Source organism: Miniopterus natalensis, chromosome 3 (genome assembly GCF_054644295.1).
Source record: "Miniopterus natalensis isolate mMinNat1 chromosome 3, mMinNat1.hap1, whole genome shotgun sequence".
NCBI classification, from domain to species: Eukaryota; Metazoa; Chordata; class Mammalia; order Chiroptera; family Miniopteridae; genus Miniopterus; species Miniopterus natalensis.
The window spans coordinates 97,522,644-97,579,838 of NC_142083.1; the positions used below are offsets into that span (position 1 = coordinate 97,522,644).

Below are 57,195 nucleotides of genomic sequence, written 5' to 3' on the forward strand. Positions count from 1 at the left end.
CCCAGAATAAACAAATCTGTAGAAGTAGGGCCAGGGAGGGGCCCAATGGGAAGTGACTGCTAATGGATTAGGAATTTGTTACCAGGGGTGATGAAAATATTCTAAAATTAGATCGTGGTGGTGCTAATATACAAAAAGCCTTTGAATTGTACTTTTCAAATAGGTGAGTTATGTCATACATGAGCTCTCTCAATAAAACCATTTTTAAATGGGTGAAAGTCCTTTGTAACTTCACTAAAAATTTGGGTGCCCTACATATCGCAAAATCTCCCCATCTGTTATCCGATTTTGCCCTCCAGCCCATCCTTCGAGGTGATCAGCGTTTTAGAAAGACACACACATAACTGCAGGGCAGGACAGTGGGAAAGACCCTAGAAGATCTCAAGAAGAGACTGAAGAAGGTTTCAGGAGGCGATTGCAAGGATGATAGAATCTGGACAAACAGAGGCACAATGTTGGAAAAGCACAGGACATATATCATGGTAATAATTAGAGCAGTCTGGCTCTAGCATAGAGTATTTGAGGAAGAGCTTTTGAAAATGTCTGTTTGGGTAAGATTGTGCTACGTAAAATGAACATGATGTTTGCAGCTTGATGGACTGGATAGGGACAATCCAACTCTGATTTTTTTTTCTTTTTTTTAATCCTCATCAGAGGATATTTTTTCCATTGCTTTTCAGAGAGTGGGGCAGGGGAGAGAGAGAGAGAGAGAGAGAGAGAGAGAGAGAGAGAAACATTGATGTGAGAGAGACCCATCAGTTAGTTGCCTCTCGCATGTGCCCTGCCCTTACTAGGGCTGGGGATCAAGCCTATAACTGAGGGTATGTGCCCTTGACCGGAATCGAACCCAAGACCCTTCAGTCCGAGGTCCAACATTCTAACCACTGAGCGAAACCGGCTAGGGCAAAAAATGAATCATTTTTCCCCATTAGAAATAATGTAAATTGGATTAATCCGTTCCAGACCCCCAAATGCTGCCGTTTTAACCTTTCTTATGTATAGTACACATCTAATGTACTGATTAACCTATAAATAAACACTGTAAAAACAGAAAGGACATGAAATGTAGATGAAAACAACAAAAAGGGAATGAAATGTACAGTAAACAACGAAAATTTACGTACACACTAGAGCTTACCTTTAATGCTGGGAGCTCTAGATGCCTGACTGTGGAGAGGGGGGAGGGCGGACGGGGGGGGGGGGGGGACGTCCCTGTTGGAAGGGGAGCCCCCTCCGTGGAAACGGCAGGTAGCTGCTCTCCTGGGCCCTTTCCTCTGTCTCTTTGCTCCTCTAGGACTTGCTTCTGTCTCACTAAAACCCCATCCAGTGATGTTCATTTTTGCCTGTGTCTGAACACTTGCCTGAAGTGAAACCCTGCACTGTCATTGAACAAGTTTATCGCACGGTATGCTACTTCTTTGGCAGGGTGATATTTCTCAATAAAACTTTGCATTTCTCCCCATTTCCCAAGCATTTCCTTGGTCAGTGAAGGAGGAACATCCTCCCTGCCCTCCGCGTCCCCTGAAGAGAGGTCCTCGGCTGCTGGCTGCTGGCTGCTGGCTGCCACCGCCTCTGTGGGCCTTGGAGTTCCTCGGTGGTCAGCTCGGTGCTGTGGTTCCCCCCCCCCAACTCCTCCATGTCATATATTCCCACTCCCAGATCCATCTTGCACAGGAGTTGTTAAATCTTCACAAAGGACCATCTTTCTTTTGTCTTGTCTTTCCTCAAAAACCTTCACTATAAAACACATGTGCTAAGTGACACACATGTAAAGGTTAGCATTGAGGCACTGTTTATAATTCTGAAGGATAGAAGACAACTTAAATCCCCATCAGTAGGAGAGCAATTAAAGGAACTATAGTATAGCCCCGCCGGACGTGGCTCAGCAGTTGAGCATCGACCTAGGATCCAGGAGATTGTGGTTCAATTCATGGTCAGGGCACAGGCCAGGGCTGCGGACTCGATCCCCAGTCGAGGGTGTGAGGGACGCAGCCCATCAATGACTCTCTCATCATTGATGTTTCAACTCTCCCTTCCTCCCTCTGAAATCAATAAAGATATATTTTTTAAAAAATAAAAAATAAAGGAACTACAGTATAGCCACACAGTGGAAAGCTAGACATCTGTTAACAACACAGAAGTGCTCTATGCACTGCTAGGAGCGAGCTCCTAGATACATTAAGTGAAGAGCAGAGCACTGTATGTAATATGTTACCTCCTGAGTATAAACAAGACAGGCAGAAGAGCAGATATGGATATTTGCTTTTCTATGCACAAAGAAACTCTAGAAGATAGATAAGAATCTAATAAGAATGATTTCCTATATGGGACCAGGACTGAATAGAAAATTATTTTTAAAATGTAAGCCATGTAACTTTATTACTTAATAAAATGTAAAATTTAAAAGACAATAGTTCCTCCTTACCTGCAGCATCCACTCACTCATTTGCTCACCTAGCCATTTAACAAATCTTCATGGAATCAAGCACACCAGTGCCTGGAAGCCCCCACTTTCCCCACTACAGCACTTTTTTCCTCCACGTAAGCTGACCTTCACTGAGCCCTGAGTAATCTTTTCACCTCCCATTTCTGATGGTCCCTCCCCAGTTGCTGAACTGAACTTCATGCTCTAAATCTATGGCCCCAAACCTGTGGCTCTCAATGGCTAAGTGTTTTGTGATTTTGTAGGAGCATTTCTTTGGTCACAGTGATGGAGGACCTATTGGCATTTAATGAGTGAACCCAGAAATATCAGTTATCTTACACAGTATCAGACCATCCTGTTCAATGAAAAACTGTCCCTTGGCAGCTTGAAAGGCATGAGGGACATGTGGGGAGAAGTGGAATTGTGGCTTCAGAGCTAGGGCTGAAGGGGCAGCTGACACTGTTCCGGTGCTGAGTTCTCCCCCCACACGGCTTGCATGTGCAGGTGCAGGCGAGCACCAAATTTGAATCTGCGTTAACATGGTAAATACCACTTACCCTACCCTGGTGTCTCCGAGACCCCACTCCACCCAACTCATGCGCTGTCCAAGGCTCTTCCAGCAGCTGTTCTCACAGGCAGCGGGCCGCAGCTCATGCTGGACATTCCTAAAAACTCTCAGAGGTCAGCAGGACCCAGGAAGGCTGCAGCAGGCCGTGATGTGCCCTGTGCCTTTTGCTGTGTGGCCCCCGGCTGCCACTGGTGTCAGCATGGCCTCTCCCACATGCTTCTGGGCCCAACACAGGCAGCTACCAACTGCGGATAGCTTTGTAGCTCCTACCAGATGGCCCAGGGTGGGCACAAGCAGCAGCGGACCTTGGCCTGCGCTGGAGTGCCTCCCAATGGGCCCCAGAACCAACACACCTGGTGGCCAGGTTCTGACCATAACATAGCACCACCTGATTAGCTCCACAAATGGCACACCCAAAGGGTGATCTTGCCAGGCATCAGAGCCCGCTGGGGCAAATCCCACTCTGTTGGGTCGGCGCCCGTACAGCAGTTTGTCTGCTGTGGTCGTTGCCAGTCCTCATAGCCAGTCAGTCTGAGAGTCAGCCGCACCCACTGATGTGCCAATAGCAACCAAGGCTCAACTGCAGCAGGAGGGTACACGCAACCCACATAATGTTCACCTCTGGAGAGCCCAGCCCAGGCGACCAGGGAGACTGTACCACGGGGCCTCACGGGACACCTACATAAGACCACCATGACAAGATTGGGAAATGTAGCAGATCTAGTTAATACATAGAAACAAACACAGAGAGACAGCCAAAATGAGAGACAAAGAAACATGTCCCAAGTTAAATAACAGGACAAAATTCCAGAAAAAGAGCTAAACAAAATGGAGACAAGTAATCCATCAAATGCACAGAGTTCGAAACACTGACTACAAGATCGTTCAACGAACTTAAAGGAGGAAATAGATGAACTCAGTGAGAACTTCAACAAAGAGATAGTAAACACAAAAAAGGACACGGAAACTATGAAAAAGAACTATTGTACTGAAATGAAGAATACACTAGAAGGAATCAACAGCTGATTTGATGAAGGAGGGGATCATATTAGTGATTTGGAAGACAAGGTAGCAGAAAACACCCAATCAGAAGAGCAAAAGGAAAAAAGAATTTTAAAAATGAGGATAGCTTAGCCCTGACCGGTGTAGCTCAGTGGTTAGAGCATCAGCCCACACATCAAAGGATCATGGCTGCGATTCCCAGTCAAGGGCATGGACCTGGGTTGCAGGGTCAATCTCTGGTCCCAGTTAGGATGCATGCAGGAAACAGCCAATCGTTGTGTCTCTCTCATATCGATGTTTCTCTCTCTCTCTCCTCCTTCCCTCCCTTTCATTGTCTCTAAAAATCAATAGAAAAAATATCCTCAGGTAAAGATTAACACAAAAAACGATGAGGATAGTTTAGCCCTGGCCAATGTGGCTCAGGTGGTGAGCGTCATCCCGGGCACCAAAATGTTGCTGGTTCAATTCCTGGTCAGGGCACATGCCCAGGTTGTGGGCTCAATCCCTGGTCAGGGTGCATGCAGGAAACAGCCAACTGATGTTCCTCCCTCACATCGACATTTCTTTCTCTCTCTCTCTCCTCCCTTTCTCTCTCTCTAAAATCAATAAAAACATTAAAAAATTTTTTTAAATGAGGATAATTTACCCGGCCGGTGTTGCTCAGTGGTTGAGCTTCAACCCATGAACCAGGAGGTCATAGTTCAATTCCCAGTCAGGGTACATGCCCTGGTTCCAGGCTGGATCCCCAGTAGGAAGTGTGTAGGAGGCAGCCAATTGATGATTCTCTTTCATCATTGATGTTTCTTTCTCTCTCTCCCTCTCTCTGAAATCAATAAAAACACATTTTAGAAAAATTTGTTAAAGCCTAGCCAGGTGTGGTTCAGTGGTTGAGCACTGACCTAGGATCCAGGAGGTCACTGTTCAATTCCTGGTCAGGGCACATGCCCAGGTTGCGGCCTTGATCCCCAGTCGGGAGTATGCAGGAGGCAGCCGCTCAATGACGACTCTCTCATCATTGATGTTTCTCTCTCTCTCTCCCCTTCTTCCTTCCTCTCTCTGAAATCAATAAAGATATATTTTTTAAAAATTGTTAAAAAGACATAGGGTGGCTGAATGGATAAGAAAACAAGACCCACACATATGCTACCTACAAGAGATCCATTTCAGATTGAAATACACAGATTAAAAGTAAAGGGATGGCCTGGCCGGGTGTTGCTTAGTGGTTGAGTGTCGACCTAGGATCCAGGAGATTGGGGTTCGATTCCCAGTCAGGGTACATGCCCGGGTTGTGGGCTCAATCAATGACTCTCTCATCATTGATGTTTCTATCTCTCTTTCTCCCTCTCCTTTCCTCTCTCTGAAATCAATAAAGATATATTTAAAAAAAAAAAAAAAGTAAAGGGATGGAAAAAGATATTTCATGCAAATAGAAATGAAAAAACTGGGGTTATAATACTTTAAAATAAAGGCTATAACAAGAGACAAAGAAGGACATTTTGTAATGATAAAGGGGTTAATCCAAAAAGAGGATATAACACTTGTAAACATGTATGCGCCCAACATAGGAGAAGGTAAATATATAAAGGAAATATTGATGGACATAAAGAGAGAGATCAAGAGTAATACAGTAATTGTAGTGGACTTTAACACCCATTTACACCAATAGACCATCCAGACTGAAAATCAACAAGGAAATAACGGCCTTAAGTGATATATTAGGCCAGATGGATTTAATTAATATTTTTAGAGAATTTCACCCCAAAGCAGCAGAATATACATTATTTTCAAGAACCCCTGAAACATTTTCCAGGACAGACCACATGTTAGGTCATAAAACAAATCTCAATAAATTTAAGAAGATTGAAATCATATCAAGCATCTTCTCTGATCACAACAGTATTAAACTGGAAATCAATTAAAAGAAGAAAACTGAAAAACACGAATATATCAGGCTAAATAACATGCTACTAAACAAGAATGGGTTAACAATGAAATCAAGGAAGAAATCAAAAGGTACTTTGAGACAAATGAAAAGGAAAACACACCCACCTAAAATCTAGGGAACAGAGCCAAAGCAGTTCTAAGAGGGAAATTCATAGCCACACTGGCCTACCCCTAAAAACAAGAAAAATCTTAAACTATCTTACTTTACATCTGAAGGAGCTAGAAAAAGAACAACAAACAAAATGCAAAGTGAGTAGAAGGAAGAAAATAATAAAGATCAGAGCAAAAATAAAATAAATTCTAAAAAACAATACAGTTGCTCAGCTATAAAAAAGAATAAAATCTTACCATTTGTTACAACATACCTAGTGAGTATTATGCTAAGTGAAAAAACAAAATAAATGAACAAACAAAACAGAAACAGACTCATAGATACAAAGAACAAACTGATAGTTGCCAGGAAGTTGGGGATTTGGGGGACTGGGTGATAAAGGTGAAGGGATCAAGAAGTACAAATTGGCAGTTACAAAACAGTCATGGGGATGTTAAGTACATTATAGGGAATATAGTCAATAATATTGTAATAATTATGTATGGTGCCATGTGGGTACTAGGCTTATCTGGGGCATCACTTTGTAAGTTACATGGATGTCTGACCACTATGCTGTTCACCTGAAACTAATATAATATCAAATGTTAACTAATTGAAAAAGAAAAAGAAACTGTCCCTCGTCTTCCATTTTTAGAATGCCCCATAGACATTCATGCAGGTGAAAACAAGTTATCTGAGTACAGCTAAATTCATTTTATATATGAACACAAACTTGTAAGTCCAGTTTTAATCCTGACTTTTCCAGAAAGACAGCACCTGTAACTTTAACAAGAATTATTTGTCATTTTGGCAAATCATGACACAGATGGCCACACTTGAATTTGAACCAACACAACTCATCTGTGATAGTTTGCATTTGTAGATGCTGTATTCAAGAAATCCTACATGTAGGTGAAAGTATATTACTAATTCAGTATGACCACTTCACTAAGCCTCATAGCAAAGCCCTACCCAAGTATTTACATACTGAGATAAAGTGTACAGATCCTGCCCCTTTTCCCAGCTGCAGCTAAGGTGCTCGGTCTTTCCGAGGAAGCTAAGACCGCATCAGGGTGAAGCCCTCACTTCATCCCGGAACTAGCACCACTCCTGGCGGCGCTTGCCCAGCACTTGCCCACACCATGGCCTCTGTCTCTGAGCTCACCTGCATCCACTTGGCTCTTATCCTGCAGGACCATGAGGTGACAGTGATGGAGAATAAGATCAATGCCTTCATTAAAGCAGCTGGAGTAAATGCTGAACCTTTCTGACCAGGCTTTTTGTAAAGGTTCTGGCCAATGTCAACATTGGGAGCCTCATCTGCAATGTAGGGGCTGGTGCACCTGCCCCAGCAGCTACTGCTGCACCAGCAGGAGGTCCTGCCCCCTCCACCACTGCTGCCCAGCTGAGAAGAAAGTGGAAGAAAAAGAAGAACCTAAGGAGTCTGATGATGACAAGGGCTTTGGTCTTTTTGACTAAACCTCTTTTGTAACATTCAACAAAAGGCTGAATTCTGTTTAAAAAAAAAAAAAAAGTAGCCCGGCCAGCGTGGCTCAGTGGTTGAGCTTTGATCTATGATGCAGGAGATCGCTGTTCGATCCCGGGTCAGGGCACATGCCCGGGTTGCGGGCTCCATCCCCAGTCGGGGGCGTGCAGGAGGCAGCCCATCAATGACTCTCTCATCATTGATGTTTCTCCCTTCCTCTCTCTGAAATCAATAAAGACATATTTTTTAAAAAAGTGTACAAATCCTAAGTGTAAGCTCAATGAATTTTCACAAAATGAACACACTCATATGATCAGTACCCAGATCAAGAAACCAAAACATTTCTAGTACCCTAGGCTCTCCTCATGTGCCTTCTAGTCACTACCCTTCTCAAGGTTAACCACTAGTCCAATTTCTAATGTTATCGCTTTGCCTTTTTGAACATAATACAAATGGAATCATAAGGTATTTTTATGTGTGTGTACGTGTGTGTGTGTGTACATTCTTTTGTGTCTGCCTTCCTTTGCTTCTTAAAATGCATTCATATTATTGCCTGTAGTTACAGTTTTTATTCTAAGTTATGTATAGTATACTATTGGATACACATTTTTAAATAAATTACTTTGTTCTCTAAATCATAGTAAGATCTATATTGATTTTTTATTTTTAAAAAAATTGATTTTAGAGAGGGAGGGAGAGAGAGAGATGTGAAACATCGATGTGAAAGAGACACATAAATCAGTTGCTTCCTGTATGTACCCTGAGTGGGGATAGAACCTGAGACCTTTTGGGGCACATGATAATGCTCCAACCAACTGAGCCACACCAGCCAGGGCAAGAGTTATATTGATTTTTAAAGTAGGACTATAGATGGGTTATTTCTCTATTCATTTACTTCATAAAAGTAGCATTCAAAATATTTATTCTAAAATGCATGCATTAGTTCTGATAGGTTGATGGCCAAGTTGCATCTTCCTGAATTTTGCCCTTTGGATCTTTGCGCAGTTGTGGTGACCTAGGCAGTCCCCCCTTCCTGACACCCTTTCCTTCAATTCTTGGATGATTCATTATTTCTCTGTGAATTCTTCTTCTCTAGCTATGCTTATGTGCTCTTTTGCGAACCCGAATATAAGTTGAGTTTAGCATTTATCTCACCATGCACTTGTCTCTCTCTGAAAACAAGGACTCTCATTGTCTTGTTCACCATAGTATTTTGTCTATCACATGACTGGAATTCAACAAATGTATTGAACAAATAAATGGACACCTCAGCCCATATTTAGAGCCTTCTTGACCACCTGGGGCCTTTGCCAACCCACATTTAGCCCTCTCTGGACAAAAGGTCAAGCTGTGTATGTTTTTTGTGTGTGTCATGGACCTCCTGGCCCCAGCACTGCCACTTTAGCCCTGAGCACCACTGTCCCTCTGCCTTCCCAGCCTATAACATCAGACAAAGTCACTTCCAGAAAACTCTACCTGGACTTGTTTTCTGAGTGTTGTCTAGAGTTGGCCTCCACTTGAAAGGAACTGCCTTTAGCAGCATGGCATCTGTCCAGCTCAACTTCTTCCACTTCTTTTCTCGGGTGTGATAGGAGCATTCAAATGCCTTTAAGGAATATGTCTGCAATGCAGACTTTATTCCTCTTTCAAAAATGGCCTACTTCTTAAATATCTGCATAGCAATTGCAGTAGGGACTTTTAAGATTCAGATATTCCATTTTATTTAACACTGAAACACTAGTATTTTTGTTGGTAATGGTATAAGTTTGGGTCCAGTCAGAAAGAGAGAAACCATATAGTAATTTCAACAAGGACAAGTTTAATATAAAGAATTACCCACTATAACAGGAAATTAGAGAAATGAGGGATTGGATTGTGTATTAGTTTCTTAGGACTGCCATAACGAATTACCACAAGTTGGGTGGTGGCTTAAGACAACACAGACTTATTCGCTTACAGTTCTGGAAACTAGAAATCTGAAATTGAGGTATCAGCAGGGTCATGCTCCCTTTGAGATCCTGGGCAGAATCCTCTCTGGCCTATTCCTAGCTTCTGATGGCTGCTGGCAATCTCTGGCAGTCCTTGGTTTATAGATGCATCACTCAAATCTCTGCCTCTGTTGCCACATGGCATTCTTCCCATATGTCTCTGTGCTAGTCTTCAAATGGCATTCTCCTTTCCATACGTCTGTGTCCAAGTTTCCTTCTTATAAGAATGCCAGTCATTGGATTAGGGCTCACCCTAAACCAATATGACCTCATAGATGATATCTGAAAAGCCTTTATTTCCAAATAAGGCCACAGTCACAGGAACTGGGGGTTAGAACATATCTTTTGGAGTACACAATTCTGCCCACTACAGATAGTAAGAAGTAAAAAGAATTCTAAAGAACACAGGAAAGCAGATATAGAAGCAGCCACTACCCCTCAGGCTGACAGATATAGCACCCAAGAAAAAGTCTCTACCTGAGCCTCCCTGGGGCTGAGATCCAGAACTTTTTTTTAAATACTCACCTGAGAATTTTTTTTTTAATTGCTTTTTAGAGAGAGAGGAAGGGGGAGAAAGGGAGAGAGAGAAACATGGATTGGTTGCCTCCCCTATGCTCCCTGACTGGGGATTGAACCCACAACCTAGGTATGTGCCCTGACCAGGAATGAAACCCGCAGTCTTTTAGTGTACAGGATGATGCTCCAGCCAACTGAGCCACCCAGTCAGGGCAGAGATCCAGCACTTTTTGGAGAGAAGACAGAAGTTATGGGGGTGCCACTCAGGTGTAACTTGTTGGAAATCTTCCCTCTAGAGTGTTAGGGAAAACTGTTCATGGGAAGGTATCTCACCAGAGGCACTATACCACAAAAGTGTCCAAGGGGTAGACCAGAGGAAGCTGCTAGCCATTGGGTGCTGTTGGCCACTATGCCCTGCAGAAGCCTGGCACTGGAGAAGCTGCTTGCACTGCAAAAGCTGGGAGCTGGGGAACACACTCATACTGCAGGACCCTGCCAATAGGGCTCACTGGAACCAGAAAGTAAAACCCTTTTTTCCTGCAATGTCTCCCCAGTTGGCAAAACTTAATGATTCCAGCTGGCAAAGGAAAAAGATATTTAAAGGGCCCAGATCCATTTTCACAGGGCAGGCAAAAATAATGAATTCAGAGCTGAGAGATAATAAATTGATAACCAGTATGGTGACATATCATTGTTTCAGATAGGCAGCTCCCTTCACCCTACTTGACTCTCTCTCCAATCCTCCAAACCTTCTCCCCTTCCCCAACATCCTTACCATAAGCCCTATCACTTTACCATTCAGTTCCTCCAAACTTGACCCCTGCCTATCAGGCCCTGCTACCCGCACGCCCCCTCCCCCCCCCCAATAAAAAAGGCAAAAATGGAACTGGTGGTGGATGGCTCTCTAGACTGGGGAAGAGACAGAGTTAGACCATGGGTAGTACTAGCTTTCTCAGATAAATAAAAATTCTAATAATTCCCAGTAGCTGACCAGAGTGAAATAGTCCCCAAAGGTGGGTCTTAAAGTTCCTCAGCAGGTGAATTAAATTGGGAAGGAATGTGCTGACACCTGGCTGGACTGAGTACTTCAGGATGGAGAGGACAGAAGCTGAGGGAATCAGCAGAGCTAATGGCACTTTTGTATATAGGGATATAAACTCCAAACTCTTAGGGACAGGCACTTGTCTGTCCCCAGGACATAGCATATAGGAGGCACTATTATTTTGTTGAATGGTTGATGCAAACCAGAGCAGCAACCCAAATTCATCTCAATACCCTAAAGCCACATCCTAACCCAACCTACCCTGGCTGATCTGGAACTCAAGCTAAAGGCTACTGCAGAGAAAGGTCCTGAGCAAAGCAGTTGGCTTGGGAAAGGAAGGCATAGGGACACCCTGAGAGGAAGAAAAGGCAGTTTTTATCACCCTCTTTTTACTGTAGCCAGAGACGACTTTATCAGGCACATTCAGATGCGTCTTCTTACTTGATCTTCCAAGTCTATTTTGAGACAGGCACGACAGGGTTTATTGTTCTCATTTTACTGAAGCGAGGGAACAATTAAGTAGTTGGGAGACCCGGAGTCTAAAGGGGCCTAGAGTTTCTGAAGAATGATACACTGATGTGCCCTAACAGTCAATCTCCAGACACATCACCTGCCATGCTGCAGACTGTGAGGGGCCTCTGGCCACACCGTAGAATATGTACACAGGTGGTGGGTAAGGTAGGAGTTGTTGAAATGGTAGTTGCGAAAAGGGCCGAAGTAAGATCTTGAAGCTATGAAGTCTCACAGCTGCTGGCCTGGGCTGGGGGCCAAGACACCAGAGTCTACCTTAGACTTCAACTTTATGAACTCCAGTGCCCCAGTTAGGGTTGTAGGGCTGGGCCCTTCCTACCAGATTTCTCAGTTCCAGGCCCTTTCTTTAACACTACTTCCTTTGCCCTTGGCATTGAGTTCTTCTGGAGACCTAGAGAATTAAAACTCATATCTGGCAGCTTTTCTTGCCTTGAGGCCTGGGAAGCACCTGCGTGTTTAAGCATTTAAGTGAGAGCCTACAGAGGGTCTCTTAACTCACCAAGGTTGAGAAGGATCTCCAACCATCATCATACGGCCAACGAACATCCTCAGGTACTATGCAGCCAGTCCTGATCCAGGAGGAGAGAACATCTCTAGCTGAAAGAGCTGCTGCCTACTTCCACCAGAAGCCTTATCATGGAATTCCAGAGGATCCAACAGGCCATAACAGAGTCGCTGTAGTCTTGGGAGAGCTATCTGGATGAGTCCTTGATTATAGAGTTGGGAGTCCACTTTCCACATGAGATCTTACTGATTCTGCTCTGTCTATACCATCTTTTGTGTCATTGCTTTTATCATTTAATCTGATAAGAGAGAATCATGCTGAGCTGGGTAGGCACCTTCATCTCAGGCCAAAAATTCTAGGCTTCAGGCTCTCTTGCATCAAGAAAATATGTACTGCTCAGGCGGGTAGCTCCCTCAGTTAAAGCCTCCTCCCCATACCTCAACGTTTTTGTTTGATCTCTGGTCAGAGCACAGGCAAAAAGCAACCAATGAATGCTTAGCTAAGTGGAACAACAACAACAAAATTGATGGTTTTTTTCCTCTCTCTCAAAGTCAATTTTAAAAAAATAAAGAAAATATGTACTGGTTTGGACCAGGGAATCCTGGGGAAGGAGAACTAGTGGAGGCACCGGCTTTGGTTAGGCTGCGAGAGCCCCTTCACAATGCAAGAAGCCAGGACTTACCCACTTCCTCCCCATCAACAGCCCGGCTCCTGACAAAGGTTCCATGATGCAGCCCCTCCAAGCAGCGGAATTACATCCCTGGTTCCTTACTACTACAGACTATTTACGCGCCTCATCAGCCAGGCCCCTCTTGAAAGAGGGCTCGTGGGAGCCTGGAACAGAGAGGAAAGCGGCTGGACCCCACCGAGCACGCCAAGTTCACTACTGGTCTCTTGCAGTGACACCCCTATTCTGAGCCCTCTGCACGGACCGCAGAAACCCCCACTTTTCCTGAAGAGGTGCACAGCACTCGGGTAAAGTGAAGCTCATCACCTCCAGTGCCCTCCTCACTTTGGCTCAGCGCAGTCCCTCCAGGAACCCGCTGAGCAACGGAGCCCGAAGGGAGACCTGTCCTGGTCTCTGGCCCCAGCCACCCATTCCCAAAGTGAGAACCCGGTTGAAGTACCCAGGTTGGTACCGAAACCGGCCTCCACGGGGCCTCTCTAGGAAACAGGGAATTTCACATATGGTTAGCACTCTGTTCACGTTGATTGGCCTAAAACCGAAAGAACCGGAAGATGCCCTTAAAAAACGTGGCTGCACGCTAGCTTCACTACGGTTGTCTCACTCTCTCAAGAAACTTGGCATAGGCTTCGGCCACTGCCTGCCCATCATAAGGTGACGCCACGCAGTTCACTTTGGTTCCTCAAAACAGCGACATCTGCCCTCAACCACAATGGCTGCGCTGCCCAATTTGGCTGCCTGCCCCTAGGGATGATGGCTGCCAGGTGGCTTCACTTAGTTTCTCACCACCCAGGAAGACGCGAACCAGCGATTGGGCACTGCCCGAAGGCTCCGAGAAGAAGCCCCTCTGCGATTGGGCAGTACTGGGTAAAGCTGGTTTTAAAGGAGCCGCAGGTGAGAGCCGTCGAAGACCCGGGATCGGCGGGAGGCGGCGGTGAGCAGCGAGCGGGGGAGGGTGCCGAGCGGCTGGAGAAAGGGCGGGGGAGGGAGGCAGGGAAGGAAACTTTTGAACCATCTGGTCCCGGACTGGGGAGAGCGCTGGGCGGGGATCCGGAGAGGGTGGAGGGAGGGGGTCTGTGGGCGGGACCTCCCGGGATTGGAGTGAAGGGGTCTCTGCTGGACCGTGGATCCCCGGGGATCCTGACAGAGTTTGTGATGCTCAAGCTCGGGGCGTCCTTGAGTAGAGCTTTGCAGAGCCGAAGCTCACTGGGAGAGGAGGATCCTCCCGCGGCGTCTGATTGGAGGAAACGCGCTGTAGGATTCTTTCCGCTTGGATCAAGTCTAGGGGACCTGGTGGGAGGGGGGAACCGTCGGTGTGTGGGAGTTATTGCCACGGAATGCTCAGCCACTCGTGGGAAGTGGATGGGGATCGCAGCGGGCGGAAACTGAGCCTCCCAGGACCAGGATCCCAGCTGATCCCGGGTGGGGGGGCTGTTCTCAGAGCAGAATCTACTGGGACAAAGGCCCTAGGGGGCTCGGGCCATGGGAGAAGTGGGGCTGCTGCAATCCAGGCTCTCGCGGCAAGTGCCAAGCAGGGTGCGAGTGATCCTTTGATTGCGGCGGCGGCGGCTGTGGGAAGACGCCCGCTCCGGAAGGCCGACCTGGGGCGCCCTTTAGCGTCCCAGGTCTCCAGCCCGTGGGCTACCGAGAGCTTCCAGCTACCATGAAGGGCGGAGCCCCAGGGAAAGGGCTGGCCCTCACTCCCCACTCCCCCGCTCCCCACCTCCCACCCCAGGCTGCAGCCTGGGATCCCCCAGGGACTCCCCGGAGCCGCCGCTTCCCCAATGGACTTGCCGGGGGACTCCAGGTGAGAGTGTACCCTGCCAGCCTGTCTTGAGCCTGGGAAACGGGGAGCCTGGCGGCCGTACAGGGGAAACCACAAAACTAACTACGGGCTCAGGCGACCGTCCTCTGCTTCTCTCATCCTGCAGCCCGCCTGGCCAACCACGTCTGTGCCGCCAGCCCCTGACTCGAGCATTATGGGGAACCGTAAGCCCGAAACGGCGGAGACTGCAGCCCCCGGTGGCCCCTTCACCCTTGGAAAAGGCCTCGCGGCGGGTCCTGGCCGTGGTACTGGAAGATGTCATGGCTGCCCATATGGTGAGACCTGGAAGGGACTTCTCTCCCTGGTCCCTCAGTACCAATCAGGCCAGAACACTAGTGAGGATAATTGAGGTACAAACATCTCATTCTCACACACGTCATTCAGGCAGCCCCCCTAAAAATGCTAGAGTTCTGCTTTACTCACTAACTCCAACCTCAAATGGGGCAGGGTCCCCAGTGTCCATTCCCCACCCACCACCAACCCTGTTGGGCTGGAACCACATCCCTACAACTCTTTAAGTATGAGAAACCCTTCAGCCTTCTTCCTAGCCCAACTTCTAGGCAATACTTAGGAAACAGACTGAGATCATTGGCTCCATTGCACAGAGAAAAACTGAGACCCCAAACAGGGCAGTAATTCACCCAAGGTCACTCTGTGTTTTTTTTCATTTCTTCCAACAGCCTGGGTGAGATTATCTAGGTCCTACACCAGCAGCTCAGAACACTGTAATATTTAGCCCCCAATTCAGTTCAATTCACCTCTTTGATGATCTTGAGTGGATTCTAACCACAACCTCTGTCACCTTTGTGTCATAGGACACTATTAGACATAGGGAGGCCCTGTCCAGTCTAACCTCATTCCATCACCTTGCTCTTGACACTTCTGCTCCCAGGTCCCTCTGGTGCCCCAAGAGACCACTTCCACCCCACTGCACTGCAGCAAACGTTGGGATTCTGTCCACAACCAGCCGCCTGCCTCACCACCCCAACAGGCCAGGTAAGCAAGGCAGGGTAGGGGGTAAGCTGGTGACACAGCTGAGCCCCTCTGATCTTCATGCTCCCTTTCTAGGCCTCCGTACCCACTGCACTTATGCCGAGAGCCCTTGACCCGCATCCACCGGCCTTCTCCCACCCTGAGGCGTCGATCAAGGACAACCCCTGGCCCAGAGGAAGGCCCTTCACAAGAGGTGGACCGGCCCCCCCAGCCCACTCTGGTGGTGATGTTAGAAGACATTGTCAGTCCCAGACCCCCACCTGAGGTATGGGAACTTCCAGTAAGGATGTCAGGTGCAACTTGGGGCAGACACTCCAGTGAGGGTAGAAGATGGGTAGGAGAGCTGAGTCTGGGGTAGACTTTGCTCAGAGCAAAGAGGACAGCACTATTGGTGGAAGACACTGTTTGAGCAAAGACCTATATGAAAAAGTCTTTGGTGTGAACCCAGGAAGGCATCTGGAGACTGAGAGAGTTGGGATGTGGGAAGCTAAGGAGGCCAAAGGGGGCTTCCCTGCTGGTCCACAAACATCCCCTGTTTATATCCAGGACTTGGAGGACGAGAATCCCAACTTCATCATCCCAGCGAGAAGGTGAGAAGGCTGGGGAAGGAATTATTAAGATGTCCAAGCAACAGCCATTGACAGGCAGCCAGAGCTATGGGACATTAGAATTTTGTTCAGTAGTTCCATGTAGCACCTTCAGTAGCCTTAAGGGACGGAGGAGGTGCTTGCTCAGGTGGGATCTGAATCTGGAAGCTTCCCCAGCTTTTACTTTGCCCCTTCACTCCAGAACTGAGTCCATGATGATGATTCACCAGACAATGCCTTCACCCAGGGACTTGGAACCCCCATTCCAGCCATCTGCCCTACCTGCAGACCCTCTGGAGAACCCTTCACCAGGTAAGGACTGAGATAGAGGGATGAGATTTGGGGCTCTGGAAAATCCTAGCTGAGTTTAGAAGTGTCAGAGGCAGAGGTGAGGGTGGAGCTTAACCCCCCTTCCAGGGCGGAGCTTGGTGTGTGAAGATGGGATTTCGACTTAAGAGCCTGATGTCCAACTCCTAAATTTAGGGCTTAGTTTTTTTAGGAATAGGCTTCCTCTGTGGGCAATTTAGTGTTTGGGGAAGTGCTGAAGTTACTGAAGTAGGGCTTAGACACCTGCAGCTGAGGAATGCCCACCTGTGACCCTCTCCTTTCCTCAGCTCCAGATCCGGTTCTGGAACCCCCATCGACCCCACCACCGTCCAGCCTTTTACGCCCCCGCCTCAGTCCCTGGGGCTTGGCCCCCCTCTTCCGTTCTGTCCGCTCCAAATTAGAGAGCTTTGCTGACATCTTCCTCACACCCATCAAAGCCCCACAGCCCCCTCCCCCATCACCCCCCATGAAGTTGGAATTGAAGATTGCCATCTCAGAGGCTGAGCAGTCCAGGGCTGCTGAGGGTACTGCATTTGTCAGTCCCCGCCCCCCTATCCGCCAGTGGAGAGCCCAAGACAACAATCCCCCAGCATCTCTCCCTAAACCACCTCTGGGCCGAAGCTACTCCTGCCCTGACCTGGGGCCTCCTGGCTCAGATACCTGCAGCTGGCCCCCTGCTCCACACCACCCAAGCAGGCCACGGCCTCGACGGCACACTGTGGGTGGTGGGGAGATGGCTGGAGCCCCACCACCCCCTCGACCCTGTCTCCGGAAAGAGGTCTTCCCTCTTGGAGGAGTGGGAGGCTCTCCTCCCCTCGTCACATCTTGTCCGTCCACCGCATCCACTTCCTCCTTCTCTGAACCTGCAGAACCCAGGTAGTGCTCTCAGTAAACCCTTAAACCCCTGGCCACAGTCTGGGCCTACCTAGCCTCCTTCCCTAGTCCAGTGGGCAGGAGATGGGGATACTGCTATGAATATTATTTGTCCCTGAACCTTGACCTCTGTAGGTTGGGCTCAACCAAGGGGAAGGAGCCACGGGCCACAGAGGACCAAGTGCTTTCAGACCCTGAGACCAAGGTAGGTGTACAGATGAGGGGGAGGAAATAAGTGGGAGGCTGTGCCCATGCCACACTCTTACCCTCTGCCCCATCTTTGCAGACCATGGGAAAGGTTTCTCGATTTAGAATACGCAGGACACTGGCCCGTCCTCAACTAAACCTTACACCAATGGGGCTGCCTCGACCGATCAGGTGAATGCTTATTGTGTATGGAGCTGCCTTGGCCAAACAGATGTACGCTCACAATCCCTGGAGTGTGCCTTTGTCTCCTCAGGGAGCACAGTCCAGTTTGGTGGTTTGTGCTTTGAACTATCTGTCTGCCTCAGGCAGTACTCCTGGCATCTGGCATGTCCCAGAAACTGAATACAGACCAGGCCTTGCTTATCCCTTCTCCAGGCCCCACTGGCCCCAGGTTTTTTAGTGGCCTCTGCTCTTTTCTCCCAGGTTGAACAAGAAGGAGTTCAGCTTGGAAGAAATTTACACCAACAAGAATTACCAGTCGCCTACAACCAGGAGGTGAGACACTTTGAAGGCTTGGGGGTGATAGAGGGAAGGCTAGAACCAGGGGGCATGCTGGTAACCAGCACCCCTCCCTGCCTGGTCCAGGACATTTGAGACCATCTTCGAGGAACCCCGGGAGCGCAACGGGACTCTGATTTTGACCAGCTCAAGGAAGCTGCGGCGGGCTATGGAATTTCGGGACAGCAGCCTTCCTCGATCCCGGCGACCATCTCGTGGGGTCCGGGCTACAACTGGCAGGACCCTTAATCCCAGTCTGGCCCCCAGCCCAGATGTGGGACCCCTGCTGCAGCAGCGGCTGGAGGAGCTGGATGCCTTGCTTCTGGAAGAGGAGGCAGCGGATTAGGGATTGGCCCCATCAGACCTAGGAGCTCCATCTGTTTCTCTGTACATCCATCGTAGAGGGAGGGGAAGCCTCTGAGGCCATTTTATTTTTTTCTCTGTATTTCTAATAAAGTTTTCGTAATGTTTCTGATTCTTTTGTATGTTCCTAGCTGAGTTTGGGATTGATTGGCACTATTGGCTGATGTTTCTATTTTGGCCTTCAAAGACTGGGAAATGGGGGAGGTGTTAGGAAAGGCAATGAAGGTTAGATACAGGGATAACTAACTTTATTTATGAAGATACTTTATTTACTTGAGAATTTTCCTGTGTGGAGGAATACTTCAGAATCTGCTCCAGAAGATACTGTGATCCTGGACCTTGGTCAGGGTTCTCCCAATTCACTTACAGCAAACAGCAAAGAGGACACTGAAAGTCCCAGAGTGGCCCAAGGCCTTGATCAAGATGGCCCTGACTTCCTTCTACTCTGCAGGCCAGCATCTGCTGCTGGATTAAATAGCTAAGAGTAATCAACTAAAACTGAGTACCTACAACAAACTGACTGGGGTACTTGATTTGCACATAACCCAGTAAGAGGGGATTATACCCATGTTATACACAGGAAAGCAAGTTGAGTGTATCAGCAAAATGTCTACACAGAGGGTAACCCAGCCAACCAGAGGCCAGAAGTGGCACTCTACAGCTTCCATAACTTACAGGCAAAATAGAGCAGTGGCTAACAGCACAAGGCTCTAGAGCTAGGCTTGAGTACAAACCCTGGTTAGGAAACTATTTGTGCCTCAGATCCCTACCCCTCTGTAAAATGGGGTTAATAACTGTACCTCCGTAAGAGAATTCTCACTACCCAATGAGTCAACGTGAGAAAGTACCCGCCGCACAAGAGCAAGGTGTTTCTTTCCGCTAGCACGCAGAGCCCACAGGCCAGCAGCTGCCCGTTGAAGCAACAGAAAACGCGACGCGGCTTCCTCCCTGCGTGTTCCGGCCACCCCACTCCGCAGAACTAATCCTGCCGAGTTCCCCCCCGAACGACAGTATTGCCACGCGCGTGCGCGGAAGCCAGGCGACCTGTGGGTGAAGCCTGGCGGCGGAAACGGAGAGACGACGTAACCGGCTGCCGACAGCCGCGCACCGCAGCCGCGCACCGCCCAGCGACCAACCGCCCCCAAGCGCTCGCGCACCACATCCCGACTCCTCGCATTGACGCCGCCAGAAGATGGACCAATGAACGAAGAACAGGGAAAGGCGGGGTTATCTGCAGAACCGCCCACGCACCTACTTCTAACCAGTCCAGTCACGAGACTTGGTGAAGGACGGACCTAATCTGACGTAGATCCAATCCAGAATTTGAGGGCGGTTACAAATTACCCACTCCCTGAGTTTGACTCCGCCCTCCGTCTTGACGTACACTTTTCCACCAATCAACGACTAAACCTGTGGAGGGTTGAGGGGAAGGGGGCGAAGAGTGGGAGGAGGCTGAGAGAGGAAGGAGGCGTAGGCTGAGGAGGAAGAGGGAGGAGGGGTAGGGAAGTCCTGGCGAAGAGGCACAAGACGCCAAAGGCGACTACAGGAGGGTGCGCTGGAGCTCCCCCGCTGACCAACGGCCGTTTCGGATCCCTTAAGGAGCGAGTCATAGAGAGACGAGGAAAGGAGGAAGAGACTTTTATGTCGGCAGACAGAGAAGCTCTACCCGTCACTGTTGCCTCACATCCGGGCCTTTGGAGGGCTGGCCCCCGCGGCCCCGCCCCCACTCGCGCCTTTCATGGCGACTGGAGGCGGAGGCTGGAAGAGCTGGGACTGGAAGAGGCCCCTTTAAATCTCCTTAAAGGGGTGGCCACTGAACTCGGCAGACTGCAACGCCAGCCTTAAAGGGGAAGCCGCTGAACAGAAGCTGACAGATTGAGAACTGAGCTCTTGGGAGAATTGGAGCGAGTGAGGATTCTTACCTCCTCTTCCTTCCCACTCCAGAAAGTCCTTTAAATTCAGTTTAAAGGGGAAGTGGCCGCTTGTGGAGGGCTGGAAACAAACTCCCGAGCCTTTAAAGCGGCGGCCTGCTGTTTTGAGGACCCAGGACTCCTTAAAGGGGTGGCCTCTTTTAGCCGGAGGACTTGAGACACTTTTAAAGGGGAGGTCTGCGTTTCGGGCGAGCGTTCGGTCCCTTTTAAAGGGGTGGCCCTTCCTCTTCGGGGAGACTAGTCTCGACCCCTGGCAAGGGGCGGCCACCGCACTAGGCCGGCTGGACACTGTCGGGTCGTCTTAAAGGGGCCAGGGGCTGGACAACTTGAGATTTTGCCTTAAAGGGACGGCCGCCCCGTTTTCGCCGTCTTGGCCCCACCGGCCCCACTGGGGGGGGGACCCTCGGGCTTGTCGCCCCGGGGGCGGCGCCAGCTCCCCAGGCCTTGGCCTTGGGGCAAGCTCAGGGCCAGCAGATCCTGCTCTAAAGAGGAAGCCGTGGCCCTCTCGTCCCTGTGCAGCCGCCAACGCCGCGCCTGCGACCCCGGGCCTGCGGACAGGCCGCTTCGGGCCCCGCCGCCTCCGGATGCGGCACTGAGGGCGGTCGCCATGGAGACGGCCGCGGCTCCGGGCCCGGGCTGGGCCGCTGAGGGAGAGCGGCGGCGGCGGCGCTGCTCGCGCCGAGACCGGGAGCAGCGGCGCCGCCGAGGTCCTGGCGGCGACGCGCCCCGGGCCCTGTTGGCTGCCCCGCGCGGCTCCTCGTCCTCGTCATCGCCGCCACCGCCCGCCAGGCCCTGGTCGTCAGGTTCGTCTGGAGAGCGGCCCGGAGGCCCGAGAAGGCGGCGGCCCCGTCCCAGGCCTCGGCCACCGCGACCCCGAGCTCGAAAGCGCCCTGCCGGCTCCGGCAGTCGCGGAGAAGAGGAGGAGGAGGAGGGGGGGTGTGCAGACGACGGGGAGGCCGAGGAGGAGCCTGAGGAGGAGGAAGAAGAGGAGGAGGACTTGATCGATGGCTTCGCCATCGCCAGCTTTGCCAGCCTCGAGGCCTTGCAGGTGGGGCCTGATGGGACTGGGGACCTTTGGGGGCTTCACAGGGGCAGAGGGAAGGGTACGGTGCCTGGAGTGGGTGGAGTTGAGGGGGGAATGGTGGCACCCCAAACCAGAGCAACCGGCTCCTCTGGCCAGGTCTCTGCCCCGCCCTGGGGTGGGAGGAGGTAGAGCTAGTCTCTAGGGACCCACCAGGTTACCCGGCCTGAGAGCCACTTTGGTAGCCTGGTCACCCCTAGGGAGGTCGGGAGCTTTCCTTTCTCCATCTACTTTAGTCCTATCTCCTCTTCCACAGAAGGATGCCTCTCTTCAGCCCCCAGAGCGACTAGAACATCGGTTAAAGCATTCTGGAAAGCGGAAGAGGGGGGGCTCCAGTGGGGCCACTGGGGAACCAGGGGACAGCTCTGATCGGGAGCCTGGCCGACCCTCTGGAGATCGTGCCCGAAAATGGCCCAATAAGCGGAGAAGGAAAGAGGTGAGTTTGTCTTAGGTCCCTGCCCTTTAAAACCTTGGGCAGAACACCTTTCACATAGACCCATTTTCCATCAACAGTGCCACCACCCACTATAAACAGTGATCTCAGTCTCTGAGGACAAAGGAGAAGGCAGAGCAAATCTGAGCTCCTACTCCCCCATCCAAGTCCCACAAAGACACATCCATGTCCAGGGTCAGACTTGCCTGCTTCTGGCAGGCACTGTCTGCCTCAAACATTGATAATTCAGAGATGTGTCAAAGGGACTTAGCTGAATCATAAATGAATTAGATATGTCTCTGCCCTCCCCCTCTCGAGGTGGTGACAATCTAGCAGGGAAGAAACAATATACAAGTAAATACCTATTCCCAAACTCTATAGGCTACCAAAGGCAGAGGTCTGGGAGGGGTGCTGTAGAAACCCACATGAGGAAGCCACTCATTCTGCCTGGGGGATGGGAGGAGGCTTGTGGTTAGGGAAAGCCCCCTAGGATATCTTAGTCAGGTCTTGAAGAATAGTCATAAGTTTTACTAAGAGGAGAAACAGGGTAAAGTTGTTTAGGACAAAAGCACAGAGATATGAGAGTCTGGTATATTTGGACGGTGGTCAGAGCATTGAGAACAGGGGTGGGCAGTAGTAGAAGCAGCCAGAGAGATTGAAAGTAGGTCATGAGGGGTCTTGAGTGCCTTGCTGGGGAGGTTAGACATCCGAAGGCCTCGCCAGGCAGCCTCCCTTACCTCTGGACTCTGGTCTTTCCCAGGCCTTCTCTCGTCACTCCCTGGAAGCTGGATACATAGTAAGTGCTCTCCACCTGTACTGGTCCTCCCCTTGTACTCCCTCTCTAAAAGTCCCCATTTGATTTTGGGCCCCACTCCTCTTCCCTTTTCTCACACTTCTGTCTTTCTTTCTCCCCAGTGTGATGCAGAAAGCGATCTGGACGAGAGGGTGAGTGGGGTTAGAACTTGTTGGATGGGCAGCGGTGCAGCTTATAAAATGACAGAGCCTCCTCTTGAGTGGGAAACATGAGTTAGGTTGAGCCAGGATTAGATTTTTGGGAGAAGGGGGGTAGATTGAGAGAGTAAATAACTACTTTTCCTTGGTGACCAGAGCCAGTTGACCAAAGAATAGAAGGCCCCTGCCTTGGTGTGCCATCATTTCTAAAGCCCCTAGAGATACCAAGGGTTCTCCAATGGAAATTCAGAGTGGCCATGGAACCAGGTTGGTCCTTCCTGCTTGCCAATAGTCAGTCTTTAATAGATTTTAGAGTCTGAGCAGAGACTGTGGTCTTGGCATTGAGGATACTAAACCATTGTAGTCAGTGGTGAGGACATACACTATAAAGGTGTATTTCAGTTTATTAATAAGGCTGATATGCTTCTTTTGAAATAGTACGCCCTAGCAATTGGTGCTCTACCCCTATAACTAACTCAACTTGTACTCCCTGATCTGTGTCTTGTAGTTTTTAAAGTTGGCTGTACAGGGACTGTGGTGAACCAGAGAGTTCTTGTCCATTTAAAGGGGGCAGCCACTATTTAGTACTAGCTCATTGTTGCCATGTAAGACTAGGGCCCGTTCTCAAGAGAAGCTCCAAGTCTGAGTTTTCATGAGGAGTCTCAATTTCTAAATATCGGCAATTAGTTTATAATTTTTTGCTAACACTTGTGAACCAAATAAGCCAAGTAGGCCTGTTGGCCCGCAGTTAGTGACATCGTTTTGATTTTCTTGCTTCTTTTCTACTTTAGGGCTGCCATGACTTAGGCCTCTTGGCCTATCAGATTCTTAGGCTGAGCTGCTCCACCCTTTTTCCTTAAGCATAGGCACCCTAGAGCATAGTATTTGATGGATTTCAACTAAGGTGATGGAATAGGCTTGCCACGACTGCCCTTTCCTAGCAAGCTCAGAGGTTGTTGGCTTTCCTGGGTAAGGGCCGGGCCTTACCGGAACCTGACCCTATCCCTACCCTTCTTCCCCAGGTCTCCGATGATGACCTCGACCCATCCTTTACTGTTTCAACCAGCAAAGGTTGGTTCCAAGGGCTGGGGCTGGAGACAAGGGAGAGAATTGGGGTGAGCATGGATCTTAACAGAATATGTTTACTGTCCTACCTTCACAGCCTCAGGCCCTCATGGCGCCTTCAATGGGAACTGTGAAGCAAAACTCTCCATAGTCCCTAAAGTGTCGGGCCTGGAGCGGAGCCAGGAACAGCCCCCAGGGCCCGATCCGCTGCTAGTGCCTTTCCCCCCAAAGGAACCACCACCTCCACCAGCCCCTCGGCCTCCTGTCTCACCCCCTGCACCCCTGCCGGCCGCCCCCAGTCTGCCACCCCCACCCCAGCTGCAGCTTCGGGTCTCACCCTTCGGCCTCCGCACTTCTCCCTATGGCAGCAGCCTGGACCTCAGCACTGGCAGGTGAGTGGTCCAGGGGTTTGGTCTGGTCTGGAAAGGCCTGGTCATTTTGGCATCAACCCCTGCATTATATGGCTGGGACATGGGATATAGTACCTTTGGGATGTGATTTGAAAAAGGATTCTGAGACTTAAAAATTTGGAAGACACTGGGTGAAACAAATTTAAAGAGATTATTATAGAACTCAATAGAACCCTTTATATGTTCACATGCAGGGGAATCCAGTTTGTGCCATTTGCTGGTGAGACCTCTTTGCAAGGCACATTTGCTAGGAATAGTGTTCTTCAGAACATACTTTGGGAAATGCTGTCATGATTAAGAATGCTGGCTTTGGTGTCAGTCCTACCTGGATTCAAATTCTTGCTCTGCCACTTACTGGCTGTGTGATTTTCGAGAAGTCACTTAACCTCTCTGAGCCTCAATTTCCTTTTTCTGTAAAATGAAATAATACTAGTACCTTCATCCTAAAGCTGTTGTGAGAATTGTGAGTTAATGCAGTGTTTCCCAAAGTGTGTACGCTCATCATTAGTGATATGTGAGATCATTTCAGATGTTATGTGAGTACATTTTTTTTTCAGCTTTTACATGCTTTAGAAAAGTATGACTAGTATCTCACCCCCTTGATTTCACACATTATGGCTTGGGTGAAGCTAAGTTAAAAGGAAAAACTGAGTTATGTTAAAGAAAGAAGTAAATGGTACAGGTGGTTACATGGATGCGGCAGCAATTGGGAAGGTGGTGTGAAATGTTGGAGACTTGGATTAGCATGTAAAACAAGTGACAGCACTTGGCCTACAGTAAGTGCTCATTAAAGGGTAAGGATTATTGACACTATTATTATTGATGCTATCTCTGTTGTTATTGTCATCAATGCTATTTTTTTTTCTTATTATTGAGAAAACTAAGGCTCAGAGAAGGGCAGTGACTTGCTCAAGGTCACCCAGGATGTTATTGGCAAGATGGGCCTAGAACTCCTAGGCCAGGCCAGCAGGGTGCTGCTTCCACTGTCTTAGGGTAGGAACCCAGGTGGCCTATTGTAATTAAGCGTCAAAGTGAATGATATGTTTTGTGCTGTGGTTGAATCAGAAAAGGGAAAGTCGTGGCCAGAGACATCAGAGGCAACTGTGTGGAAGATGAGACCTAGAGAGGGAGAGGGGGTTGATGGTTGTGGGGGGTACCTCAGCCTGAGGATGGGTTCCTTGGGTGGGGGTGGAGGTCCTGGGGGCCGGGTTCTGCCACTTTCCATGTTGGAGAACCAGGGTCAAGGTATCGCCCAGGCTTCTGACCCACTCCCGTCAGAGCTGGCACCTCCCAGCCCCTCACTCATCTCCCCACTTCTCTCCCCAGCTCTTCGCGGCCGCCCCCCAAGGCCCCGGCCCCTCCCGTGGCTCAGCCTCCCCCCTCATCATCCTCTTCGTCCTCTTCCTCCTCATCTGCCTCCTCCTCGTCCGCGCAGCTCACCCACCGGCCCCCGACGCCCTCACTGCCCCTGCCTTTGTCCAGCCACAGCTTTCCTCCCCCTGGGCTGCGGCCCCCCCCACCACCCCACCACCCCTCCTTGTTCTCCCCTGGCCCCACCCTGCCCCCGCCTCCACCCCTGCTGCAGGTGCCAGGGCACCCTGGGGCCTCAGCTGCTAACGCCCTTTCTGGTGAGTTTGGGGTCCTGGCCGGGGGGTGGGGGGCCATGACCCTGGGCTCGGGCCCAGTCAGCTTTGGGGCATTCGTACCTTAGCAGACTGCAGGGCTTGAGGAGGGAGTGGCTCAAGGCCAGAAGGGAAGGCCAGTCACCCGGGCCCAAGGAGGCTGACATGGTGGCTACAGATGTTAAAGCCTTCTCCCCCTCCCCTCCCACAGAGCAGGACCTGATGGGCCAGGACCTGAATTCTCGCTACCCCGAGGTGGTAGGGGCAGGGGGCTCGGCCCGGCCCCTGGCCTTCCAGTTCCACCAGCACAACCACCAGCACCAGCACACCCACCAGCACACCCACCAGCACTTCACCCCTTACCCCCCGGGCCTGCTGCCACCCCATGGCCCCCACATGGTGAGCTCCTCATTGGGCCGGTAATGAGGCTCAGAGACTTGGGGGGAGGGGTCTGGCTTCCAGGGGAAGGCCCGGGGTCCCTGGATAGTAGTTTACTCTTCCCTTCTCTTCCCTAGTTTGAGAAATACCCAGGAAAGATGGAAGGCCTTTTCCGGCATAATGTGAGTGCATGTGTGTGGTGTGTGGGCATAGATGCATCAGTGCGTGTGGCCCTAACTGTTGGGGTCCTATGTTGAGCCTCAAAAGCAAGAGCCTTGAGCCTGGGAGAGCTCCTTGGGAGGCTTTAGGGTGGAGGCTAGAGGACTGATGGGCAGACCAGACGTGGGCTGCACCTCCACCCCCAGTTTGGACTAGTCCCCTTCTTTCCACAGCCGTACACGGCCTTCCCTCCCGCAGTGCCCGGCCTACCTCCGGGCCTCCCGCCGGCTGTCTCCTTTGGCTCCCTGCAGGGGGCCTTCCAGCCCAAGGTGAGCTCCCAATCTAGACACTACCACCACCCTCCCACCCCTTTAAACCCAGACACCTCCAGGTCCATATACCTTCTTCCCATTCCCCAAACCATGCCCGTCCTGCCCTCCCCTTGTGGGCCCAGATTTCCCCAAAGCCATATTTCCTCCCTGTCCCAGTCCCCAGCTTGGTTCTAGACCCCTTTTATGCCTAGTGCCAGCTCTCCTGACTGATCCCTCCACTCCCCTTTCCCAGAGCACGAACCCCGAGCTGCCACCACGACTGGGGCCAGTGCCAAGCGGGCTTCCCCAAAAGGGGACACAGGTGAGGGGCGCCAAGGCAGGTTCTGCTGGAGATGGAAGATCTGTTGAGTAGAGCAGGGTTGACTTGAGAATGAATCACTGACTGATCCCTCCCTTTGATACATGATGGGGGTGTTCCTCAGAATCTGATGTGAGAGAATTTATGGAAATGACAGGATTTCCCAGGCATGAGGAATAGGAATTTCATGAAGTTGCCCAAGAAATAGGATTACTAGTGCAGTGGTTTTTGTAGGGGTTTTCAAATTTTTTAAGTTACAAAACTTTTTTCTTTTTTTCAAATGACATCATACCAGGAAGTCCTGTCCATAAAACAGTGTAAAGATAAGCTGTCCCTTTGTGAAATGGCACAAGGAGCCCAAGCCTTCCCTCCCACTTAGAGCCCAGGGCTCTAGGGCAGTGTGAAAAAACACAGGATGTATTTCCTAAAGGATAGATTAGACCAGAGGTTTTCCAACCTCTTTAAGCAGTAATAAAAGTTTTTCTCTAAAGAAAGCTTAAACAGACTTTCATATAAAGCTGTTAATAGGATAGCTTCTTCTGTTGAGAAATATGTCCTGCCTGCCCACTAACCCACTCCCCAGCTTTCCAAGCAAAGCATCATCTTGGACCTGACTCAGGAACTTGGTGCTAGAGGGGAGACGCCCACAGTGGGAGAGGTGGGGCAAGGAGTCTCAACACAAGCAGGAAAGGATTGAGGGAGCCACACAGGGTCTCAAAGAGATGTTCGGGGGCTGTGGAGATGAGGTGCCCAGGTCAGTAAACAGGTCTGAATCGCCACCAATCTCTGCTTTGCCATCCCCAGATCCCTGACCATTTCCGGCCACCTTTGAGGGTGAGTTTGGTGAGGACCTCAGGCTGCATGAGGCTGGGGGCTGGTGTCAGGGTGTTTGACTGAGGGGTGGGGGGGTCTTGCTTGAGAATGAGTGAGAAGTCCAAGACATGGAGGCACCCAGATGTGGAATAGCAGAAAGAGAAAGGACTGTAAACCAGAGACCTGAGTTCAGATGTAACTGGCCGTGGGACCTTGGGCAAAACAGTTCATCTCTCTGAGCCTCAGTTTCCTAGGCTGTGAAATGGACCTAGTCATCCCTCATTTGTAGGGATGATAAAAGATGTTGTGTGGCAAGTCTGGGCCCAGAGCCAGGCCTGGAGTGGGTGACAAGTGAACATTCTTTCCTTCCCTTTCCCTTTGGTCATCCTTCTGGGGCGGCAGAAACCAGGAAAGTGGTGTGCCATGCACGTGCGCGTGGCTTACATGATCCTGAGACACCAGGAAAAGATGAAGGTACTGGGGCCGGAGGGCTGGGGAGAGCGGGCCTGCCTGAACTCTGGGGTTCTACGTTCTGTAGAGCTTGGCAGAATCTTGGCCAGAAATATCCCATCCTGTCCCTGGTCACTGCCTGAGCACTAGGTTCTCTGGCTAACCAGGGGGTGGTGAGAGAAGGCACTCAGTCCCCATCTTGGCACCAGGTAGTCCTTGGAGGGGGTTTAGGGGTGGAAGAGCAAGAGCAGGACCAAACCTGGCTCCTCACTGCTCCTCTCCCCGTCCCACACAGGGCGACTCCCACAAGCTTGACTTTCGGAACGACCTCTTGCCCTGCCTTCCGGGGCCCTATGGGGCCCTGCCCACTGGCCAGGAGCTCTCCCACCCGGCCACCTCCCTCTTCACTGCGACTGGTGAGTCTGGCCAGCCCTCTTGGGGCCTGAGGTTCCCCATTTATAACCCAAGGCCCACCTTGCGCCCACTCAGCCTCATCAGAATCTCCCACCTCTCTGCCCCAGGTGCCGTCCACGCTGCAGCCAACCCTTTCACGGCAGCTCCCGGGGCCCACGGACCCTTTCTGAGCCCCAGCACCCACATTGGTAAGAGCCAAGGGCATGTTGGACAACTCAGGCCTTGTCTATGACTTCCAGGAATTCTGAAGCTGGGGATGGAAGTTAAACCTGAAAGGCAGATGAAATGGAAAGTAGACCTGGTTCCACTTGCTTTGTGACCTTGGGCAAGTTACTGTACCCCCTCTGAGCCTTGATTTCATTGCCTGTAAAACGGGATAGGAAAGGGCAGAGTGATTGTTTATCTCTGCCAGCCCAGATATTCTCTGAAATAATAGCCAGTGGTAAGGGGTAGTGTGCCACCTGGGAGAGGAAGGTGAAGGAAGACTGCGCAGCCCCAGGAGAGAGCATGGTCACTGGTTCCTAACCATCTCAGGCGGCTATTGGGGGAGATTTAACCTGGGTTTGGGTGGACAAGGAGGATTTGAGTATGATGACATAGGGAAAGCTGTTCCTAGAGGAGGAAATTGTGAGGTCCCGTAGTAGCATAGGTTAGTTGTTCTGACAGGCTGTGACACATGCATGAAATTAGGGTCAGGCTGGGAAGGGCCCTGATGTCAGGTGGCAGGAAGCCAGCAGAGGCCTTCAGGCGACTGGCTTGCTGAGCTAGTCTGGGTAGCTCGTGTGGGGTAAGAGCTTGACCTCTGGAGTCAGAGAGGCCCTAGGTTGACTGTTGGCAAGTCACTTCACCTCTCTGAGCCTGTTTCATCATCTTTAAGTGGGAATGATCCTCTCTATCTAATACGGGGCTTGTGAGGTTAACTGGCAGGTCAGAGCTCAGTACCTAGCCTGGCCCAAGGAAGTATCCAGCACCTGGCTGTTAAGACAAAGCCGCCAAGGACTTCGGAGCCTGCTTGCTTATTGCCTCTACCCTGTTAGTTCTTGGTGACTTCTCACAGTTGGCTGCCCAATGCTCAGACCATCTACTTTTCTCCCACAGATCCCTTTGGGCGTCCCACAAGCTTCGCCTCCTTGGCTGCCTTCTCCAACGGGGCCTTTGGAGGCCTGGGCAGCCCCACATTCAGTGAGTGCTGGGTGGGGTAGGATGGGTGAGGGGCTGCGGCAGTGGGTTAATGTGCTCAAGCAGGATGATGGGAAGGTGCCTGAGTGGGGCTTCCCACTCCTGGCTCCTGTCACTGTCTACTTTGCCCTCTGTCTAGACTCCGGCGCCGTCTTTGCCCAGAAAGAAAGCCCAGGGGCCCCACCAGCCTTCGCCTCCCCCCCAGACCCATGGGGACGCCTGCACCGCAGTCCTCTGGCCTTTCCTGCCTGGGTCCGGCCCTCTGAGGCCGCCCGCACACCAGGCTCAGACAAGGAGCGGCCTGTGGAGCGGAGGGAGACTTCTATCACCAAGGAGGAGAAAGACAGGTATGCTTCCCCCACAAGCTGTGCCTCCGCCTCCGCCGCCTCCTCCACCGGCGTCTCACCGCCTGAGTACCTTTCTTCTTTCCCTCCACCCCTGCTTCCCAGGGACCTCCCCTTCTCACGGCCCCAGCCCCGAGTGTCTCCTGCTACTCCCAAGGCCCGGGCTGGTGAGGAGGGGGCCAGGCCGGCCAAGGAATCCGTGCGGGTAAAGGAAGAACGGAAAGAGGAGGCTGCCGCCGCCGCCGCCGCCGCAGCCGCCGCAGCTGCCGCCGCCGCCGCCGCCGCTGCCGCCACTGGGCCTCAGGGCCTTCACCTGCTGTTTGAGAGGCCCCGGCCACCCCCTTTTCTGGGCCCTGGCCCTCCAGAGCGCTGTGCTAGCTTCCTGGAGCCAGCCTGGTTGGCAGGGCCCCCTCGCCTTGCAAGGCCACCCCGCTTCTATGAGGCCGGCGAGGAGCTGACTGGACCAGGGGCAGTGGCTGCTGCCCGCCTCTATGGTCTAGAGCCTGCCCATCCCCTGCTATACAGCCGCTTGGCTCCTCCACCACCACCTACTGGAGCCCCGGGAACCCCTCACCTTCTCAGCAAGACTCCACCAGGAGCCCTTTTGGGGGCACCACCTCCACTTGTGCCCGCCCCCCGGCCTAGTTCCCCACCTAGAGCCCCTGGCCCAGCCCGGGCTGACAGGTGAGGGAAGGGGAGGGGCAGGGGCAAAGCTCCATCCCCCTTTCCTTTTGATAAGGTCCTAGAGCTGAGGTTTTAAGCCAGGGCTGGAGGGCCAAGGTCATGACCTCACCAGCCACCTCTGAGGTCATGGAAACTGAGAACAGAGCCCCAACTCCCCCCCCCCTGAGATCAAGCATCAGATGAACCTTGGGGTCATTGGGAGGGCAGAGGTCACAAACCTCTAGAGAGGGGGGTGTGTGCGCGTGCGTATGTGTGTGGGTGTCTATACACATACGTGAGAGAGGGGGTCATTTCAGAGGTCATAGCTCATGATCTCCTGAGGTGCACCATAGCTCCCTCTGAGGGTCCCTAGGCCCTTGGCCTGCCTCCCCAAGGGCTCACTAAGCCAGAGGCCAAAGTGCCCCCCCTCCCCTTCACCTACCACCCAAGTCCTCATGCCCTCTCAGGGCTGGGGGAGGAGGGGCTAAAGGAAGGGGGGTTCCATGTACATATTTATCTCCCCTTCCACATAGCCCCCCAGACCTTTTGTACATTTTTACAGGGGTGCCCCTCCCAGTAATCCCCCTTCCTGGTTAATTAAATCCTCAGACTGGTGCTGTGTTCCTAGCCTCTGGCCTCTCTGTGGGGGGGAGGGGAGATTGCAGGGGGAAGAGCTGGAAGGGGACAAGCAGGCCCAAGGCTTATCCCTCGGAATATGGGGTCCAGCAGGAAGTGGACCAACGGGAAGGGACCTGGGTACCTAGACTGGGAAGAAGGGCAAATGCTTCCTGCTTGGCTGACAGCCCAGGTTCCCCCCCACTTGTTCCTGTTACCTCTGTGTGCCCCATCCCCAAAAGGCTCAACCTTTAAGCTTCAGAGTCTACTTTCTTAGTGGCTCAGTCCCCCCACTCCATTTCCAAGTGCCCCCAGGACTCCTGGGCCCTGCTCTCTAGAGCCCTGTTCCCAGAGCCCTGCCCCAGGCTAAGGAGGGCGAGAGAAGGTCACCATGTACCACACACCAAAGAAGGGGGTCAGCTTGGGGGTGGGCCACACAGGCAGCTTCTTTAGCAGCCTCTGGGCAGCAGCCCCAGCCTTCCCAAAACAGCAGGCGCCCCCAGGCTGGGGTCAGTTTAACAAAAACATAATGTTGACTTTTTTTCCCAGGTGGGGCTTATTCTGTAACATGACTTGCGGATATTTATATAAAAATGAGTGTTACAATGAGGCCCCTTGGCTCCTCTTTCAGTGTGTGTGGGTCACCTGGGGTTGGGGATTGGGCTGGGTTCTGGGGCCGGAGGGAGGAAGACAATACTGTCCATGTCCTGACGAAGGTTTTCCCCTCCGTCCCATCGGGGGGAGTTGTTTTACTTCTGGATGGATGGTCTGGACTGTTGGGTACTGGAGTTTTTCGTTTTTCTACATACTTTCTACATATAAGATTTAAACACTATACAAAGACAGCGAAACAGTTTCCTATTCATCTGTCAACCCGCACAAGTTCCACACCCCCCCCAGAGGTAACCACTGTCAACCGTTTGATATATGTTCTTCAGGCCCCTTTACTATGTGTTTACCTGCACATATATGTACATGCATGGTTATGTTAAAAAATATCTGTATTTTTAAAATCTACTTATGTAATACACGATTATTATTAAACCCCGGAGATACACAGTGCAAAGGGAAGGTGCCTCATAACCCATCCCTCAGAGATGACACTGTTAATTGTCCGGTATATTCCTCCAGTTCTTTTTCTAACCATACACCTTAAATATTGTAGAAAAATGGAATCCTGTGAAATGTGCTATTTTGCATCTACTTTTTACACTTGACATTATTCTTTGAATGTGATCATTAAAAACAAGTGACTACTAAACTGAGCTAAGCGCGGCTGCTCCCAGGCCATGTAAACCTCCAGAATTGACTTGTTCCAAGTGTACCTGTCGCCTTAGGAGAGCTGCATCAACATTCTCTGCTACCACTGCGCATGCCCAAGACTTCTAGGAAAGGCTCAAGCCGAGATTGTTCCAACAGAAGTCAGAGACAGGTGACTGGAAGAAACTCGGCCTTCAGACAAGGTTTCACATGACAGCTCTTGCTTTCAGCTTCTGAAAAATCAAAAAAATGAGTTAACACTACCTGTTTTGAGATGGGGCATGATCTCCAGATTGCCACTCTTTCCTCCACTTTGTTTAGGAATGGGCCACTGTCACTCTTCAGGGTACTTCCCTGGTTCCCGTAAGCACCCTCAGTGAAGTATTTTCTACGTATGTATAGCCACCCTCTCCTCGATCTCTCCCATGCACCCAAGTCAGAAACCTCCCTATTAACTCACTTGATTCACTTAACTGCCCTTTGTTCTTTCAACCGATGTTCACTTCATCCATCGTGCCAGGAACTGAGCCAGTGGCTGGGGGTGCAGAGGTAACCAGCAAAATTCCAGCTCTCCTGCGGCTTACAAGCCACTGCGGAGAGCAGCAGACTGCTGAGAAGAAAATGAGAGAAAGGGAAAGGATCCTAAGGGCTGCCTTCTTGGGACCTGCCGTAGCCACTGTGTTCCATTGGCTCACCTGCACTTGCTGTGATCCCAAGGCAGGCAGCTCCTCAGGCAGAGGTCAAAGGGAAGCCTGGGAGTGACTCGCCCTCGGGGAAAGCAAAACCAAATCCAGAGGCTGCTATCTGGAAACGTGTCTCTGCTTTGAGCCCCGAAGAGCAGCTGTGTGATCTTAAGCCATGTGCTTATTTCTGTGCCTTGGTTTCTTTATTTGCAAAATGGGTTTTTAAAAAACGTTATTGAGATAATTGACTCACATGCCATACAATTCAGCGTCTTTCCTGATCGGCTTCTTTCACTTGGCTTTATTTGTTTCAGGGCTCAGCTGTGTGTGACGTGTATTGGGACTTCATTTCTGTTTGTTTTGTTTGCTAATCCTCACCTTCAGTTATGTTTTCCACTGATTTTTAGAGAGAGGGAGGGAGGAGAGCGAGAGAGTGATCGGTTGCCTCCCGCACACCCCTGACCCCGAAGCTGGGGGTGAAACCTGCGGCACTTCATTCCCTTCCATTGGTAAGTGATACTCCGCTGTAGGCATAGGCCTCGTTCAGCTGACGGTTGTTTCTTTGACTGTCAGGAATAATGCTGCCGTGAGTATCCACGCGCAAGCTTTTGTACGAATGCGTGTTTTCAGTCCTCTTAGGGATATACTTTGGAGTGGAATAGCTGGGTCATATGTTTAACATTTGGGGGAACTGCCAAACTAGTTTCCAAAGTGGCTGCATTCCCTCCAGCAATGTATGAAGATGGAGTTTTAGTGGTTTCTCCTAGCATTACTGTGTGAATTCACTAATAAGCACAAAGTTCCGAGAACAGTGCCTGGTACGGAGTAAGTGCTCATGGAATGATTGCTGCTCTTACTGGTGTTGCCTTCCTCATCAGAAAGTTGAAGAAGCAGATCTCTAGAGCTCGATTGGAGAGAAGGCTTACTTAAAGCAGTTCGGGGGGAGCCCACCTTTCAAAACAGGCTTTGAGGTGGGCAACATCTGTCTACGGACGTAGACGAAGGAAGGGGAAGCCTGAGCCAGTGAGAAACAGGCTTAGAGCCTTTGACATCAGACAGATGAGAGTGTGAGTTTGGCCTTCACTAACCAGCTCTGTGGCTTTGGTCTAGCTGCAGCCTGCTTCCATGGTGGACAAATGAGGAAAAGGAGAATCCCAGCCCACAGGTTCGCTGTGCTGGTTACGTAGGATAATGCACAGAAAGGGTGCTTAGCACAGAATTTAGTACACAGTGAACAGTCACTAAGTTAGTGTTGTTATTGATTGTGGTTGGAAAGATTAGAAATAATCCCCCTATTTCAAAATGGGCAAATTGAAATTCAGAGAAGTTAAATGACTTAATGGAGTCAGGAGAAGAAAGGAGACATATGGGGATGGGGAGGAAGTTAAAAATAAACTTTGTTATTTAGAACAGTCTTAGATTTCCAGGAGAATTGCAAGGACAGCCCTAGCCAGTTTGGCTCAGTGGTTAGAGCATCGGCCAGTGGACTGAAGGGTCCCGGGTTCAGTTCCCACCAAGGGCATGTACTTCGGTTGCAGGCTCGGCCCCAGTCGGGGTGCATGCGGGAGGCAACCAATCGATGTGTCTCTCTCACATCGATGTTTCTCTCCACTTTCCCTTCCGCTCTCTCAGAAAATGGAAAAAATACCCTGGGATGCAGATTAAAAAGCAAAAATTGCAAGGATATTACAGACAGTTCCTATATGCTCCACACTTGGTTTTCTCTATTAACATCTTGCATATGTTGTAACCAATTAGTGAGTCAGTATTGATACATTATTATTAACTTAAGTCCATACTTTATTTTTATTTCCTTAGTTTTTACCTAATGTCCTTTGTTCCAGAACCTGTAAGGACACCACGTTATGTTTAGTCATCTTGTCTCTTTAGGCTCCTCTTGACTGAGTGTTCCAGATTTCCCTTGTTTTTAATAATCTTGAAAGTTCTGAGGAGTGCTGGTCAAGTATTTTTTATTGAATTTATTGAGGGTGACATTGGTTCGCAAAGCCATACAGGTTTCAAGTGTACAACTCAATAAAACATCATCTGGACACTGCATCGTGCTCTTGTTACCCCAAGCAAAGTCTATTTCTGTCCCCTGGTCAAGTATATAAAATGTCCCTTAATTGGGATTTGTATGTTTTTCTTAGGAGTAGGCGAGTTATGAGTTTGGGGAGGAAGCAGAGGTAAAGTCAAGGGTACATCATCATCAAGGGTACATGCCTTCAAGATGATTCTTCACCATTGATGTTGACCTCAATCACCTGGCTGAGGTGGTGCTTGTCAGGTTCTCCTACAAAATTACTCTTTTCCCCTTCTTTTCATATTCTGTTCTTTGGAAGGCAGTCACTATGCACAGCCCGTACTATAGGAGCTGGAGATTATGCTCCACCTCCTTGAGAGCGGAGTATTTGCATAAATTATTTGCAATTTTTCTGCATGGGAAATCTGTCTCTTCCCCACTTATTTATTTATTTATTTGGTCACGACGATTCATGGATATTTATTTTATACTTTAGGTTATAAACTCCAGCACTATTTTGTTACTCTCCAGTTTTCAGTCAGCCACTGTGTCCCTTTGACATGCCCCCATCATTCTGGAGGGGGAGGTTCTTTCTTTTATCTTTTTAGCAGAGACTTGCTTTTTATTGCTTATCCTTTTGTATCGCCGGGTTTTTCTCTCATGTGCATATATTAAAAACTGCAGCTAATGTAATTAACATTCAAAGTTCCTGGCTTGTAAAAAAGAAAGTCTCCTCCTTTCCCCTGATCGCTCCTCCCCTGCTACATTTCCCCTCCCAGAGACACCATAGTGATTCGTCGTTTGTTTCTCCAGAGCAATTCCTTTTTTCCCTTAATTTTTTTTTTAAAAAAATATCTTTATTGATTTCAGAGAGAGGAAAGGAGAGGGACAGAGAGAGAGAGAAACATCCATGATGAGAGAGTCATTGATCGGCTGCAGCCCGCAACCGGGCATGTGCCCTGACCGGGAATCGAAGCCGGGTCGCCTGGATCCCAGGTCCCCGCTCAACCGCTGAGCCACGCCCGGCCGGGCTCCTTCTCTGATTTTTTAAACAATATGTTCTTATTGATTTTTAGAGAGAGAGGGAGAGGAGTAGAGAGAAACCATCGGCCTGCTGCCTCCTGCACACACCCCCCGCACCGGCGATCGAGCCCACAACCCAGGCAGGGAATCGAACCCGTGACCGCTTGGTTCCTGGGTCGGCGCTCAGCCACTTAGAACACGGGCTGCGCTCTTGTCCCCGGAATCTAAGCACATGTTTGCTGCGGCGCACGCCGCTCTGCCTGGGCTTGTGCGTGTAACTGTCCCCTGGCTACACCGCCTCAGTGCCAGAGCTCCTTTGGCCGCGCAGCTTTGCCGGATGGATTTGGCCAGTGCCCACCGTGGGTCGCCCCGTCCCTTCCCGTCTTCTGCTGGAACGAGGGGTGCTGCGGGCGGCACCCACATCTTAGTATACCTGAGCGAACACATCCGCAGGGTAAATGTTTACACATGGACTGCTGCGCCAAAGAGGATACTTTTATTTATTTTACTTTATTTTATTTTATTTTATTTTATTTTATTGTATTGTATTGTATTGTATTGTATTGTATTTTATAAAAAGTACATTTTTTTATTTTTTATTTTTATTTATTTATTTATTTTATTTTTAGTTTTTTAATTTTATTATTGTTTAAAATATTACAGATGCTTCTTTTTCTCCCCAATGACCGGTTCCCCCCGTCCCTTCCCCCTCCCCAGCCCCTCTGCCCACCGTTGTCCGTGTCCTTGGGTTGTGCAGATATGCATATAAATTCTTTGGTTACTCTCCCCCCTCCACCCACCCGCCCTCCTCCATCCCTCTGACATTCGTCAGTCTCATCTATGCTTCCATGTCATTGAATCTATTCTGTTCATCAGTTTAGTAAGTTCTTTAGATTCCACGTATAAGCGAGACCATGTGGTGTTTGTCTTTCTCTGCCTGGCTTATTTCACTCAGCATAATATTCTCCAGGTCCCTCCACACTGTCCCAAAGGGTAGGAGATTGTTCTTTACAGCTGCGTAGTAGTCCATGGCGTAAATGTCCAAAGAGTATACTTTCCAATTTAGATGCCCTAGCCCCGGCCGGGGTGCCGTTGGGAAGGTGTCGCCTGCGCACCCAAACGTGATGGGTTCGATTCCCAGTCGGGGCACTTGCCTGAGTCCCGCCTCCGTCTCTGCGGCCTGTGTGCGGGGGACAGTCCATCGATGCTGCGCTCGCACCTCGGTGTTTCTCTCCTCTCCCTTCCCCTCTCTAAAAAACCGATCAACTATTCTTTCAAACAATAAATAAAATTTAGGTGCTGCTAAATTGCCCTCCACAGACCTCTCACCGTTTTCACTCTCACCAGCAGGGCAGGAGGGGACCTGTTTCCCCACACCCTTGCTAGCTCGGGGACCTGGCAGGCTTTTTGATCTCTGCCAGTGCGATGGGCGCCAGACAGCTGGCCATTCAAGTTTTACCCTGCACTGCTTTCATTGTGAGTGAAGCTGAACACATTGCCTGACATTTACAAGCCATTTGTGTTTGTGTTTTCTGTGAATTGTCTACGCAGGTCCTCTGTCCATTCCCCCTCCCCCTACCCTTTGGATTTTTTATAACCTTTGTTTTGTGCCTCAGTGAAAGTTATTTATTTATTTACTCCAACAACAAATATTACTGATCACCTGCTTTGTGCCAGACTCTGTTTTAGCAACATGTCAGTGAATAGAAAGGACAAAGGTATTTTTCTTTCGGAGATTAAAATTCTAGAGAGTTTTTCTCTAGAGATGAAACTTCAGACAGAAAGTGAAGAAATAAACATACATTGATTGAAGAAAAAGTGGGGTATGGGCTAGAAAGTTCCGGGGCGCTACTTCATGTAGGGGTGTGAAAGAAGGGCTCTCTGGGGGACGCCAAGGGGGCAGAGGCGGGAAGGAAGCGAGGGAAGGAGCCGTGAGTTGCCTGGAAGAGCACTGCTTTAGGAGGAGCGGGGCTGTGCGGTCCGAGGCAGGCGGGAAGGTGCTGGGTGAGCTGGGGGCCTGGAGCACAGTGAGAGGCACCGGGGTGGGAGATGAGCGGGAGGGTGAGCAGGGCCGGATCAGGTAGGCCCTGCAGGCCTGTGTGAGGACTTTGGCTTCTGCCATGAGTGAGATGCTGGCCATTACAGAGTTTATTTATTTTGGCTGGACTTTTTTTTTTTTTTTTTTTTTGGAGAGTTTGGAGCAGAGGAATGACATTCCCTGAGTTAGTTTTTTAAAGGACCACACAACAGCAGGGTGTGTGCATTGAGACGTTACAGCACACGTTGTCGGGCATTTGCCACCGTTAGCATGTTCTGACTGGAACATTTAGGGGCCTGGCCTGCTTTAAGCAAATCTAGGGTGTGAAAATCCAGATGGGCCTAATTTTCTCTAAGGGACCAGACAGTCATTGCCGTGGGCATGTGCTCAAGGTGGCATGAGTGAAGTGGAGACGCCAAGCCTCTAGGCCCAGGGCTTTGGATTGTGAGTGACAAACAAGTCCTACCTTTCTCCCATTGGAAAGAATCATCTCCCCAAAGCTTATCAACCACACCTCCAGAAGTACCCCCTGTTGACAAAGTCCTCCAAGGCCATAAAATATGGGTTTAAGAATGTTCCCAGAATTAGTGGTAATAGGTGTATAACTTTGTGAATACACTTGAAAACCCTGAATTGAATTCTTTAAAAGTGTGAATTTATGGTATGTGAATCAATAATAATAATAGTAATAAAGAGTGTTTCCAGAAAACCTGTCTCTCAGCACAAAAACTGGGGGAAACCCAAATGTCTATCCAGATACTTATTAAAGACTCGTTGTAGGAGCATCAATGCATAAACATCATGGAGCAGTGGAAATGAATGAGATGTGTCTGCATTTGCAGATGTGGGAGACAGAAAAACCTCTCTGGGAAGCAGTGTTAAGTTAAAGAAATTTAGGGGAAGAACCATGTGCGTACAGCGTGCTACCATTTGTATCGGAGGAGCATATATGCATGCACGTAGAATATTTCTAGAAAGATATCGGAAAATTTCTTAACAGGAACTTCTAGGGAGTAGAGATAGGTTCTGCCCTCTCTCCTTTTAAAAAACAAATATTTATATGTATAATTTTTATTAAAACGTAATTTTAAGTTATCACAACAAAAATTTAAAATACCAAAATAAAAACAGTGGGGAGAGGAATGCTTTAGGCAGAAGCAGCAGCAGTGCTAGGTGAGCTGGAGGACCAGCCAGGGCAGGGGGTCAGGGTGGCTGCTGCTGGCTATTGAGTGGGGAACAGACTGTGAAGAGTGTTTGTGGAGCACTTTCTAAATGCCAGACATTTTGTTAGGCTCTGGGTGGTTGGTGGGCAGTGGTAGATAAGGCTGACACATGCCTTCACCGAGCTCCCAGCTCCTCCCAACTCCTCCCAGAGTTGGTGGGAGGCCCTGCCCTGGGCCTCGGAGGGAATCCCCTCTTGCCCTCCTTCATCCACTCCCAGCTTATCGCCAGGACCCATCAAATCTGGAGTAGGCGATGAACCTTGAGCAAACGACTTCACTTTTCTGAACCTTACTTCCCTCGTCTGCAAAATGGGCACAAGAACAACGCTTATCTCAATGGAGTTATTGTGAGAATTACTGGTGTTCTAAAAATGGTTAGAATTCTTACTAATATTAGTTTGCCTTCAACACTACTAATGGGAACAGAATGCTCAAAATTCTACAGTGAGACAGGCAAAACTGGGATGACTATCCCCGTTTCATACATAAGTACGCCAAGACACAAAGATAGTAGGGCTTATCCAAACTCAGCGAAAACTTCAACATGGGCAGAGTTTAGGGTCAGACAGATGTGGGTTTGAATCCGTGCTTTGCCAGCTAACTGCTTTGTGATTTTAGGCTAATTCTAGGAGCCTGGGAGTTAGTCGATCACACCTGTTAAAAAGGGCCAAGACCTTGGCTTCACAGGTCTTTGAGGATTAAAAGTTGCTGCAAAAGAAAAAGCCTCCCGCAGTGCTTGGAGCCAGGGAGGTGTCCAGGAAATAGCACCTACTCGGGGAATTGTACTGAAGAGAGGAACATTTATGGAGCAGGCGTCAGACCCTTTGTTAGGAGCAGAGAGCAGAGGAAACAGAATCGGGTCTTCGGGCCTCCGGGCCGCCGCACTCTCCCTAAACCCAGCGTCTGCCCCTGGAGCCCTGCTGTGAGAGGGGCGGCCCTCAGTGATGCAAATGCTGTTGACTCTCATTAACAAAACAATGAACCTGTTTAGAACCTTGAAAGGAAAAAATCGGTTAACAAGGGTTTGTCGGTAAACCCACACCCCACTCTACTGGACCATAAACATTTCCTAAAGCGCTGGGACAACCCCAGCTTGGAATCCAGTCGAGGTCTCTAAGATGCTGTGTGAACCAGGGCCTCAGGTGGCTCTGGCTAACCTGGGAACAGCTGCAAGGTGAAGATGCTAACTACCCTCTCAGGCCTGGTGGGCGGCTTGGCACCCCTTAGAAACAAAGCAATTTTTTCTTTTTTTTTCTTTCTTTCTTTTTTTTTAAATATATCTTTATTGATTTCAGAGAGAGGAAGGGAGAGGGAGAGAGAGATAGAAACCTCAATGATGAGAGAGTCATTGATCGAGCCCGCAACCCGGGCATGTGACCTGACCGGGAATCGAACCCCAATCGACTGGATCCTAGGTCGACGCTCAACCGCTGAGCCACGCCCGGCCGGGCAGCAATTTTTTCTTATCTAAAGTAATCAGTTTATTTTACCGCAAACCTCCCCACCCGTACTTCAGGAGAATCCATTGTAGACTCCCGGGGGGGACCCTGACCCCAGCATTGGGTATCACAGAGCTACTGCCAGTCTCTTGGCAAAGACCAGGAGAGGAATATACGCTGCAAAAGGCCTGAGGACACCTAGGGCCACTGTACTGGGTGCAGAACAGGCTAATTAAGTAAGCAGTAAAGAGATAGTAAAACAAACAAACAAAAGCACGGGCCCTGGCCGAGTAGCTCAGTTGATTAGAGTGGTTTCCCTAGACCCCAAGATTATGAGTTCAATCTCTGGTCACAGCACATACAAGAATTAACCAATGAGTGCATAAATAAGTGGAACAATAAATCGATATTTCTCTCTCTTTCTTCCTCTCTCTCAAAATCAATCGATAAAAAAATTAAGAAAAATCTTTTTTTAAAAACCGCAGTTTTTCATATACACTGCTTGTGTAGCCACTGAAGTATTGTTTCTAGAGCTAGAGAACAAAAACAATTCAGGTGTCCAAAATTGAGGGTTTGACACACACGATGAAACACTAGGGCATTTAAAAATATTAGGTAGATCCCAATGTGCAGACCTTGAAGATTTATTGTTAATAAGTAAGTGGAGCCCAGCTGGGCGTGGCTCAACGGTTGAGCGTCGACCTATGATCCAGGAGATCAGGGTTCGATCCCCAGTCAGACTTGTGCAGGAGGCAGCCGATCAATGACGACTCTCTCATCATCGGCGTTTCTCTCTCTCTCTCTCCCTTTCCCTTCCTCTCTCTGATACCAATAAAGATATATTTTTAAAAAAATAAGTGGAGATATCTTGTGTGCATGGATATAAGGATGACTCAATATTGTAAAGATAACAATTCTCTCCATATTGATCTGTCAGAGTCAATGCAATGCTAATAAAATTTACCAACAGGGTTTTTTCATGAAACTAAGCAAGCCAATTAAAAAATAAATAGGGAGAGATGAAAGGCTAAGAACAGGAAGAGAGGAGACTTGTTCTACCAGACATTAACTAGCTGCTAGGGTAACAAAGACAAGGTGGTGTTGCTAGCAAAAGGAATTCACCAAGATCAACTCATGAATATATGAAACTTTGATAAATGACAGGTGGCATGGCAGATCCAAATGGGGACCACTCAATAGATGGAGCTGGGGATAAAAAATCCATACGGGAAAAATAAAATTATGTCATTTCTTTACATTATACATACTAGTAAACTTCAGATATATAAGGACTTAATTATCAAAAACAAAAATTTAAAACTTTTAGGAGAAAATATAAGGGAAATTCTTTCTGAACTTGGGGTAATAAAGAATTTCTTAAGCAAAACAAAAAAGGTTAATTATAAAAGAAAATATTAAGAAGTGAAACTATATTAAAATTAAAGAAAGTTAAATTATAAGCTACAAATTTGAAGATATGTGCAAATACATGTAACCATTTAAGGATATATATCAAGATCATCTAAAGACCATCTACAAATCAATAAAGGACAATAAACCAGTAAAAAAAAAAAAAAAAGGGCAAGACTTGAACATGCATTTCAAAGAAGGGGAAACACTGCTCAGCCGGCGTGGCTCAGTGTCTGAGCATCGACCTCTGAGCCAGGAGGTCGCAGTTTGATTCTCTATCAGGGCACATGCCCGGATTTTGAGCTCGACCCCCAGTGTGAGGGGTGCAGGAGGCAGCCGATCAATGACTCTCTCATCATTGATGTTTCTATCTCCCTTCCCTTCCTCTCTCTGAAATCAATAAAGACATATTTTAAAAAAGAAAAGGAAACATGGCTAACAAGCTCATAAAGAGATGCTCAACGCCATTAGTAATCAAGGAAATACAAATCAAGATCCTAATAAGATTCCAGTTTACATCCAGTCTATTGTAAAAATTAAGAAGTCGAACAACACCAAATAATGCATAAGAACACAGGTCTTCCATGCACTGTTGATGGAAAAGAGTATATCCATACAGCCATTTGGGAAAACAATTTATCACTTTCTCGTAAAATTGAACATTTACAGACGTTAAAATCCAGCAGTTCCGCTGTTGAGCAAATAACCAGGGACAGTTCTTTTAAAATATTTATTAATTTTAGAGGGAGAGGAAGGAGAGCGGGAGAAACATCCATTTGTTGTTATGCTCAGTTACACATTCATTGGTTGCTTCTTGTATGTGCCCTTTCCAGTAATCGAACCCGCAACCTTGGCATTTGGGGATGATCCTCTAACCATCTGAGCTATCGGGTCAGGGATTCAGGAGCGAGTCTTGCACAAGTGCTCTAGGAGACATGGACATGAGTATTCATAACAGCAGTGAACAAATGGCAAGAAAGGAAACAAACACCAAAAAAACAGAAAGAACCTGAATGCCCTTCAGCAGGACAATGGATAAACACACTGGGTGCTTTGACAAAGTAAAATATTACGCAAGAGTGAAATTGCAATGAGCCACAGTCACGCTGAACAGAATAGGGGAATTTCATTAATATGGTATTGAGGGTAATAAAAGAAAGCAAGAACCCAAGGACTATCTACATCATGATACCCTTTTTCTCAAATTCAGAAACAACTAAAACTAAACAGTACATTGCTTAATCATCACACAGACAAAACTACAAAACTAAAGGCAAGAAAGCAATAAACACAAAGTTAAAGACACTGGTTTCCTGGTTTCAGGAGGGAGGAAGCAGCTTGAATGGACAGAGAATGTGAATCATTGTCAACAGTATTGTAGTATCAATAAGTAAATATGTAAACAAGTAAAAACATAAAATAACAAGTAAATAAATAAAAGGGGGCCATGAACAGAAAATAGCAATATGTCACAAATTAAGGATTTTAATTAATCCAGTTCTTTGTACTGGAGGTCCTTTATAAAATACACCAAAACAATGAGCCCTGGCCAGTTTTGCTCAGTGGTTAGAGCGTGGGCCTGAGGACTGAAGAGTCCTGGGTTCGATTCTGGCCAAGGGCACATACCCCGTTGCAGACTCGATCCCTGTGCAGGAGGCAACCAGTCGATGTGTCTCTCTCACATCAGTGTTTCTCTCTCTCTCTCCCTCTCCCTGCCCCTTCCACTTTCTCTGAAAAGCAATGGAAAAAATATCCTCAGGTGAGGATTAAAATAATAATAATAACAATAACAATAACAAATCATGATCTTGTGTCATATGCCACTATTTTTGTTAAAAACATTAGCAGAGGAGCCCTGGCTCTCTCACATCGGTGTTTCTCTCTTGCTCTCTCTCACTCTCTCTCTCGCTCTCATCAATATAAAACATATCCTCGGGTGGAGATTAAACAAAAGAAAACAAAACAAAACAAACATTAGTAGAGGAAATATCCCTTATCCATACACATAAAATTATATATTTATAAAACAGCCTTTCACAGGGTAACTGGAGGCTCACAAATAAGGAGACATTATTTTTACCGTATACCTTTGTGCACTTTTGTAATGCCTGTCTTACTTCATTTAACCTCGTGCATACATAGAATATCTTTTCAATAAGAGTTTGTGTCAAGATAAAATAAGATAAAAACTTTTATTCAGTACAGCTGAATTTTTTACAGCAGATATTTTAAGAACTTGCTAATTAGTGATATTGAAAAAGGAGGGGTAAACAGTCACCCTTCATACCTTGTAGGTGGAACTAGAAATTGGTGCAGCCCCTTTGGAGAGCAATTTTTAGTAGCATCTATGAACTCTTAAATGCACACATTCTTTGACCCAGCAGTTCTCTTCCACTTCCAGAATTTACCTTATAAATTTACTTGCACAACTCAAAATATAAATGTACAATGGTGTTCATTCATCACAGCATGGTACAGAGTTAGCTATACATCATAGCATAGCCACACAATTGACTACTCAGTAGCTATTTAAAGTAAAAGATAAATCTGTATATATTGTCCTGGAAAGATGTTACACATATATTAAATGTAAAAAGACAAGGTGTACCCCTGCCGGGCGTGGCTCAGCAGTTGTGCATCGACCTAGGATCCAGGAGATCGCGGTTCGATTCCCGGTCAGGGCACATGCCCGGGTTGCGGGCTCGATCCCCAGTGAGGGGCGTGCAGGAGGCAGCCGATCAATGACTCTCTCATCATTGATGTTTCTATCTCTCTCTCTCCCTCTCCCTTCCTCTCTCTGAAATCAATAAAGATATTCATACACACACGCACATACGCACACATATGTATAAGACAAAATGTAGAACAATATATATAATAGAACATTTGTAGGCATAAAAGACACATAATCAACTGTTAACACTGGCTACTTCTGGGGAGTGGAATTGAGGCCAAGGGAAGGACATACTTTTTGGTTTACACTTTATAATACTGGATTTTATTTTTTACAAAAACACACACAGTGCCTCTATAATAAAAATAAATCTATTTTAGAAGTTCAAAACACAATGTTATATGTCAATTATATAGCAATAAAGCTAGGGGGAAAGTTGAAAAATTAAAAAGAAGCAATGGATGCTCAATGCAAAAAAAAAAAAAGTGTTTCAAAAAAGTATCAAATAAAGAAGAAAATATCACAGTTTTGCCTTCCCATCCTCGACAAGATGATCACATTGAACGGTCTGCGGTGCATTCTTCTAATGTTTTTATCTGCTTTACTGCCTGCTTATTCAGATATACGTACTGTTCTAAATGGAATCGCATTGTACGTGTTGTTAGTTTCTTTCACATATTATCATGTCAGTAATATATATCTACAGCATCGTTTGTTTTCAAAACCAGAAAGAACTGTACTTTTCTCTGATTATACAAGTGTGATTCACAAAGAAAATACTGCATTTCTATAGCTGTTGCTGAATAAGAAATGCAAGTTGTAGAACAGTATGTATGGTATCGTCTCATTTTTGTTAAAAAACCACCACCCAAGAAAACGTGTGTGTGTAGAGGTCTGTGAAGATAGTCATCAACCTCCATTCAGAACAATTCACATGTGGGAGAGTGGATTGAGGTGCTTTGGATTTCTAGTACGTTGCTTTTATAATAATGATACATGCATGTGATCAAAAAATTTTTTAATTCAGACAAGCATACAAAAAGTTAAAATTATCCCCAAATCTTACCACCCAGAGGCAACTCCAGTTACCATACTGGTGAACACTCTCTTTTTTACAAATAAATTGTATTGATTTTTTAGAAAGAGGAAGGGAGAGAGAGAGGGAGAGGGAGAGGGAGAGGGGGGAGAGAGAGAGAGAGAGAGAGGGAGAGAGATCAATTGGTTGCCTCCTGAACGTGCCCCAACCGAGAATTAAACCTGCAACCTGGGTATGTGCCCTGGCCGGGAATTAACCTGCCACCTTTTGGTGCCTGGGACAACGCTTCAACCAACTGAGCCACTCTGCCAGGGCCTGGCGAGCAGTCTTTCATTTCTCTCTCTGCCTATACAAACATATTCATCCTCTCGATTTATAATTGGAATCACAACTACTCTGTACCCTGCTGTTTCCAACATACTCCATGTCAGTGGGTCATTTTATCAATTGCACATTATGCAATTATACAGCTATACGATGATGTAACCAAGCAATCCCTTGCTCTTGCTCAGTTTTTTTTAAAAAACTTTAGTTATGAAATAGAACACACATCAGAATATATTAAAATATATACACTTTTTAAAGAGTATAAAGCAAATATTTGTATTACCTCTAATCTAGAAACACTTTAAATTATTTTAAAGTTTAAAATATAAGAAAAGTATAACAAATACCTGTAACCTGACTCTCCTAGAATTAACAAACACATTCAGGGGCTTTGTGGGGAGGGGGTTGCTTCCTTTTTTTAACTAACAAGACAACAAAATAGGATGTATCTTTTTCTCATTGCTTTATTTAGAGTGCAGTACTTTATGTTTACTCTTTTGTGAATCATTTAATGGACCAAGCCCAATATTGACCTCAGCCCAATATTCACCCTTTGAGGTTTCAATGGTCTTATGTCCAGTGGAGTTCTTATGTCTTTCTTTTTTATTTAGAGAGAGGAAGGGAGAGAGACAAACATCAATTTGTTTTCCACCTTTTCCACTTATTCATGCATCATTGGTTGATTCTTTTTTTAAAAAATATATCTTTATTGATTTCAGAGAGAGGAAGGGAGAGGGAGAGAGAGAAACATCAATGATGAAAGTCATTAATCGGCTGCCTCCTGCACACCCCCGACGGGCATGGAGCCCGCAACCCGGGCATGTGCCCTGACCGGAGATAGAACCTGCAGCCTTGGCATTTTCGGACGACACTCTAACCTACTGAGCTGCCTCCACAGGGCCGTCTTTCCAACAAGACTTCGTCAGTCTTTGAAAACTTCCTTGCTTCCTGGCTCAGCATGATGTTCCAGGCTCACCTACACCTTTTAGCTCTAAACATAGACTCTGCCCTTTCTGCAACCAGCCTTAGTTCCTTTCAAAGGCCATAATCTGGTGCTAAGGTGCATTGTAGGGGTGCAGAATTGTTAAATAAAATGCAACTTAACAGATAATGCTCTTTGAAATGGTTGTGTTATCACTTAACATTTCCCTGATTGTTCATGAGGGTGACCATCTTTTCAATGGTCACCCTCATGAATAGGTACTAGCCATTTGAGTTTCTTTGTCTCTCAACTACCTCTTTATATCTTTGTCCATTTTTCTTTTGTTGGACCTTATGTCATGTCCAATTATTTTGTGTTATAAACAGTGCTGCGATGAACATCTTTGTGCATGCATATTTATTCATTTTTCAGATTTATTCCTTGAATCAAAAATATTTCTAAAAGTGGAATATCTGGGGCAAAGTATATTTTTTAAAAGTAAAACTTTCCTTCTTTTAAAGAAACAATATTTTAAAAATCCAAAGTAATAATACTGTGTACACTTACACTTTCCCCAGCAGCATGTGTGTGCCTGTCTTCCCTTGCCCTTCCTAGTACTGGGTGTTATGCTTTTAGTTTCTTTCTTTTAGGGCTGGGTGGGGTTTTCTTTGTTTTTGTTGTTTTAACCCTCACACGAGGGTCTTTTTTTTATTGTTTTTGAGAGAGAGCAGAACAGAGGGAGAGAGAGAGAGAGAGAGACACTGATGTGAGAGAGACACACTGATTGGTTGCCTCCCACATGCGCCCTGACCAGGGCTGGGGATCAAGCCTGCAACAGAGGCACGTGCCCTTGGTCAGAATCGAACCCGGGACTCTTCAGTCCTAGAGCCGACGCTCTAACCATCAAGCCAAACTGGCCACAGCAAGGCTGGATGTTTTTGATTGGTGTGTTTGCTTAAGATGTGCTGGATTCAACCTGTAAAGGCTCTGCACTTGGCTGTGTTTTCACAAGTCCCTAGTCTTCCCAGAGATGAGAGAAGTATTGCAACAGCTCCCCACCTTCTCCTAATTTCTGGGACCCATAGCTGCCTTCGGAGGCTCCTCCCAGAGGTTCCCTAGTAGAGTTGTTTGCTAAATATGGTAACCCTGCCTCCAGGTTCCTGTTCAAATTAAAATTTCCAGTCTCCATCACCTCTCACCTAAACTTCAGCAATCGCCTTGTAATCTCAACCCTTACCGTCCATTCTCAACATTGGCCCCTGCTCGGAGCCCTCCTGCTACATTCCAAATTCCATCTAAAGCTCTTAGCGTGACTTTCAAAGCCTTGCTGGAACCAGGCCTCTTCTCAGAACTCATCTCCTAATGTTCCCCACCTCCTGCAACCTCCTGGGCCTCCTGGTTGTTTCCTGTCAGGATTAGCTGGGCCATCCTCAAGATCTTTGCACTTATATACCTCTGTTTCAGAATGCTCTTCCCCCAAAGCATTCATGTCTCCGTTCAAACGTCATGCTAGAAAGGCCTTACCGGACCACCCTGTCTAAAATAGCACCACCCTGCCCTGGCCGGTGTGGCTGTGTGGTTAGAGTGTCAGCCCTCACACCTAAAGTTGTGGATTTGATTCCCAGTCAAGCGCATGTACCTGGGTTGCAGGCTCCATCCCGGGCCCCGTGTGCGGGAGGCAACCAATCGATGTGTCTCTCTCACATCAATGTTTCTCTCCCTTTCTCTCTCTCTCTCTCTCCCCCTCCCTCCCTCCCTTCCACTTTCTCTAAAAACAAACAAACAAACAAAACAATGGAGAAGGTATTCTCCGGTGAGGTGAGGATTAAAAAGTAAATAAATAAAATAAAATAGCACCACCTATACCCTCATTTCCTCTCCCCAACCCCACTTTGTTTTTTTCCTAACACATTACTCTTCATTCTTTTATACTTTTACTTGTTTATATGTTTGTTCTTTGTCTTCCCTATTAGGAATGTAAGCTTGATAAAAACTGGAACTTTGTGAGTTTTTTACTTGTTTGTTTTTCCAATATTATCTCCCTGGTGTCAAGAATGATGCCTGGCACTTCGTAGACCTGGATTTGATAGACTGTCCAGCACAGCAGTTAAGGGCACACACATGAGTCGGCATCTGGGTTCAAGTCCCTGCTCTGCTGCTTTCTCATTGTGTCACTTGGGGAAAGTTACTTAACCATCTCTTTACTATCTGTAAAATGGGCATGATAGTCCACTTAATAGGGTTATTGTGAGAATTAAGTGAATTAATTCATGTGAAAACATAGCTTGGTTCTTAGTATTTGTCCCTATTATAATTTTAAAAATATATATATCTTTATGGATTTCAGAGAGAGGAAGTGAGAGGGAGAGAGAGAGAGACACATCAGTGATGAGAGAGTCATGATCAGCTGCCTCCTGCACGCCCCTCACTGGAGATCGAGCCCACAACCTGGGCATGTGCCCTGACCGGGAATCAAACCGTGATCTCCTGGATCCTAGGTTAATGCTCAACCACTGAGCCACGCCCGGCAGGGCCCTATTTTAATTTTTGAGTGAATTTAACACATGAGTAATTGCTAAATCACTCATGCATGCAGACATCAACCAACCTTATGGATTGATATTTAGTATGTGCCAGGCATTCCCCTAGACAATGGGTATAGACACAGGCACAGAGGTGAACAAGACAGATGTGACCCCTCTCTTACATGAGCCTTCAGGAACTCCAATCGTTTATTCCTAGTGTTAAGTGCTGAGAGGCAAAAAAAAAGCACAGAATGTAACAGGAGGTATAATATAGTCTGAGGGCCAGGGAAGGAGTCTCAAGGTAGTGATGTTGCCCTGTGACTGGGTGGAAAGGAAACAGACAACCATGGGTGAGAAAGCCCAGAGCAAATATAGCCTCTAAAGAGACGCCAGTGGAAAGACCAGTGTGTCTCCATGTAGAGCTGGGAGAGACGGGGCTGGAGAACTTGGCAGGACCCCACCAGGCAGGGAGCCATGAAAGGACCTGAAGAGTGACTCCGTCAGTCAGCTTTGCAATTAGAAAAGTTCTTCCTGGCTGCTGTGTGGAGAAGCCTTGTTAGGTCTCTGTTCAACTGCCATCTCATTGAAGACCACCCTGTCTAAAATGACATCTTCCCTGCCCCTCATCTCTGCCCTGCTCCACCTCTGATGAGAGGAAGGGGCCCCCATCAGTGCCTGGCGTTACATTACACTTTCTCTCTCCTGTTCTCTGTTTACCCCATCGGAATGAAATTCCCACGGAGAGCCTGGCCACAGGGAGACCCATGCTGATGCAGATGGTCCAAGCTCTGGGCTTTTTACTTGCTAGGAAACGATCTGGCTAGTTGAGAGCAGGAGGCTGGAAGACTTGACTCAGCTTGAAGCTTCATTTGCATAGCACTTTACATAAGACTGAGAGAGAAAACAAAGTTTGTCCAAATCAAAGAATGAGGTACAGAGGCAGTTAGAGATAATGGTAGAGGGGAAGAGGGACTAAAGTCCTAGCAGTCCCAGCAACACAGTTCTTGGTATTGTCATTGATGGTAAGTCACCCAGGGCTTAAGGATCTGGTGCGGGACTGGAGAGAAATGGAAAAATAGTTAAGATTTAATGGACAAGACTTGGTGGCTGGATATAGGGCATGAGGAAAAAGGAAGGTGATGCCTTTATTTCTAGTTTGAGCAACTGGGTGTATGGTGGTGCCGTTGCCTCAGAGCTGATTTTATGGTTCAGATCATGAGTTCAGTTTTGGATGTACAAGTCCAAGGTGCCTGGGATGCCTGCAGGAGGAATACAGAGTTTAGACAGACAGAAACACAAGTTCTCAGCTGGGGACAGTCCATGGGAGTCCTTGGCTTAAGAGGTGGTATTTGAATTGTGGACCAAGAAAAAGGGGGTATGTACAAACAAGTTCAGTGACCCAAAGTAATCTTATAGGGTGATCTGATCATAAATTCCTGACCGGACAAATCATGATGGGTAGTCACACCCCAGGCCTATAACTTCTTCAGTAAAAGATTTTTTGTTTTTGTTTTAATCTTCACCCGAGGATATGTTTTTTGATTTTAGAAAGAGGAAAGGAGAGAGAAAGAGAAACATCAATGTGAGAGAGAAACTTCGATTCGTATGCGCCCCAACCAAGACCGAACCCAAAACCTAGGTATATGTGCTCCGACCGAGAATCAAACCTGTGACCTTTCAGTTTACAGGAAGACGCTGAGCCACACTGGCCAGGGCAGTAGAAGGTTTTTAAGCAAGCCCCGTCTGTTGTTATTGTGCATCTGGGTCATTTCGAAATGCCAAAAGCAATCCTCTTTTCCAGACCCCTCAAAGCTATAACCCCCCTCAAGGGAGCACACAATTGTGTTAATGTCCTTACTTTCCCCCACTTCCATGTAATCTTCGTTACATTCCCTCTTAATTCCAAATGTATACAAGAAACTGCAAAAACGGTTATTCTTGGAAGCATTTGAGATCTTGCTTCCCAGCAATGCCGTCAGTTAGGCTCAAATAAACTCTTATAAAGATTCTCTACAGGTTTGGACATTTCTTGAGTCAACAGAATGAACAATGAAATCACAAATTATTGGGATTAATGCCTTTTCCTTCTGAGACCTCTTTAGGCAAATTACCAGAAATGCTTAATGCAAATGCTGTCTGGTTGCAACCTGGCTTCCCAGCCTGATCTAGACTGTTCCATAAGCCCAGATACTTCTAACAAGGAAGGATCCCTATAAGGGAGGGGTCCTGAAGCTTAAGCTTCATTAACGTCAGGGCATCTGCCTCTGCCCTTGACAATGTGTTGGATGAGAGAAGGCAATTCAGGCAAGAATCCCGAGGAACCCCTACAACTGATGGAGGGGCCCAGGGGAAGAGGCCAGTAAGGGAGGCTGAGAAGGAGTGGCCAGGAGGTAGGAGGAGACTGGGAAAGGCTCGCTTCATAGAAAGCAAGAAGGAGGCTGTTTAGAGGCTGCTTGTCACTAGCCATCAACTGTCTGCCAAGTTCTGCTAATCTTGCCTCTGCAGTCTCTCCCTCAATCTCCACTGCCACCTCCTGTCCTGTGGCCCCCATTACAACTGGGTAATTGCTCTGTCCTATCTTCTGCCTCACTGCTGTCCTTAGATCCTGTTAGATCATTCTTTGGAAAGTGAAGCCTGGACCATGCTAATCCTTCCTTAGGAACTTTCAGTAGCTCCATGTCATCTCCAAACTAATGCTCCACTATCTAGCCTGGCATACTGAGCCTTTGGCCACTTGTCTCCAAGTGGCCTAACTATCTCAATGTGCTCCTTCATAAAAAAAGATAAGCTGACCTATTCACTGTCCTCCCACCCCTCAACTTTGTTGAGCCTGTGTCATCTTGCTGAAGTGTTTGCCCTCATGCCTAAATTTTTCAAGGCCAGGCTCAAATGACACCTACTCTAGACAGCCCTCCCTGATCTGACCTCACCCTTGACCACCTTCTCCCGTGATTTTTACCACGCTTACAGGTCATCCTCCAATGAGACTAAATTCTTGAGAGCAGGGACTATGTCATCTTCCCCCTTGTCTCTCCCACTTCACCCAGCACAGGGCCTGACACTCAGTGGGCAGACAAAATGCTGGTCAGGAGAGTGTACCCACTACCATTACCTGAAGCCACTGCAACCTTTCAGTTTACGGGAAGAAGCTCCAACCAACTGAGCCACACTGGCCTGGGCAGTAAAAGGTTTTTTATTTTATTTTATTTTTTTAAATATATCTTTATTGATTTCAGAGAGAGGAAAGGAGAGGGAGAGAGAGAGACAGAAACATCAATGATGAGAGAGTCATTGATCGAGCCCGAAACCCGGGCATGTGCCCTGACCGGAAATCGAACCCGGATCGCCTGGATCCTAGTCGACGCTCAACCGCTGAGCCACGCCTGGCCGGGCAGTAAAAGGTTTTTTAAAGCAAGCCCTGTCCATTGTTATTGTACATCTGAGTCATTTCAAAATGCCAAAAGCATTTCAACTGGCTTCAGGAGCCACACAGATATGACAGATGTGTGAAATTGCCAAGTGCAATACACCTTTGGATTTAGGTGGTTCCTTAGAGCTTTCAAAGCAATTTTATATCAGCAACTCTAGCCCCACTTTACAGATGAAGAAAATGATGCTCAGAAATGTGAAGTGAATTGCTAAAGGTCACATAGCAAAAAACTAGTATCACAAAGCTAGGTCCAACTCATTCAGACTCTGCCTGGCCTCCTGTCTTCTAAGGGTGATGGAAGGAAGGTCTAAAAGATGGGCATCATTCACTTTTATTTTTTTTAATCTGAGGAGTGAGGATATTTTTTCCATTGATTTTTAAAAAATATATATCTTTATTGATTTCAGAGAGAGGAAAGGAGAGGGAGAGAGAGAGAGAGAGAAGCATCAATGATGAGTCACCAATTGGCCGCCTCCCGCACGCCCCCCGCTCCCACATCGCAACCCAGGCATGTGCCCCGACCGGGAATCGAACCCTGATCGCCTGGATCCTAGGTCGATGTTCAACCGCTGAGCCATGCCTGGCCAGGCTCCATTGATTTTTTTAAAGAGAGAGTGGAAGGGAGGGGGAAGGAGATAGAGATAGAGATAGATAGAGGGAGAGAGAGAGAAACATTGATGTGACAGAGACACATGGATCAGTTGCCTCCCACCCACACTCCAACAAGGGCAAGGATCAGAGAGGCAACCTAGGTACATCTGGTGCGCAGGTCGACACTCTAACCACTGAACCATGCTGGCCAGGGCAGGCATCATTCACTTTTTTAAAAATTAAGACTTGCTCAGCCAGCGTGGCTCAGTGGTTGAGTGCTGGCCAACGAACCAGGAGGTCACGGTTCGATTTCCAGTCAGGGCACATGCCCGGTTTGTGGGCTCGATCTTGTAGGGGGCCTGTAGGAGGCAGCCGATCAATAACTCTCTCTCATCATTGATGTTTCTCCCTCTCCCATACTCTCTCTGAAATAAATAAAAACATACTTTAAAAAAAAAATTAAGACTTGCCCTGGCTGGGTGGCTCAGTTGGTTCACGTATGGAGCATTGTTCTGTACACCACAATGTCGCAGGCTGGATTCCCAATCAGGGCACATACCTAGGTTGGGGTGTGTATGAGAGGCAGCCAATCGATGTTTCTCTCTCACATCAATGTTCTTCTCTCTCTTTCTCTCCCTCCTTTCCTATCTCTAAAAAAATCAATTAAAAAAATCAATAAATTAAAATTAAAATTAAAAAAATCAATAAAAACATATGCTCTGGGGAAGATTAAAATAAAGGTTTTTTTTCTAAAATTAAGACTTTAATTTTTAGAGTGGTTTTAGGGTCACAGCATTGAGGGAAGGCACGTGCAGAGATTTCCTATATGCCCCCCACCTCCACACATTCAACAGCCTCCCCACCATCATCCCCAGGAGAGCCGTACATTTGTTACAACTGATGAACCACATGGACGGTAATCACCCCTAGCCCATAGTTTCCCTTAGAGTTCACTCTTGGTGGTGTACATGCTATGGGCTTGGACAAATGTATAATGACATACATTGTATCATACAGAGTATTTTCTGCCTTAAAAATCCCCTGTGCTCCACCTATTCATCCCTCCTCCCCCGCCTCCCTGGCAACCACCGATCTTTTTATTTTCTCCATACTTTTGCCTCTCAGAATGTCATATAGCTTGGAATTATACTTATGTAGCCTTTTCAGATTGGCTTCTTTCATTTAGTAATATGTATTTAAGGTTCCTCCATGTCTTTTTTTAAAAAAAATATATTGATTTCAGAGAGAAGAAGGGAGAGAGAAACATTAATGATGAGCCATTGATCCGCTGCCTCCTGCACACCCCCCGCTGGGGATCGAGCCTGCAATCTGAGCATGTGCCCTGATGGGAATCGCACCTCGATCTCCTGGATCCTAGGTCAATGCTCAACTGCTGAGCCACGTCGGCAGGGGCCCTCCATGTCTTTTAATGGCTTTACAGATCTTTTCTTTTCTTTTTTTCTTTTTTAGTGTTGAATAATATTCTGTTGTCTGGATGTACCTCAGCTTATTTTTTCCAGTTTTGTTGAGAAATAATTGACACACATCACTGTATAAGTTTAAGGTCAACAGCATGATGGCTTGACTTACATATATTGTGAATTGATTACCACAATAAGTTCAGCTAACATCCATCATTTCATATAGCTACAATAAAAAGAAAATATTTTTCTCCTTATGAAGAGAACTCATAGGATTTGCTCTCATAACAACTTTCCTATATACCATACAGTAGTGTTAAATATAGTTATTGTGTTGTACATAATATCCCTAGTACTTATTTATCTTATAACTGGGAGTTTGTGACCTTTGACCACCTTCCTCCGATTTCCCCTGCCCCACACTCTGCTCTGGTAACCATCAGTTCCTTCTATTTCTATGAGTTTATTTGTTTTCAGATTCCGCATACAAGTGAGATCATACAGTATTTGTCTTTCTCTGTCTGACTTACTTCATTTAGCATAACACTTTCAGGATCCATCCATGTTGTCACAAATGGTAGGATTTCCTTTTTGTTGTTAATCTGCACTTGAGGATATTTTTTCCATTGCTTTTCAGAGAGAGTGGAAGGGAAGGGGGGGGAAGACAGGGAGAAAAACATCAATATGCAACCTAGATACCTGCCCTTGACCAAGAATCGAACCTGGGACCCTTTGGTGTGTGGGCCAGCTCTCTAACCACTGAGCAACAGCGGCCAGGGGCAGATTTCGTCTTTTATAATGGCTGGGTAGCATTCCATCGTTTGTTTGTTTTTCAGCTTTTCTCATTCCTTTAATTGACACAATAGAGCAATTAATGTATGTGTCTGGGCTGACATCAGATTATGCCTCTGTATCAATTCCTATATTTAATAGGATGAGAGTATCAGGACCTCCCAATTTCAGCATTAATACAATTTTTCTCAGAATACACTTATAAACCATAATCTGAGCTGGAATTTTTTTTTCTTTCAAATTTTTGCACATAGAATGTCTCTAACCTTTCCCTATTGGTTTCCTGTGACATAAAATAAGACATAATTGATCACTGAAGATGAGACCACACTCACTGCATTCACAGGTTTCTGTTCTGTGCAAATCATCCTGAGGGCACATATCTGACCACAGGCTGGTCCACTAAGACTATATTCCTGTTTGCCAGGAGCCCACTCATGTTTAATACTGTCCAAACGGCCACAGAAGGCACTTGCATAATCACCGTATTAACAAGGTTTTTCTCCTGCAGGACAGCACTGATTTGTGATAGCTGGGACTCTCTGTGATAGGATTTTCCACGTTGACAGAATCACCACATTTCACTCTTTTGTGTATTCTCTTATGTTTCACAAAGCAAAACATACAGGCAAAAGCTTTCCCACACTTATTGCAGGTAGAGGGTTTCTCCCCTGTGTGAGTTCTTTGATGGACAATGAAATTCTGCTTTGTGGTGTAGGCTTTTCCACAGTCACTGCATTCAAGGGTTTTTCTCTGGTGTGAATTTTTTTTTTAATAAATATAT

General features: G+C 47.7%; 2 protein-coding genes and 1 pseudogene across 3 annotated transcripts; all 3 read left to right on the forward strand.

Moving 5' to 3' along the window:
* The first annotated feature begins 7,172 nt into the window (after positions 1-7,172).
* LOC107542004 (large ribosomal subunit protein P1 pseudogene) lies at positions 7,173-7,509 on the forward strand (annotated as a pseudogene).
* Positions 7,510-13,858: 6,349 nt separating this feature from the next.
* PRR14 (proline rich 14) lies at positions 13,859-18,568 on the forward strand. Of its 2 annotated transcripts, XM_016219183.2 has the most exons (11): positions 14,376-14,590; positions 14,715-14,883; positions 15,501-15,604; positions 15,677-15,866; positions 16,148-16,191; positions 16,391-16,500; positions 16,803-17,391; positions 17,524-17,593; positions 17,675-17,766; positions 18,019-18,090; positions 18,181-18,568. In XM_016219183.2, the coding sequence occupies exons 1-11, from the start codon at positions 14,568-14,570 to the stop codon at positions 18,437-18,439; spliced, it is 1,722 nt and encodes a 573-aa protein (XP_016074669.2). In that variant the 5' UTR covers positions 14,376-14,567; the 3' UTR covers positions 18,440-18,568. The 2 variants fall into 2 exon arrangements, with proteins under 2 accessions (XP_016074670.2, XP_016074669.2); XM_016219184.2 differs by lacking the exon at positions 17,675-17,766 and having other exon boundaries at positions 13,859-14,590; positions 18,181-18,265.
* A 1,375-nt stretch (positions 18,569-19,943) lies between these two features.
* On the forward strand, positions 19,944-32,204 carry FBRS (fibrosin). Its single transcript, XM_087815803.1, has 18 exons — positions 19,944-21,435; positions 21,725-21,904; positions 22,662-22,697; positions 22,817-22,846; positions 23,875-23,923; positions 24,015-24,309; positions 25,654-25,955; positions 26,161-26,348; positions 26,465-26,509; positions 26,720-26,815; positions 27,051-27,119; positions 27,921-27,950; positions 28,332-28,403; positions 28,675-28,795; positions 28,901-28,981; positions 29,892-29,975; positions 30,112-30,319; positions 30,422-32,204. Exons 1-18 carry the CDS (start codon positions 20,995-20,997, stop codon positions 31,002-31,004), a joined length of 2,910 nt encoding a protein of 969 aa, XP_087671929.1. The 5' UTR covers positions 19,944-20,994; the 3' UTR covers positions 31,005-32,204.
* The last annotated feature ends 24,991 nt before the right edge of the window (positions 32,205-57,195 follow it).

What these genes read in the sequence shown, in the direction of transcription:
- FBRS (XM_087815803.1), top strand. Translation starts at nt 20,995, where the DNA reads ATGGAGACGGCCGCGGCTCCGGGCCCGGGCTGGGCCGCTGAGGGAGAG. An exon ending in AAGGCCTTTTCCGGCATAAT is followed by an intron (nt 26,510 to 26,719) that starts GTGAGTGCATGT and finishes TTCTTTCCACAG; the next exon opens with CCGTACACGGCCTTCCCTCC. An exon ending in AGGGGGCCTTCCAGCCCAAG is followed by an intron (nt 26,816 to 27,050) that starts GTGAGCTCCCAA and finishes CCCCTTTCCCAG; the next exon opens with AGCACGAACCCCGAGCTGCC.
- PRR14 (XM_016219183.2), top strand. Translation starts at nt 14,568, where the DNA reads ATGGACTTGCCGGGGGACTCCAG. An exon ending in TCTGAACCTGCAGAACCCAG is followed by an intron (nt 17,392 to 17,523) that starts GTAGTGCTCTCA and finishes TGACCTCTGTAG; the next exon opens with GTTGGGCTCAACCAAGGGGA. An exon ending in GGGCTGCCTCGACCGATCAG is followed by an intron (nt 17,767 to 18,018) that starts GTGAATGCTTAT and finishes CTTTTCTCCCAG; the next exon opens with GTTGAACAAGAAGGAGTTCA.